Source organism: Sphaeramia orbicularis, chromosome 2, assembly GCF_902148855.1.
Source record: "Sphaeramia orbicularis chromosome 2, fSphaOr1.1, whole genome shotgun sequence".
Taxonomy (NCBI): Eukaryota; Metazoa; Chordata; class Actinopteri; order Kurtiformes; family Apogonidae; genus Sphaeramia; species Sphaeramia orbicularis.
In genome coordinates this window covers 27,232,366-27,288,554 of record NC_043958.1, presented here as the reverse complement: position 1 = coordinate 27,288,554, position 56,189 = coordinate 27,232,366, and the positions used below count along the sequence as shown (strand labels likewise).

General features: G+C 41.2%; 1 protein-coding gene across 1 annotated transcript; it reads right to left on the bottom strand.

The window, feature by feature from the left end:
* Nucleotides 1-13,277: 13,277 nt before the first annotated feature.
* LOC115435889 (fidgetin-like) lies at nucleotides 13,278-51,294 on the bottom strand. Its single transcript, XM_030158503.1, is given in 4 exon segments — nucleotides 13,278-18,650; nucleotides 18,652-19,267; nucleotides 50,270-50,300; nucleotides 51,184-51,294. Coding segments are annotated over 3 exon segments (2,307 nt in total). The 5' UTR covers nucleotides 50,295-50,300; nucleotides 51,184-51,294; the 3' UTR covers nucleotides 13,278-16,984.
* Between the last annotated feature and the right edge of the window lie 4,895 nt (nucleotides 51,295-56,189).

Sequence of the window (56,189 nt, the reverse complement as noted above, 5' to 3'; positions counted from 1 at the left end):
TGTACAAATAGCAGAACACCATGGATTACCTGCAAAAGCCAATCTCTAGCTCATAATCCTTAGTTCATCTCTCAAAAGTATGTCAGTGCCATCAGAACAACAAGTAATTGTGTACAGATAAGGCAGTCAGACTGCTTAGTCATGTTGTCAATATAACAGTGTACTCTGGAGGAATGTTCTGATGTAAACTATGGCTAAAGTTTTGATGACAATTATTGGAAATTGTAAGTTATACTTTAGTGTATTTGGGAGATTGATTGCAAGAGACTGGACAGGATTCACATTTATGATCTTACTGTTTGTACTGTAATTTGTTGACAGATCATGTCATTATAATACAGAAAGGAAAAGACAGCACTGCATAGCACAAAGAAAATAAACAAAGTACAAATGTGAACATAGGACAATCACCTTAGGGAAAACTGTACATACAATGCTGTAGGAATTACAGTGCAGTCTTCCTATACCTCCTGACATTCCTGTCTGTTGGGCCACAAATTCTCATCCACATCAAAACGAATATCTTCTCTTGCGATGCAGCGTGGAAAGAATCTTTTAGAGTGTCTTATTCAGCCTCTTTGGGCATTTGCTGTGATGTCATCACATGCTGCATCCATGGCAGCCAGAAAGGTCATCTACAGGGGTTGGACAAAATAATGGAAACACCTTAAAAAATCAACACAATATAATTTAATATGGTGTAGGTCCGCCTTTTGCGGCAATTACAGCCTCAATTCTCCGAGGTATTGATTCATACAACTTGTGAATTTTTTCAAAAGGAATTTTAAGCCATTCTTCAGTTAGAATACCCTCCAACTCTTTTAGAGATGATGGGGGTGGAAATCGACGTATTACTTGAATCTCTAAAACTGACCATAAATGCTCAATAATGTTGAGGTCTGGGGACTGTGCCGGCCATACGAGATGCTTAACTTCATTAGAATGTTCCTCATGCCATTCTTTGACAATTCTAGCTGTATGGATTGGGGCATTATCATCTTGAGGTGAAGGTGTTTCCATTATTTTGTCCAACCCCTGTATGTATGTGGCTGGTGATCATATACTTTCCATCTCCATGCTGAGAAAAATTCCTCATTGGGGTTTAGGAATGGGGAGTAGGGTGAGAGGAGCTCCAACAGCTTCCTGTTGTGGGTCGCAAACCATTGCATGATGATGTTGGAGCAATGGAAACTGACATTGTCCCAAACTATCATGTACTTTGGCAAGTTTTCTCAATCATCATGAGATGCACCTTTGAACTAGTCAAGTCAAGATTGACCAGGGAGCAATTTACCAATTCAGGACAAATTTAAAAAGAAAGTCAAATGGAAATGTATAGAAATATGCTTGAATGCTGCTTCTCGAGTCCTCACTAAGACCAAGAGAGTGGACCACATCAGTCCAGTTCTGAGGTCTCTACACTGGCTCCCTGTCTCTCAGAGAATAGATTTTAAAATTCTCTTGCTAGCATATAAAGCACTGAATGTTTTAGGCCCAAAATACATCACAGACCTTCTGGTCCAGTACGAACCATCCAGACCACTCAGATTGTCTGGTGCAGGTCTGCTCTGGGTTCTAAAAGTCAGAACTAAACATGGCGAATCAGCGTTCAGTTTCTATGCTCCATATATGTGGAACAAACTACCAGAAAATATCAGGTCTGCTGAGAGTCTGAGTTCTTTTAAGTCAAGGTTAAAGACTCACCTGTTCACTGCTGCCTTTGACTAAAAGGCTTTTTAAATTTTATATTTTCTTTTGAAACTCTGCACTGCAATTCTTACTTAAATATGTGTGTGTTTTTATATTTCTAGATTGTATGTGTTGTTTTCTTACTTGCTGTTTTTAATCACCTTTTACATGTTCCTTTTATAATGTTTTAAATGTGTTTCTTTTTCCCTGTCATTGTATTTCAATGTCCTGTGTGAAGCAACTTGAATTGCCTCGTTGCTGAAATGTGCTATACAAATAAATTTGCCTTGCCTTGACACATAATGACAACTTGTTCAACCATTTTGCATGTAAAGACTTATGTGATGAACTAATGCCTAAATGTTGTGGGGGTGAGACTATTCAACAGAGACCCATTATAATACATTTTGAACAACATGACATAAGCAATTAATAATGTAGGAAACAGCAGAGAATTGTACATGATCATTTGCATGCATGTTCCAAAGCATTTGCAAGTTATTCAAAGAAAAAAAAAAAATGTCCAGACTGACCCTGTTCCACTGATGGGCATGTCAACATCAGAAGAAAGGCTGACAGAGTGATTACCCATCATGCCTAGTGTCTACAGTACAAGCCTGTGGGGGGGGAGTGTTATGATCTTGGGTTGATTCAGTTGGTCAGGTCTAGGTTCACAATATTATGTGTCCATAAAATTAAGCCAACTGAACCTGAAAATGACCAGGTCTGAACTTCACTGGATTTTTTTTTCAAGCAGACCAGCTTTTCACCAGGATTCATCAGGCTCAGATTGTGTAATTTTCACAAATGGAATGGCCACTGGAGGCCAGACCTGAACCCCATTGGTGGTCCAACTCTCCATCATCAATAGAAGAAGTAAAATTATTACAACTGTAAATGTAAATCAATGTATGGCATCAACAATACAACAACGAATGCTTTCTCTAACCAAAGCTAAAGTCAGCCCGACAAAACATTGTGTGTCACTTCTTATGGCTGGTATTGTGCTTGTGTGTATTTTGTGATACCATGCCTTCATAAACTTTGACTTCCACATGGTTTTTGTTATGCCAAATGCACCTTGACCTCCTCCCACCAAGACATTTGTCCCTATGTAACATTATCAGACCAGAAAAGATTTTACTAAAAACCACTTGAATGTGAACTATTACATGTTTCTGGTGGATTAGAAACACATTTTCCTCAAGGCTAAAATGATGCTTTCCCCTTTCTATGATGCTCTGAAAAACTTCCATTCAAAAGACCACCTGGAAATTACCCTACATTTCCTGGATTTCCTTAATTGAGCTGTATAGACGTCTTTGTTTAATAAGTCTTTAGAATGGGTTCAATTACCTCTTTGTACCTAATTGATCTTGCCTGAAACAATGGCACCAATAGAGTGGTCCCAGAAGAGTACACGCTGGCCCTCCAGGAAAGCAAAGCAAAATGCTGCTACTAATTGAAATTATTTCGATTAATATGGAGCCTAATCAAGGCTAACTATGTAGCATCACAGCAGGTCATGCAGTTGAAGCGTATTCCTGCTCATTCACTCTCCTTTTTGTTTTGACCTAGCGCCTTCGTGTTTTGACAATCTCGCCCTCCTCAATACACAAAGCAACAATTCATCCTGTGGAGAAGAACGAGCAGACGCGAAAAAGGGCTCAGAGCGGAGCCGATCGATAAACAGAGTCGGAGCTGTGATTTATTTACCGCTGTGTGTTATGTAGAGGCGAGAGGGGGAGAAGAAAAGTCTTCTGATATGGCCACAGGCAGCCGACATAATGGGGCCCTCTCAATCTTCAGTGAGTGGCTTGTTGGATTGTCAGGCTGGTTTCCGCCGGTGTTCAAAAGCGCTATCCGATCAAACCCCTGAGACGCAAGCGACCAGACAGATGATTACTCACTGTAAACGATCCAGGAGGGGAAAAAAGAGAAATAACTACAGCAGATATTGATGACTCAATAGACTCAGTGACAGACGATTCCATTTGTGTCTAGATAAAGTGTTGACTGTCTCGGATCAATCATAATATAGACCTCTTATTGAGCATAAAAACCATGTTTAATGTCATTAAATCCAGATCAACCTTCCTTGCGTCCCCCTCCTCTTTCTCCTCCATCCTCCCCTCCTTTCCTAGAAGCTTACACATATCTGGCAGCCTGCCTTGTACAGTACAAACATGTGTGTGCTTGAGAACAAGGCAGAGGGGGATGGGGATATGAGTTGTGTTGTTGTCGGTGGTGGTGAGGAGGGGAGGAAGAAGAGGAGGAGGAGGAGGAAAGGCATGGGTGAACAAGGGGAGATAGGCATAGAAAAAAAGAAACCTCGCAGGCAATCATTTCTGGCAGAGCAGTGGCAGTCAGTTTAGGTGTGTATGTGTGGGACTTTTTTTTTTTTAAATGTAATTTCAGACAGTTTGGACGTGGCTGACGCTCAGCGAGGTCCAATAACAGTTTACAGAATGCTTATGTCATCACATTTTGACAAACTTCTCAATCTGGAGTGACCTTCGTTGGACTGAAACACACTCACTTCTCTCTCTCTGCATCTACTCTATACTCCCCCTCATCTCTCTGTGCACAAGTTTCCAATAGCAATAGCAGGGGTTGTTTGAGTTTATTACAGACATCTGACTATGAGAAATAAACCATCTACATAATAGCCTACTCTTATGCAGTAATGAGGGATACATACATTCAGATTGCTTGTAAAATCCTGCAGAAATGTAAACAAACTGAAGGAAGATGGGTTAAATGAGGTGGTATTCAGTTTTGATTTTTAATCAGCCGCTTATTGTGTGTCTTGGTGAGTTTCAGAGCAAAACACAACAACAGATCTGGTTTTGAGGTTGGGAAAAAATAAGTGTCTTCCTAAACAGTTTTCTTTGTCCTCAGTCAAAAATGATGAAGTCAAGGATGGATTCATGAGGATCCTACGACAATCCAAATAAACTGCACTAGGCTACATAATTATGATGGAGGATGTTATTAGTTGAGTTTCCCCCCAAAAATGTGTTTTGCAATTTTCAAATATTATATTAGAAAGTATTTGTAGTAGCAGCACATTCTAAAATAATCTTTTTAGAAATGGGAAATCAAAGCACTATTCTTTGATTGCAATGAGTTTCTAATAATAAATAACAGTAAATGTAAATTGTGAAGAACTTTTTTATTAACAAAACCTCAAAGTGTAACAGAAAAATCAAAGCAAGAAAGAACAAGAATTAAGCATTTGATGATGATGGACCGTAGAATCTAGGAATTAAATCTTAGAATAACATAGTAAGTCAAATAAAATCATCTGCTAGAGCTGGAAAAAAGCTTGTCTAAACAGGAAAGTCTTCAGTCAGTTTTTGAAGGTGTTCTTTGACTGGCCTTAAGGTAGTCAGAGAAGGAGTTCCAGATGTTTGCGATGGCAGAACAGAAGGCCCAGTCACCCATGGTTTGTAGTTTGGTTCGGGGAAGAAGGAGGTCGGTGCTGTGGGGAGAGGTTTTGTGTGGATGTGTGAATTTCTGATATTTAAATCCTTGCTAAACATGGCTGGTGGTAGCAACAGGTAGTTAGGACTGACAAAGCCTCATCCACAAAAACAAGAACTGTAAGAAACCGTTCATGCAATTCTCTCACTTAAGTGGACATCTTCTGCCCACTTTTTCATGTAAAAAAATATCATCCTGCACAGAGGAATCTGTAAGGAAAAACTTCAAAGGGCTCTTCAATGACTTGATGATAAAAAAAAACATAAGAATACAATAAGAAACACATTGTCTGCATTTACAAAGAACCGTATGGGGAAAATGGCACAAAACTTTAAAATGTCCCAATGAGGTTGACGTTTGACCTTCTGGATATAAAATGTCATCAAGTCATGAAATTATTTTGTTACTTGTGTGAAACTTTGTCATAATTAGAACAGGAATTCTTCAGTTTTACTCAAGTACATGTTCTTTTCTTAAGTGTGCCTTCTTTTCTCTCTTCTTTTTTTAAATGCAATGAGAGATAACTTGACCTCTGACCAAAATCAATCAGTTGAAGTGTGAATTTAATGGAAATGGACAGAAGGACAAACTGTCTAGAGAAGCGAAAATGTATCTAAAAACTTCATGCTATTTCAGAATGCTCTATTTCTTCTTACTCTGTTTATTAATCTTGTTTATACTGCTACCTTCTGACAACACAAGGAGCCAAGTTTATTTGCTCCAAACCAATTTAGGGAAATATATATACATATATATATATATATATATATATATGTATATATATATATATATATATATATATATATATATATATATATATATATATATATATTCATTCATTCATTATCTGAACCCGTTTTATCCTCACTAGGGTCACGGGGGTCCCTTGCAGCCTATCCCAGCTACATAGGGGCGAAGGCGGGGTACACCCTGGACAAGTCGCCAGTTCATTGCAGGGCTGACATATAGAGACAAACAATCACTCTCACATTCACACCTATGGGCAATTTAGATTAACCAATTAACCTATTAGTGCATGTCTTTGGATGGTGGGAGGAAGCTGGAGTACCTGGAGAGAACCCACGCGGACACGGAGAGAACATGCAAACTCCACACAGAAAGGTCCCACCCCCTGTCGACTGGTGTTGGAATCAAACCCAGGACCTTCTTGCTGTGAGGCATGAGTGCTAACCACTGCACCACCGTGTCGCCCCCTATACATTATATATATATATATATATATATATATATATATATATATATATATATATATATATATATATATATATATATATATATGTTTTGTTTTGTTTTTTTTCTTTTTTCTTTTTTCTTTTTAGCGTGTTTTTTAATGTTTACCTCAAATATATCCAGAAAAAATGGAAGGGGGGTGCAGGTGAATGGTGGGGTCCAGGGTCAAAGCCCCAGTGGGGGTTCAAGGGGGAGAAGCAAAGCAAAATTAACATTATAAATGCTTTGAATCACATAAAACTGTATTTTGCTTTATTATCATACCTTAATAAAATGACTACAATATAACCTCACTTATGTGACCACTTTTGGAACCAAAGCAAAGAGCTGGCTTTAATAAGGTTGTCTTAGTTATGGCACTGAAATCCATTGCATTCCAAATAATTTAAAATTAGAAATATCAGGATACAGTAGAGGTATAGGCCTTTGTTTAACAACTTTGTGTGATTCACTCAATCACTGGCTGTGTTCTGTGGCAACTGCAAGATATTTAATATTCAGTCCATGCAGTTATAGTTCCAACCGTATAATAATACATTACATACCTTCTGTGGCTGCCCGTTTGTTTTTTCAGCATGCAGACCCAAATGCTGCTTGAATAGACAGTCGTCTCCTCATGATTAGACTTTAGTGTTGTTTAGATTCAACTCTGTTTACTACATAGACCTTGTCATAAATGACACATGTGCAGTAGAGCCCCACCCTCCAATACAAGAGATAGAGCCTTGAGATGCATAAATCCCAGCAACAACAGCTATGGTAATTTCAACATTTTACGTGTTCAAGAGGGGGGGCGTTGTAGGGCGCCTGTAGGTAAATCCGGCATTGTGGAACCATCATGACAAAACTACAATTATCTAGAGGAGAACCACTAAAAGCACATCTTCTATACTTCACCGGTTCTTTCTTACTTTGCTGTTTCATTCATGCTGCACATATGGGAAACACAGCGAAATATTTCTTCAGAACCAAGTTTGGAATTGAAACAGGATGGTTGCTCATGTCATTTTCAGATGAGGTAAACTGTATTGAATATCTAAGACGTTGATCTCATTTAACATATTGTTGAAAGAACACATAATGACAGTATTATGACATTGGAGAAAAAATTCTTAGAAAGCATCTGTAACTTACATGCTGATCTGCAACCCCCTCTGTCCAGTCAGATGGTGCCACATCCTTTTCTTTCATAAAGGATAGTCCTTTGTCTTCGATGTTAAAGAAAGTGCCTTTGCTTAGAATTAAGAGAACACGAGTGACTCTTATTGTGGATTCTATTTACTCACTTGATTCAGAACTTTTCTGAGTAAAAATGATCACACCAGGTGAGTAAATAAAGAAAAAAATGTGTAGGCAAAGTGTGCATTCAAAACCAGGGACTTGATAACGGGGTATAATCAGATAAGTACTGGGGAGAAATCTAGATGTGTTCATTGATTTCTCATAATCAGATAAGTGCTGTTTTTATATCAAATTATGCTGTTTACATGATCACTTGAATAATGTCATAACTACAGAAATCGGATAATGATTGGATACTTAGTGTGCATGTAAACAGGCTCAGTGTCATGTTATTTGCTTTCAAGGGAAGTCAAAGTTCCTAGTTCAAGTTTTAACTTCGGTAGCCTTTCCATTAATTCATCAACTTTCAGAAAGCAGACCTGAAAATGTACTTCATTCCTTAATTTCACTGGGGACCTATCATTACATTTGCATTTACATACCAATGCATCTTGGTCAAGTGTGAACAGGGTCTTTGATACTTTTTGAAGTAATTTTGAGCAGCGCTAACCTGGGTGAGCCTCAGTGATGATATGATAAACCTGTGGAAAAACCTGGGCTTGACATTCACCTCCTCACTCAAGCCCCATCCATACCAACCCCCCTTAGACTTCCACTAGCCCTCCCCTTTCCATCCCACCCCTCCCCTTCCCACCCCCCAACCCCTACCAGAGGCCTTCACCCTGAGGCCCACCTGACTGACTGCTGTTGATTTGGATCTCCCCATCACGCGCCAGATAAAAGAGGGATTCAGGGCTCACTCCTGCTTCTCCTGCTTCCCTCCAATCCCTGCAATTCCCAGGCACCAGACTTCTACAGGCCCTCCTAATGAAGTCATTCCCAACACACACGATTGGGTGAAATTACCACCACCACCACCACTATCACCGCTATCACCGCTGTTGTTGATGCTGCTGCCACCACGATCTCCACACTCCCCTTGCACATCTCAGGTCTCCCATCCCCCATCTCCACTGCAGCCAGAGTGTACTCATGTGGAAACAGCAAGTGGTTGTGTGCATCCATTTCCTCCCAATGCGTGTGGGTGTGTGTTTGTACATCCACGACATGTGTGATGTGTGTGTGTAGGTGTGTGTTCTTAACTAAGCTAACACAACCTGACTGGCTACTAATTGGACGTCTCCATCGGCGGTTATACACGATCTGGCATTATGGCCGAGAGAAAATCACATCTGAAACTACACCTCCAACACACCATACCGTGGAGAAAATAGAACAAGTGCAGCAGTGAGGGATTTTCCTTGCAGTCAAGGAAAATATCAGATGATGGCATTGGCACTGTATATGCTGTGATGAAATCAATCAGAGAAGCAGAAATTGAGTTGTTTCAACCTGTCCATCACTCTCTGGAAGCATGAAAGGCTTTGATGAGTAATGATCTGAAAAAAGTAGACAGCTAATGAATCTCTTATAGTGTCATGCACAAAAAATAGATCCCCGCCTGTTGGAAAAAAAAAAAAGACCCACACACATACACACACAAAAAGCTGTCATTGTCGAGGTCTCTTGCACAGCCTAATGCACATCACAGTCCCTGATAGTTCACTCAGCGACACCTCCTCAGTAGGAATCCTCCAGAGACAACCTTGCTGGCTGTCAGTCGGTCGGTCTGCCACTCACCGCTAACGCGACAGCCCGTCCCTGAGTGCCTGTGAACACTCCACAAGCGCTGTGAATCTGACAACACAAAAAAGCAAGGGAGTGTTTCTGAAGGTACCCTCCTGTGACGTTGGAAGGGCTCGTTTTAAGTTTTTCTGTCGAGGGGGCGGGCATCGAAGCGAGGATGAGTCATGTCTGACTCTCTGTGAGCGTGGGGGGCTCAGCGATCAAATGAGATCTGATTCTGGTGCTTTTGAATCTCAACAATGATAGCTCATAAGAGACTGAGCTGGATTGATAACATCCATCTGTTAAACCTACAGAACACATCTCTGATCTTCAGTTTTGATGATACCCTGTAGATAATAGGGGAACGCCTATATGAACAACCCTGGTTATTCTTCATTTTTATGTTTGAAAGGAAGGACGTCCAAGACAGTCATCTTGCAAAAAAGCTGATCGGTGTTAAAGAAACTAAATAAATAATCTTAAACTCTCGGTTCCACAGCAAATCATCATATTAGGTTGAACTTATGAAAACTTACTTCTTAATTTACCAAAGGAAAAGTTATTTCTCTTGTTGCTTCAGAATATCTGATAAGTGTCAATTAATAAACTCCAGACGTAGCATTTGCATGACAATAAGTGCAATGCATTATCAATATGCCAGCATCATACATTATTAAAGATGCACGCCATTAACATAATAATATATTAGCATAATCAAGACCACTATTTGCATGGGAAATGTTCCTATAAACCACACAGGATCTCAGTGCATCAGCAAAAGGTAAGGCCAATTTGGTTGCTATTACATCTTCATCTGCCACCAGTTCAGATCAGCTTTTAATCATTTCAGTAAAGAGGCTGTTTCCAGAGATGTTCATGTCTGCAGTTCATTGATGTTCTGTAGGCAGTGTGGTGGGGATAAAGAATAAAACCAAGAACTAAGATGTTGAAGATGTTATATATATATATATATATATATATATATATATATATATATATATATATATATATATATATATATATAGTCCCTATCAATAAAATCACTTTTTGTAACATCAGTAATTGCCATTTAAAAGGTATGAATATTACCGTAGTCATGGACACTGCTGTAGTATAGGTCTATTTCTTCTACTATTGTCCAGTACAGGCTAGTACTTGAAAATTAAAGTTGCATATAAGAACACATGCTCTTCATTTTCCCCTTTTTTCATTTAATCAGAAAGGTATGGGTTTATAAGTTTTATTCAAAGTGAAGCAATGTGCCCCTGATAAAGCAAAGCAAAGGCACTTAGCATGTGTTCTCCTAGTTAAGATTTCCTCACAGCAGTAATACAATGTTTCTGAGTGTCTGCTGGAAAACAAGTGGAAGGTCAAGAACACGAACAATAGATGTTGATTCCAATTATGTGTAAAGCATTGAACAAGATGCGCTAATGATGGCGTTGTCGGTAGAAAAAAGGTGTTTATGTGCTACTCTCCCAAAGCCTGTGGAATAGTTTATTAAGCAAAGGCTTTATTTCCATAAAGGCTGATAAGACTTCAAATGATTCACTGAAAAACAGTCCTGGCATCAGCACAGCAAAGCAGCGTGTGTATTTATCTCTCCCGACGCTGGGAGACAATCAAGACAAAGATGATAGCACATTTTGAAATGCAGCACAGAGGCATAATGAGATTGCAGCTACTTCAGGAACAAAACCAGACAAAATGCTTTTTTTTCGTAAATGGCTCCTTGTTTTATTCACTCACACCAAAAAAAGGCCATCGTTTTCAATTAATGAAGCAGGGAATTGAGTCCGAGGTCCTGCGGGATATGGATTAACCATGATGGCTTGAGGGCCCAATCTCACACTGAGTCTGCGCTGTGGTCTGCATGGAGGAATTTCTCATTCAAGGCCTCTGCCAGCCCCCCCCCCCCCCCCCCTCCTACTTCCAACTCATCCATCCATTCCTCATCCTAAGGTGAGTTGCTTCAGTGCAGACCGCTATTAGTGGTGGGGGGAGATAAAACTGTAAGTGTTGCTCCCAATTAGTGCATCAGTGACCGCTCTGTGCCTCCTCCACGGCGAGGCCTGCTGGAAGGAAGGTAGGGAGGAGGGGCTGCACAGAGTGAAAGATTGGAGGAAGGATGACAGGAAAGGAGAGACTGGCATGGAGACGATGGCTTTGGGAGGAAATAAAGAGAGAGAGTGTTGGAGAAGTAGGTATATAAAGCGAGGACAAGAGATGAAACACAAAGGGGGGGAGAGGGGATAGTGGGGGTGGCACAAAGGGAGGAGGGGGAGAGAGAAAAGTGACTAAAAAATGGCTTAAGCATTCATTTTGAGTGGCGAGACAGGTCCTATTAACATTTAACAGCATTTGCACAACTTGGTGTGGAGGTTAGGATGCAAATGAGGAGGAATTAAAACTGGCCAGAGGTTTGTCATTGATGGATTGCAGTCTGGTGGTACTCACCACTTCCTAGTGTCCATCACAGACGATTACTGTATAATTAAACCTTATTTCTGGACTCTCCGACGCATAATTACTTGTGTGGGAATGTAACCATCATCTAAAAGCTCCAGCAAAATGCTTTAGCATTTAGTCTGGCAGGCTGCAGTCATTTCACAGACCAGTGACAGATAGAGCCATCTGATGATCGGCAAAAGAACAGTCACTTTTAATAAGAGGTGGGAAAAAAATATTAGGCGACAGTGTGCTGATTATAGGAAAATTAGGCTTTCAAGTGGTAAAGTCCTTTGTGTTATTTGCATAATTTATTCCAGCTTTACCCCCTGTTCAACCACCTCTGGTTTTTTGTGGGCTGTGGGCAATTTCCTCTCATATTTGAATAGATTGCACATTTAAGACTACTTAAGGAAAATGATCACTTAGCATATTTTAATTGTCGTGCAAAGAGTGAACAGAGGTGTGAGGCAAAGCTTCTGAAAAGAGGACCCTTTAAAGTGAAGAGGACACAGCACTGTTGTGACAGATAACCTCGAGGTTCCCACTCCTGTGCATTTTATCACATACGCTAGGCTCTTTACATTGTTAGTATGTCTGTAAACCCCAAATAATGCAAAAAACTCTTGTAAAATATGGTAAAAACTAAAACAAAAGGGCTTTCCGTGAAAGTCCAGTTTTGAAATCAGAGAAGAGGAGGCCGCACTACCTCAAATTACATAAAACCTGCAAGCAGTTTGTATTTCATGTATCACACCCCCCACTGCGTAGTGCAGACCAATTGCAGCTTTGTGTATGGAGCTTATTTACGAAATAGTTTGGTGTATGGTATTTATAAGGTTTAGAGCAGAAAAGCAGAGAAAATGATCTGGTCTCTTCCTGCTAGTAGTCTTATAAGCTCAAAGCTTTAAGATATATATTTAAAGAATGGGAAAAAAAGAGAGGCGTGTGTCATAAATTATTTCTGATCATACTTCATGGCTATAGTGTGTTTCAAAGTGGAAAAATAAAGAAAACAGCAGCCCCAGATGCACTTTAACCTCCTCTGAAGCGTTTGAGTTTTCACAGATAATTATAGAGGCTATACAGCAGCTTCCCACACCTCAGCAGCAGCTATATAATGATACCCTGGAAATATAGTGGGCAAAAGCACATCAGTTTCATTAAGGGTACTCATATAATCCAAATTCTTTGTGATGGAAAAAGATAATTAATGCTTTAATGTTTTGGTCTTGCCACTCTTACCACAGCAAGAGAAATGAATTGTTACATTTTAATGAGAGAAGCGACAGCACTGGCTTCCTGCGAAACACCAATGATTTTATAATTGTACACAAGGGTGACTAACTCAAGGCTCATTAAGGCGATTTTTCAGCTGGGCTATTTTTTGGCAGGACAATGCATTTACTTTTCTGTTTTACTGATAAACAAAACCTGTTTTTAAAGCTTTAATGTGACTCCGGACATTAAAAAAAAAAGAGATGTACAAGATATAATCTCCCAAGAAAATGTCTTTAATGAATCGTTTGTTGCTGCTTGTACCTCAGATTACATGAAAATACATTTAAATTGACTGCAAGTATGGCAACATATTCACACATATAAACAAGTGGTGCATTTGTATTGTATGTATAGGTATGTACAACAGAAACACGTTACACTCTGTTTTTAAGTTGTGCAAGTGTGTTATATATACTAACAATTTATAAAATTCAACACACTAAATAAAAAAAAGAAGAGTGTGCCCACGTATATACACATTCACACGCGCACAACCACAGTAGTTCACAAAAGATTAAAGCAAATGTATTGGATTATACATTTCCAGGTCACCTTTAGGTTGACCCCACTGTCCACTGTTCCTTCCTCACACAAAAGTGAGTGTTTTTGACGTCGTTGTTCGGTTTTCTTTATCAGGTGTGTGTTGCCAAGCTCATATCTGACACACAGTGACAGAGACACACACTAGGCTATGCTGCATCCTGCGGTTGCACCATCAGCTTAATGTTTTAAGTACAGTCATCTGAGGTAGACTGCGCAAACTTGATGGTGTTTTTCTCTCCACTTGTTTTTTTTTTTTTTCTTTTTTTTTCATTCAATGTATTTTTCACAAACTGACATTTGGAAAGACATAAATCAAATACCACGTGTGTTTTGTAGCCATGAGGTAGAAATGCTTTAAAAAAGAACTGTGGTGTCCAAAATCTCACTGGACATTTAAAGAAAGGATTTAAAAAAAAAAGCTAGATTTAACCACCATGTAGAAAAAGATCAAGACACAAAAAGAATGACCACAAAACACGTAACAAACAAGCGTAGCATTGACCGGTATGTTTCAAGTCATTTGTTCGTCGGCTGTGGAGAATGAGGAGAGAACGCCTGTGCTGTTGTTGTGTGCTCTGAAGTGCATTAGTAGGTTTTTCTGTCTAAAGGGAGTCTCTCTCCAGAGGATTTGCTGACAGAAGGAATTCTGGTACAGATTGTTTTGAGGGTGGTTTTCTGACGGACCACTCTGCTTTCCCCTTGTGCTGCTGCCACACTGCCTGGCTGTCTTTCCCTTCCGTCAATTTTGCTGATGCTCAGCAGAACTTTTTCCCCCACATCAGGTGCTGCACTGATGGCACCTACACCAGTAGAAACAGAGATAGCAACACAGACTGGCCTGCACATATGTAGCTCCTACTTTCACGCTGATATCAATTTAAATAACCAACTACAACATGATGTAAAAGTGATACACAAAAAAAAAACAAAAAAAAAACAGCTAAATGATCAGTGGTTGCAATAAATGAAACCTCTCCAGGACAAACTACAGACAGACAAAACAAAACAAAGCAAGCACTGCCAATGGCATTGAGACATTTCAAAAACAGCAACAAAAAATACCCCACACAAAAATGCTTCAGTGCACATACAATAAACTATCTTAAGTAGTTCCATGCCACAACAGAAGGGACAGCTTCTCACACAGTGACAATGTACTGTATGAAACCGAGTACATTCCAATGTAATACAAAAACAGATAACCTTCAGAGAGGAAGGAGTTTAAGACTAGTGCTGAATCCTCAGTCATGTTTCAAAGCTCTTCAGTATACTGGAGTATGAATCCAAATGCACTTAGATTATGTGCTTTATGTTGTCTGGAATACTTATAAATATACTTGAAAAAATAAAATGACTGACATGAATTTGAAATGGACTAGTTGTCTGGGAAGAACTGACTCTAAAACCAGGTTGCATCAACAAATATTAATTTGATCTAATGTTAGTTATAATCAAAATTCAGCAAACTAGATTTAAACTGTGGAAAAGTAAGATAAATGCTAAAAGATAATGAAAACCACAACAGCTAGAATTTAATAAATAAGTAAAAATAAATTTGCGTGCTAGCTGATAAATTACTGGAGACTTTTTTCACTGCCATGTTCTTCAGGTCTGAAAATCAGACAGTTTAACGTTGTAGTGCAACAAAACCACAGCTTGACTGAGGTTTATATTGAGTCTTTCTTAATTTAAAGTAGTGCAACATAATTTAAGATATACCAGGATTCAACCAGGTTTTAAAAGTAATCAGTGCAAAAATTATTTATTTATTATAAATAGCAAAATAGTTGATTAAAATCAATTATATGATTTGAGTTTTATTAAACTAAGGACTAATAGCCCTGATACTGGGTAAAATCGCTCTACAAATGCATACAAGTATGTGTATTGAATAACTGATTTCAATCCAATGTGCGCTCTTCCATACTACAACTAATCCAGATCAAATACAGGTAAACAATGTAAGTAGCAAGGCAACTCTGCAAGAGCCATATATCTTATGCACTGGTATCTATCAAACCCAGCCTAAATACTAGGAGAAAGTCCCTTGGTCTAGTCGAATGTTGACTTTACGTACGAATATTTTCACATAACTGGGTGGAACAAGACCCAATGATGTTAAGTTGAACATTTAGTTTAAGACCCACACAAAGATGTACAGTATATTTTCTTTGATATTACTTTATTTTGAGGAAATTTAGCATCAGTTTCATCCTAGTCAGACCGTACGGCTTCCCATGCTTAACATGATGGAAAATGAGCCATTATCTCGCACAGAAATTAAATGACAAACTGATGGAGCCTCCATGCAGCCTACCCATACAGCCTAGCTCTCCTTTTCTAAACAATGCTGATAAGGGTTGTTTTAATAAATATACAATTCACTGACCACCGGCCCAACACCTGTCCGTCCCTTAAAACCCCCAAACAACAAAGACGGATAACACATTTTACATTGTTTTTAGGGAAATAAACTTCAGGATTGGTCAAGTAGAAATAGACATCTAAAACACCTGCCCTGGGTGGAAAACAAAAGATGAATAGAAGATAATGTTTTTACTCTCACTGTTGATTATGTTCCTTCATTCCAGAACATATCTAGTACATTCATTGTCACCTCTTTGCTATTTATCCTGGCCATTTGAGGTACACCTACAGTAACACTGCTTAGCTAGACATAAACTGCCAAACTGCCTCAGATTCCAGATCTTAGTGCTTTTCGTCAAGATATCTTGAGGTACTGTACAATTCACAAACGCTTTCCTGAGTTTTGTTTGTTACGTTTGTTTACTTTGCAGACAGAGGATCAGAAGAGATGAGTGTGAGTCAGGGTCCAGATTACTGCCACCCTGATGGATTACTTTCTTTTAGCTAGACAATAAAGAATGATTGACCACCACCTATGGCGACTGTCAATCTCTGTTGTTCAGACTCACTGCTGAAGTTTTAAAGCTCTTAATAATCATCAGCTCATGCCATGAATGTAGATTGTGAGGCAAATAAACAAAGAGAAAAAAAATCAGAAAGCACCACTTCAGGCACTTGGATAGCCAACTAAATCTTAAGAACAAGAACATAACAATATATATATATACACAGACACTGGGGCGTCTCCTCTAAAGCCAACTTGCTTGCAATGTGTAAACAGTGCCTGGCTATCTGGAGTGTCAAGCATTCAAATTAAAACTCTTTCTCATTAACTGCAAAACTGCCAGTTGTCTCATCAAACCAGGTCTCTTGGTGCATCTAAACCCTGCCTGTGAGAACTCAGTGGGCTTGTGTTGGCCTTCTGTGTGCTTTCCCTCCAGCACAATGCTTCTGCCCTGAGGGGAGGAATTGTGGATGCCTCTTTTTCTCAAGGGCGGAATCTATCTTTTCACTGGCTGCAGCCGAACATTTTGTTCCACTCAGTATATGTGTCAATCTCTTTCTGCGATATACTGGCTTGGAATTTACAAAAGACACTCTCAAAGTCCTGGTAAGTTAGGGGCCGTATCTGTCCCCTGGGCATCATACCCGACATGTCCATGCCCTGCGCAGAGACATGCAACAGACCTACAAGAGCCTCCTGACATAGTCTGGCCAGGTCCAGCCCAGAGAAACCCTCAGTACGCTGGACCAACAGGGCCAGTTCCTCCTCACTCAAGCAGTATTTGTGCTGAGATTGGGCCAGGAGCTGGTTCACAATCTGATGTCGGGCTGCGCTATCCGGTAGGGGAACAAGGACTCTCCGAGCAAAGTACCTTCGCAGCCCTTCGTCCATGTCCTGGGGTCTGCTGGTGGAACAAACCACCAACACTTGGTTACCTCCATCCTCGCCTGAGCCCATTAGAAGTGAGTCCAACTGGGCTAGTAACTCCCCCTTCAGTCGATTGATGGGACTCTCTTCGCTGAGGTGGGCTGACAACAGCATGTCCACCTCACTAATGAACAGTACTGAGGGTTGCCGACAGCGTGCCACGAGGAAAGAGGCGCGGATAATTTTTTCTCCCTCTGCCAGCCACTTTGTCGCTAATGTGGAACCACTGAGCTGAAGGAATGGTGCCCCCAGCTGGCTGGCCAAGCAGCGACCCAGCAACGTCCTGCCACTGCCCCTGGGGCCAAACAGCAACACGCAACGTGGGGCTGGTCCTAAACTGCTGAACATGTCTGGGCGCAGAATGGGCCAAAGGACCTCCTCCTTCAGGGTAACCTTGGCCATTTCAAGACCTGCAATGTCACTCCAGTCCACTGGGGGGCCTTGCTGAACAATTTCAGAAGTAACCATGTCTAGGAGGTGAGGGTCACTGGTTTTTAGCTGCTCTTCTGCAGGCCGGGATGAGGATGTGGACGAAGAAGAGGTAGGCCCTGGTGCTGAATGGGAGAGGTGAAGACGGTGATCATCAGCACCTTGCTCACTCAGGGAGGGGGAGGTGAAGCTGGCGAGGGAGTCTGCAGAGCGGGAGCCCCCCAGGGTGGAGGAGACGTACGCTGGAGGAGTGAGTGGCCCACCTGTTGCCTGGCTGCCGTATTTCCTCTGCTGCTGCTCTGATGGCATTGTGGACTGTTTCTGAGGATTAAAAGGTAAAGATGACTTGTCGGCACTCCTGTCAAATCCACCACCGCTGGCACTGTTGGAGCCTCCATTTGAGCTGCTGCTGTCTGCTACCCTGTACATGGGGCTCTCAGCTGAGCTTCGAGCCTGCCCGTAGCCAAAGTTGCCATAAGAGGAGTCTATCTCTCCTTGGCCTGTCATGTAGAAGGCTTTCCTCTTCAGCGAGTTGGAGGAGCTACTGTTGAGAGGGGTGGGGGCAATGGGGGTCAGGTTGTGGCTCTGGTATGGGTATCCAGGTAAAGCAGAAGAGGGGGGAAGCGGCGTTGGTGCAGCAATGCCTGAGGGGAGATACGAGGAGGGAGGGGGCGCTCCCCCTGGGCTGTATCCTGGCCCGACTGAGCTCTGGGCTGGGTAGCCTGCTGGGGGGTAATTATAACTGGACAAGTTGGGGGAGCCTCCGTTGTAAGCAGGAACTAAAGTGGGGTGGGAGGGTGGTGGAGGGGGGGGGCTGCAGAAGTCCAGAGCTGTGCAGAGGGGAGGGGATTGCTGGGGTGGGGGCGGACTGGGAGCTGTAACTACTGTGCAGGTAGGAGCCGCTGTATGCCGGGCCGTATTCCTGAGAGGGCATGGAGGAGGAGTGGAGGGCTGTGGCTGTGTGGCTCCCACAGCTGCTGCTGGAGTAGCTGGGCTCGCTCAGGGTACTGGAGGCCAAGCCTGGGGAGCTGCACATGCCAGACACCACCTCTGAAGCCGCCGCAACCCCTCCTTTCCTGACTGACACCCCCTCTGGGATGCAGCTCATGGGGTAGACGCCATCCTGCCAGGGCTCTGATTCACCTTTACGCCCGTTCATCACTCCTGGGACCCCGGGGGCTTCCGAATAGGAGCCCGGCATCTCCAGAATACCGGAATACTTCTCAGCATATTTTTTGAGGAGATTGGACGCAGTAAGAGCAGAGATGTCGTCATTCGCCCAGGCATACTGGTAGGTGGCAGAGCGCTGCAGGTGGCCGGGCACCGCCCTGTAGGCCTCTGCCTTGTGGGCTGGTGAGCGCGTTGTGGAGGAGATGTCAAAATGCTGTTCGGCCCACTGGCTGTGCTCGGGGGTCCACTGCATCTTTAAGCCTAAAAGAAGATAAAACAGAGACACATGAGAACACACTGATGCGCTGAAATTATTTTGACAATATTTAAAATGACAACAGCTTCAAACTGTTGGGTACAGAAAATAGTCGATTAAAAAGGGGACATTCACCTAGAGGTTTGTTAAGCCTATTCCTCAATCAGATAAATGTCACCCCTCTATTATTATTTATTTTTTGAGAGATTGACTTTTTTTAATTTAGTTTTTAAATACATTTCAACTTTGAATAAATAAAATATGTGGAAAACCTAGAGTTACACTGAAAAAAATCAAGTAGAAAAATACTATTTTCAAAAGTGTTTCTTAATAAAGGTAATATGTTATATTAAGCGTAAACAGTTCTGTTTGATTTGACTGTGTTGAAATGTTAAAGCATGGTTTTGAAAACAAAACAAAACAAAAATGTTACACGTCATGTTTCCACACTTTTAGTTTCTGTTCCAAACCAGCAAGTGTCAATAAAACCTTCATCAACAACACCCCAAACATCCAAGAAGATCATTCTATGCATGCGTTTCCTGGCTTTACAACAAAAACTGCAGATGCAAACATTTTTGTTCTCTGGTGAAGTAATGCAGCAATGCCAAGTTGTTGTAAACCTGGTTGTGCATGTTTTAGGTGCACAAACAACAATAAGAATGTATGAATTGAGATGTGACAGTATTGTTTCCACACATACAACATACACATAAACAGAGGTTTTAGCAATCTGCGCATTAGAAGGTACATAAAAACATCTGTGGTTAAGTGATACTGGTGACAGGATGAGAGGACTGAATGCACTGAATACATGGAATTGTTTTGCTAAATATCCATATTGCGGATGAGGCCTTAATCGCTTTTGTTCCTTTATTTATTTATATATCAAGCGCTTTTATTTTTCTTTCCGATTCCATGAGACGTGTTCATTCCTATAGATCCTCCAGTAAAGAGGACAGAGAGTCTGTTGGCAGGTATAGTGTGGTGCAGAGGGATGGTTGGTTACGGCAGCCTAATGCACCCTGGCCAGACCAATAAGACAGAGGCATGGAGGGTCACTCTATAATCCCCGGCTCATCTGAGGTGGCTGGAGATGGGTTTGAAAATGTGCCTCGCTGAGTGCCCACAAAGCAACACACACACATACACATACACAGTCATACCTCCACCCCCCTCTGCTCATGCCGCTTTCATCGAGCGCACACACACAAACCCACAAAACTGTGCTCAGACACACAGGCGTTTAAAAAAAATAAAAAACTATCTATGCCTGCACTCAGGCGTGCTAACGCGCACACACGCACACACACAAGCTCACATCCACTGACCCAGACGGACAAACACAGGCACGCACACAGGAGCTGTAGCGAGCTATGAATTACAACACATTGTGTCTCAAGCTTAGTTCCTGTCTGCACTGCTCCACCTTGACCTCCTCTCTCTCCACCATTCTCTTTACCTTTCTGTCTGCCTCTCTTCTTCATGCCTCCCTGCTGCCTTGTCTTCCCTCTCAGTCTCTCTTTTTGCTTTTTTGTCATCCATTTTCCACCTCCCCTCCTGCTACATCCCTCTTTATTTCTCTTCACCGCCTTTTATTCTGGCTCTATTTCGATATATATCTTTTCTTTTCATTCCCTTTCTGCTCTTTCTTCGCAGCTACCCTCCTCTTATTTACTCCCTCTGTGCTTGCTTCATCGCCTCCCCTCCCTCCTTCTTTGCTCCATCTCATCTCAGACACACTCACCTGGCTCTCCCCTTTATTGCCTCAGGAGGCTGGAGAGCCACTGTTTCCTTTAATCCCAGCCAATGCCATCTGCAAACACTGACAGTCACACAGCGACTCCATCGTTGTCTCACTATCAAAGCCATGGCGCTATCAAAGGCTGGACGGGGCGTAATCACAGCAGCCGCACGGCAGATTGAACCCCGTTTGATTTGACTTAGTGCACACAAATAAAGGATAATATCGGTGTCATTTAGGCTGCTTCCTCCGACTTATTGACTAGCAGCGGTTGCATGTAGAGATCCACAGTTGGGGGTCTGGTGAGCAATGCCGGCTTCAGAATTGGTTTATGTGTGTGTTTTTGTGCCTGTGCGAGTAAAGCAGCGCATACACAATACAGTCCATTCATGGAGAAGCAAATCTCCCCATCGTCTCATCCATTTATGCGACTGCAAACACAGACATACACAAAAAAAGCACAAAGCACAAACACATACACGTTCACACTCTCTTGCTCTGTTTTCTGGGGCCCTGTGTTTGTTTGGTAACAACATAGGAAAGGAGGGGGGGAATCCCCAGACTCCTATTTCCTCTCTGATTCTCCTATCTAGCCATCTCTCGGCAGACGCCAGTGGCTAATTAGCAGAATGGCGATCTGCTAATTGTGTTAATTTACAACATTTTAGCCGAGGGGAGTCTAGCAAGGGGATGGCAAGCCTGTCACCCTCCCAGTACACTGAGTAGGGAACGCCTCAGACAAAGAGCTGAGCGGAAAAAAAAAAAAGTTTTGTCTTTGCTAGTAGGCTTAATATTGAAAATATATTAAGAGAAAGTAGCATTACAAAAGGGCAGGGAGAAAATTACAAGTAAGGAAATCTGAACAAAATGAGAGTGCCAGGCAAGTTTCACAAACATCTTTGTGAAAGGACTTTCAAATGTGTCTGTATTTTATCATAACGTCATCTTTTAAAACATTCAGGCTCTGAAATATTTTTAAAAAGGTATTAAAGGGAAAAAAAAACAAAAAAAAAAAAACAAGACTAATGATAGTGTTTTGGAGTTTTTGTAGTCCTTTCTATATTGTTATGCTCACTAAAACAATGGTAAAATATCTATGAAGTCAATAAAACACCTTCATCTTCATGCACCTCAAGGACAGCATTCTCAGTTTTGTTGTACATGTACAATGACAATGAAGATATTTATTCGTTCATCTTCTATCGCTGCATATCAACTACACCTGAGCTACACTAATTTTAAAAAATTTCAGAAAATCTCTCCATGATACCAAAACATTGCACCTATACTTATAATTCCTCAATGCGAGACTATTGATTTAATTCACACTAAACAGCACATGTGGTTTGTTGCTAATCTTGCAAAACACTTTCATTTGCAGCAAAAGTTAGGATTTCTAAGTTTGTAAGGACAAAAATAAAAACGTCTTCTCATCAATACCTCAATACTATGTAATATCTGCAGGCATATTTTGTATTATTTAATCATTAATCGCTGTAGTTTTGATTCAAATAGGTAAAAACAAAAAAAAACACAAAAAAAAATATATAGCTCAACTGTAATAATAATAATAATAATATTTTACACTGGTAAACAGCAAGTTACACAGTAGGGCATCTTTTCAGCTGTGGGGTCAAGCTTCGGCGTGCTTCTTGATTCTGATTCTGCTGCAAAAATATCCATCTTTACCAGTCATTTAAAGGGGCATTGAGTGATTTTTCATTCAGTAATCTAATTATTGACCTCTATTGGTGATCAAGGAATTACAAAAACGTCGCCGTGTGCTTGACCTTGTCGCGTTACCAACTTAATAATGAAGTCCCCTTCTCATAGCACAGGTCCGACAGAATTACGAGCTGAAGCTGTGAATACCGAGTGAAGTGGGAATTTGTCAAGAGTGCACAATGGTGGAATAATTGGCAAGTTAGAAGAAAAGGAGGATGTGAGATCTTGGCTTTCATCGCTGGAGAGTTTTACAGTTGACAATAAGAGACTCAGCACCTGGCGGACTTGGGCGCTGATCAATGACCCCATTAGCCCCCTGCAGATACAAAGTATTAGCTTAAAGATCAGGATTAGATGAGTTTAAAAAAATGCTAGGCAAATAAGCCAAAGTGCTATAATAAGACAGAAAGAATAAGAGAAGCGCTAGTATCTTGTAGTGGGGTGTACAAATAACCAGAGGCACTTAAGACACATGCAAAAAAAAAAAAAAAAATAAGTTATGGAACATGCACTTTTCCCTCCACAGAGTTTGACACTCCATCAAACTGTGATGTGTCCTCCATTTAAAGAAACATGAATCTTCCTAATTCCATCATTAATAAAGATAACATATATAAAAGACTGTGTCAGGCTCCATCAGGGCTTTCATCTCTTCTATAATGAGGTTAATGCAGAGACGCACTGATTACCCCTGCAATGCAAATGAAGGCCAAATGATAACTTGCACTATTTAAATAAGGTAATAGCGATTACTCTACGTTATTCAAATGAGGACAGATGCTTTGAACTGAGCGCTTTGAACTCACTGCTCCTTCTACAAAACATATGGAAGAGATGGAGCAGGATTGACTTTGGTATCATTCAGGGTGCATCCTCTAATTCAATGTGACGTAAACCAAGGGCAACGAGTGAAGCAAAGTCACTTAATGTGGTGGTGCAGAGTGGGCGGGGTCGACCATGAGAATTAAAAGCAATATTTTCAAGGTAGTTTGACTTCGGGAGGTTCCTTTACTCACCGTCTGAACCTTGAATTCAGTTTTAATGTTATGAATGCGAGCACAGGAAAATGGAGCACAATATTTGGATCAAAATCCACACAAATGGCCCTCACACTGTTTTGCTGCGCATGTTAACAAAAAGTGTCAGCTGCTTTGAATGCTGCCCATTCATTTACCCCAAAATTTCAAGGCCTCTTCTCATGAAAATATGAAAAGAATGCAGAGACCAATTTGCTTCAGTTTTAATATTGAAATAACACTGTTTGGATTCATCATGGCTTGCAAGAAAGATTTGTCCAAGCTCAGCCAAAAATTCATTCTTTAATTCATTCTATTCATTTGTCTGTTTTTCATTAATTCACTCTGATGGAGCAGCAAACTTTTTTTTATCCACTTCCATATCCATACATTTCATGGGTTGAAAGGAATTTGCAGAGCATTTGGACAAACACAGCATGCAGTAAAGACTATGTGAGCGTCAGAGTAAGTAAAAAGCGAAAGCTGTGTGTTTATGTTGCAGAGAAAAAGGAGAGGGAGAAAGATCATGCACTCAGCTGAAACAACATCCAACAGAAATCTTCTCCACCTTCTGAAGCGTCACGTCTGCTCGTGCTTTTTTCTGCTCTAGCCTCCACATAGAGAAGCCTAATCATTCTCATTACACTCGGCGTCCATCTGCATCAACAGAGCTGCCTATTACTGTGCGTGTGTGTATGTGCAGTAAACAGCTCTTTAGAGAGAGCTAATGAGCTCTTTTAAGTCTGTCCGCTGTGTGATTCTGCAAGCGGGGTGTCAGTGCAAACTGCCCATTTTGGTAACGTCATAATTAAGCTGCGTGTGTTTGTGTGTGTGTGCAAAGAAGATGCTGGCACACACATAAATGGAGACGTACAAATGTGCATGCCCTTTCTCGTCTTTCTCACATAAACAGACACAGAAGACCTTCAAAAACAAACTGCCTTGTAATATTAAAAAAAAAATCTGTTTCAGTGTCTGTGTTTGACAGGATGGAGGAGGAGATAGAACTGCAAGACAAGCGATAACTTCATCAAGAGAAACCTGTTTTCATACACCACCAGGGAAATCTAGCAGCCAGTTATTCAAATCCTTATCAAATACACCAGAGGGCATCTTTTAACCTCACAATCACTACACGTATGAAGGAAAAAGATAAAAAATGCTGCTATAGTATAACTGAATATGCAGTATATGTGGTTAATGTTTTATGTTAGTGTGTGTATTCTCCCAGGTCTGAGTGTGTGTGTTTGACAACCTCCGGACCACCTTTTTAATGAGTCCAGAACACTGTGACTAAGCCACAGGCTACGCTGTATTGGCACACAACCTACAGTAGAGAGTCAAATAATGTGATTAGGTCCTCCAAAAGGCAATTAATTACGAAATTAGTCATGAGCTGGTGTCAGACACTGCAATCAAAACTCTCTCTCTTTGCATTTGTGAATGTGTAATTCCACCTCTTTGGAGCAGCAATGGTGGACCACAAAAAAAACATCAATATGAAAAAAAAAAAAAAAAAAAAAAAGATTAAATTGTTCAGAAACCTGATTCATTTCAGTCAAAGCCACACAAAATGAACAAAAGAGACAAATTAATAACACCCAAAACTTAAACCGCGAAACTGAATTTCTCTTCTATCCCTGTTAGAGACAACAAATCTGTTCTCTGTGCCAGACTTTTTCCTCTGAAAATAACCACGAAGCCCAAAACGATGTCTTTGAAGCTTGCGATTCAAGCTCAGCCACAGCTTACCATTACAACGACTAGTCTGTCGGAAAAAGCAACGACAATAACAACAACAACAACAACAACAACAGATAACGGAGTAAACAGAGTGAGTTCAAAGTCTAGACGGTGAGCAGTGACCGGGAGAGATGAGCTGTCACTAACTCAAAGACAGTAAAGGGGGAAAAAGAGATTGCTGTAAAGATGACAGCTGGGAGACATTTAAGCGTCGAGCTGCAATATAAGAACATTTGACAAATGACAGCATCTTTAAAAAAAAAAATCAAATATTCATTGTAATCAGTGAACTTCGCCCTCGTGTTAAGTTTTCTCAGCTTCGACCATCAAACTTTGAAATCAGGATGTCTTTGTGGAGGCTTCTGAGATATTAAGAGCAGCAGATTTGGAGAGAAAAAAAACAGAAATTGAGGTTTTAATGTTGCGTAGAAATGCTAAAAAATATTAGGGTAGGATCTGAAAAGTGTATTTAATGATAGCTCCAGGTCTAAATTTAGCTTGCAGAAGATTTAACCAGTATAAATCTCTAACTAAATTCCACAGGCATATCATCGTCGCCCCTGCCTGGCAGTATCAGATCTTCCTTAGAGCTGTATAAATTGACACTGTCTAAATTTCCTTTTACTAGACAGACTATTGAATGGGTGGGTTAAATGGGTAGGGCGCAGTTAAACAAATGCTCCGGATCAAGGAAATTGTGCGTGGCTTCTTTTGTCATTCAGAGAGGAAATTGAGAGATATTCGGCGGGGGCTTGGAGCCGCTAACGCATGGCATTCATCTATAATGCACTCGGCCTGTCCGTCAGCTACTCCATTTCCTGTGACTAGCACAGCGTGCCTAATCACCCGGCTCGACGCGGGGTTCCTTCCTCAAAGACAGCCCTGCACACGCATACACATGTCTACGCACACACACACGGTCATACGGGGGGAAAAAATGAAGAGTGACACATGCATGACACACAAACATGCTTAGAAACATCGAGCCTGCTGAGGCAAACAGATTATTCTTATCTGGTGAACAAAACATCTGTAAAGACTCTCAACACCACTGTGCTCTAACAGTGTTATGACCCTAACAGCAGCCACATCTCCTCTTTCATCGCTCAGAAAAAAGAAAATCTTTCATTTGCAGACTGGAAACTGCAACAAAAAGTGTACCGACCATCGATGGGGAAAAAAGACATATGTGGATATAACTGAATGGCACATCTGCTTTGTGGTAAAAGGAGTGTGATCACTGACTTAATAACATTACATATGGTAGATTTACTTTTTCTTAGAACATAAAGTTTGAGAAGAGTGGTTGAACCTCATGGGAAAAGGCTACCAGGGATCCAACTAATAACAATATCCGTTTTAACCACAGTTTAACCACATCAGCTACAGTCATTATTACATACATAATTCAGTTACTTTTCTGGTTTTTTTTACAACAAATTTTGGACCATAAAATAAAGATTTTTCACTGTTTTTTCTAGAAATGAACCACTTTTTCCATTTGATTTCTTTACAATGAACTCAATCTAGTGGCATCTTTTGCTGGAATGTGAGGTTTTTTTGTATGAGATTTTACTATTATGTCGTATTGCATTCTACAAACTTAATGCACTACTACCTTATGTTAACAGCTTTTGGTCACCAAACTACACTTCCCCCTCAGTTAATTAATTTCCTGTAGTTTGGTTACAATCAGTGTGAAATAACTGTGTTTTAAAAATACTTTCGACCAAAACTGCATCTATACCGGTAAATACAGATTTGATGTAATGATTTAACTTAAAGAAGTTAATTACCCACAATCCTTCATCTTAATTAATCATAACAAATCTGTAAAGCATTTGTTAGAGATTAAGTACGTAATAATAATGATAATAATAATAATAATGATAATGATAATGATAATGATGATGATGATGATGATGATGATGATGATAGGTTAGAATTCTATAGCACTTTTCAAGGCACCCAAAGCACTTAACATTATTGATCCATTATTCATTCGCTCTCACATACACACTGATGGTGGTAAACTACAACTGTAGCCACAGCTGCCCTGGGGCAGGCTGACAGAAGTGTGGCTGCCATTTGTGCCAAACGGCCCCTCCAACCACCACCAAACATTCATATGCATTCAGACACCAGTGAGTGACACTGGAGGCAAAGTGGGTGAAATGTCTTGCCCAAGAACACAATTACACATGACTAGGACATTCGAACTGCCAACCCTTTGGTTACTGGATGACCCACTCTACCTCCTGAGCCGTGGCCGCCCAAAGGATGCCTTGATAATAACAGCAAAAAGCATGTAAATCCTAATAAGACGTAGAAGTTGTGGGTGATTCATTAGTAAGTTAATTCATAATTCACAACAGCTATGGCTTTTAACTTGATAAAATAATTTGCCTATAAACTCTAATCTAATTACGCCTAATCAAACTGCACTTATTGCATCTTAAATGGATAAAAGACTGAATTACTCTCATGATTGATCTATAAAACATGAATAAGAACTCGCTGTCATCAGCAGATAGATTTGCCAGAGCAACAGTTTCTAGTAACAAAATAAATAAGTGGTGAGACTGTGCATCGTCCTCCAGCTCTGTCAGATAAAGGTGTCCTGTCCATGTCTGCAGTCTTTGTCAGATGACAGCTGAAATAGTCATGGATCTGCATCAGCATTCCCTGTGAGCCGCACTCGGGCTGCTCTTGATGTGCTTCTACCCAGGGTGCAGTCAACAGGATCTTTAAGAGCGCCCCTGAGGTTAACATGGGGCCACATACTATCAATACTACTCTGACGCCTGGATCCATACCTGTGAACCACCACCACTTTGTTTACCTGTGTGTTCAGTAATTAAAATAGATTTCTGAGAGGAGGCCTAATCCTTTTAGAAATGACATCGATCCCGCTACCAATGCAACAGAGCCATGGTGTAATTTTGTTGTTTTTTTTTTTTTTTCCCAAAAGCTCTTCCCATATAAGCAGAATTGAGGGCACACACACCCTCTTCCTCGATAGAAACTTTGGAAAGTCCTCGACATGAAGGACGTCATTTAGGGCCAGGCGGGGGGAGCAGGAGAGGGGTGGCAGGTGGAGATAATAGAGAGGAAGCCTCTAACCTCGTCTAAAGCTGTCTGTCTTCGTAAATAAAATGAGATAATTATTGAGTGAACAACATTATACGCCAACGACGCACTCTTTCTTCTCCCCCCCTCCTGCGGGCGCAGTTGTAAATCTCAACAAACACGGTGCTTTTGGACATTAAGTGCTCACTAAGCACAGTGGATGCATCATATTTCAAGAGCAGGCGTTGTGTGGGTGAGGAGCTGGGGAAAATGGAGTGTAATGGTTATCCATTATCTTATACGGCAACGGCGGCGATGATCATTTTCAAGTGACTCATTTCTGGAAGCACCTATCTATTGGCCACTTCGAGAGAAGACTTTGATGGCTAATCCAAAACAACTATTCAGAGGTCATTTACTGCTGCAGCGCCGAGACACTCTGCACAAGAGAATGCTCCAGCCTCCCTCATTATTCAAATACAATCCTCAGGAACATCCACATCACAAACAGCGGCGCCGCAGCCTAGAGTGGGCGATTACCTACACAGCATACTCCGATCCAGAGAGGAAACATTAACAATGCATCACCAAATGAATATATCACAATCCAAGTAAGAGTTTTAAAGCACACAACAGATATTTGTCATGGGAATTAAATAGTGATACAGGGGTGTATTAACATATCAATGATCCCACTTGTAGAATAGCTTAATAATAGCAGATAGAACCTGGATGGATGTTGTATCAGTGAAAGAACTTTCATATTATTCAATCATATTATATTACTCTGCCACGGCAAATGTATTTTTAGAAGTGTAGGTGCGATGTTTGTTTGTGTATGGTCTCGGCTCCACATGAATGGTTACTTAACACCACACTGATTTCCCTCAGCAGTTAGAGAAAAACCAGCCGATGCTCAATGATGCATCACTGTGTTTGTTGCCGCCAGGCTGTGTGTTGGTGTGTGAGTGTGTGTGCATATGTCTGTTTGTGTGTGTGCCTTATCATCATTGGCACATAGACAGGCAGCCCAGGAGTGACTGCCGGAGTGTCACCATCTGTGGACGTGTTTATGTCTGTCTGCACTGGACTGTGTGTGTGCATGTGTGTGTCAGCGTGTGTGTGTTTATGTGTGTGTGGGTGTTTGGAGGAACGGTGGGGGTGTGGAGTTGCACTCAGTCAGACAGTGGACTGGACCACAGCTCCGTACTTCACTACTTCTAACAACAGAAAGCCAACTCTGTGCCAAATACTAACTACAGCGCCAAAACTGTCAATCTTAACAAGATGGAAACCTTACAGGTTCAGAATGATATTCTTGAAACCTTTTTTCTTCAAAACAAGTTCCCCAATCTGCCAAGTGGTTGAATTTGCACTTATTAGCAATGCAAATTCATACTTCGCATTCATTTTCAACTCCCAAAATCTTGAAATAAAACGAATCTCCCCATCAATATTAGCAGAATTTACACTGATGTGGACACCAGGCCAAATAAATAAACTAACAAAGGCTTACCTATGTTAAATGGCCACTTCAGATGGATTTTTTGCAGTGTGTGTGAAACATTTGGCAAGCGAATGAGATTAGAGTTCAGCAGCAGTTGGTGGAGATTAACACCCACCATAAGTAGCGCACATGGGAGTGTATGTGTGCATACACACTTGGAAGCATGTGTGTGGATTACTGTGGAGGCCCTGGCTGGGATAACCTTTACCCCCAGCCTGCAAACACACAGGAAACTTTGCTGTGAATGTTTGAAGTGTCCAATCCTTCAAGTTTCATAAATATTCCAGTAAGATCTGCTAATGCACACCTTCTATGTCCCAAAAAGACAAAGATACTAAGGACTATGTTTCTGCCTAAAGAGCGGTGATGTCCACCCCTCACCTCATCCTCCCATATGGTGGCCACTAAAAGGACACATATTGGTTAAATGAATATTATATCATCAGCCTCATAGTATAATTGTCTAAGTCGTATTTTTTTCAGGTCAGAGCCAGTGATATAAAATAATGAAATGGCTACTGACACAGTACTGTGTCACAAAACATTGGCTTGTCTATTCCCACAGAGCCAATCAGCGCCCTCGTTATGTCATATCTAGACTGGTAATTTAGCAAATTAGGGATGAAAATTATTGATTAATCCATTAATCATTAGTTGGTTGACCTTATCGATCGATTAACGATTAATTGATAAGCGGCGATTTTCCTGAGAACCTGAAATTCTTTTTTAATACTGTCTATGAGAATAAAAGCTAAATATTGTTTATATGCTTCATGAAAAAAACATGCTATATTCCTTAATGACTGATTTATTGATCCATTGGATACAGTTAGTGTTTCCTGTGGAATTCATCTGTTGATGTGGGGGGTGCGTTTCGCTGGTGGGTGGGTGGGTGCAAGCACATGCGTTTCATCGGTGGGGTTGGGGGGTACTCGGCCGCACGCACGCAGTACGGCAATATGGGATATGGCAAGCCAGCTCTATCACTGTTCACCACTCCCACAACACGTCTGGTCATTTAAACGCCATAAAAAAACAGTGTCCAAACCACCAAAACGCCATGAAATACAGCATAAATTCCCACAAAAATGCAGTGTTTCACGCCGTCATGTACTGTTTTAAGAGCGGAGCAAAAAGCGCCGTCTTACGGCTCTTTAAAACACTGTATTTTACAGTGCTCTGTGTCACTTTTGACGGCGTAAAAAGCGGTGTTTTCTTGTTTTATAATCATTTTCACCCCCTGGCGTTCACAGCCACTTACGTTGAACTCTCATCAGCCAATAGGTAAAGAGAACAGACCACACCAATTCACTGCTGATCTCCTGTGCTGCTCATTGCATCTATTTCTTACTTACTCTAAGGAAAAGCCTGTGGCTGCTATTTTCATTCATATTTTGACACAGACTCACCATATGAAAGGGTGACTGACACCTCTGCGGGACAGTCTCAAACATTTAATGTACAAAAGATTAACATAGTTTAATGTCCAAAAACTGTGATTAATCATCACTAGATTTCATGTGGACATCTGTAGTCATGCTCACTTTCACCTCTCCTGAAATCAAAATAAAACCCCCACTTTTGTGGATATTTGCTTTAAAATTGTTCCTCCCCACAGGCACACATTATAGAGAAAAAACTTAATGTAGCTTCATGTCCAAATACAGCTGTCTATCATCAAGAGAGAGACAGACAGAGACAAACAGACAGACAATTTCTTGAACAAATCTGGTGATCAATCATCACCAAATTTATTAAAGAAATTGTCTGTCTGTCTGTCTCTCGATGATTGACAGCTGTATTTGGGCATTAAACTACGTTAATCTTTTGTACATTAAATGTTTGAGGCTGTCCCAGTGGTATCAGTGGTGAGTCTGTGTGAAAATATGAATGAAACAGCAGCTGAGCGCATACACAGGTTTTTCATTAGAGCAGGTAAGACATAGATGCAGTCAGCAGCAAAGGAGATCAGCGGTGAATTGGTGTGGTCTGTCTGTTCTCTTTACTTATTGGCTGATGAGAGTTCAACTTTAGTGGCTGTGAAAGCCAGGGGGTGGAGATGATTATAAAACAAGAAAACGCTGCTTTTTACACTGTCAAAAGTGACACAGAGCGCCGTAAAATTCAGCGTTTTAAAGATCCTTAAGATGGCGCTTTTTGCGTTGCTCTTATAACAGTACATGACGGTGTAAAAAATGGCATTTTTGTGGGGAAAAAATGCCACATTTTATAGCGTTTGGCAGTTTGGATGCCGTTTTTTATGGTGTTTAAATGACCAGACGTGTTGTGGGAGTGGCAAACAGTGATAGAGTTGGCCTGCCATAGCCGCGGCATCACAGCACGGACAAACCGGCAGTCTTCGGACAGGTGGACAAGGGCAATTAACCAACAATTAATAATTTAATTGAGCAAATTCTTTTTGAAAATTAATCGTTAGTTAATTAATTGTTTACATCCCTATAGCAAATAGCTCAGACTTAACAGCAGAGAATTATCTCACTTGATAACAAATCGGACTGCAACGTGGAAGACTTGGGGTCAATTTCCGGTCGAAGTATCTTTTTTTTTTTTTTTTCCAACGAAGGGCACTGGTAGGTAAACCCGTCATTCATATAAATCAGCCACTGGGAAAATGTTCAGAGTGCAGAATTCGGTCCACAGTACACAATACACTGTCACGCAGCACACTGCCGCATCTAACATGTAGCTCTGCCCACCTTCTCCAGCCTCACTGACTGCACAGAGCAAAGAACAGCATAAAACAACATATAGAGTATTTACAACAATAATTCCTATTCTATACTAAATATTATTACTAACTTGTCATTTCTTTCATCAATTGCCACAGTACTGTGGTAGCAAAATGCACAAAAAGAATACATTGAAGTATACACCATATATCACCACAGTACTGTGGCAACAAGAGGCGAATGAGTTCATGTAACAGAATCCATAAGAGGCTTTAGTACAAAGCTAACATTTGATTGGCTCTCTGGCAATAGACAAACTGATATTTTGTGCCATAGTTTTATGACAGTAATCATTGCCATAAAATAAAGCAGCAGTGTAAGGAGAGTAAAATTACGTATATCACAGTTTGGCCAAGAATATGACTTTGGCAATTATGCTATGAGGCTAATAGTATTACACTCAAATGTAGTAGATGTAATCCACCTTTGAAAGACAGAAGAAGAGGAGGAGGACTGTGAAGTCAACCCACTCCATCTAGATAAAAACAGCTCAACAGACAAAAAAATATTATGTGCCACTAAAAACACACTTAGGAATACCACTGTCCATTTTTGCTATTAGATCCCCCAAATCCTTCACAATACACTTCAAAAAGTACAAAAATAACACCAAAAACAGATTGACAAATTACAAATAATTAGATGATTTTAGTGGCACTTATATTCCAAACTGTATCTTGCTGAATTTGGTTATTTCTTGCTCACAGCATGTGTTTGTTCTTTGTTGCTTTTGTGTCTTCAAATTATTTTATGTTAGAATCTGGACAAACACGACTGAGCTACAGAGTAAAGACCCTAATTTAACGAATGAACAAATCATCCTATAAAATGGTCATTAGTTGTGTTTCCACAAAATTTACTTGTGAATTTCAATGTTTCACATTTTCTAGGACTATCCAGGAAGACGCTGGAGAATCAGTCACATGACTTAAATACTCACCATGTTAGAACTGATTCAAAAGCATCTTATAATGCACTAAATGTGCACAAAAATGCAAAGTGAAAACACTTCTGTTATTCTGAAGTATAACACACCGGCTGAAAAAAACATACATATATATACTCAATCTGCCCCTGATCAAACTTAAGGCCTCTCTTCCTACAATTCCAGACATTTTACAAACATTTTTTAACTGCAAATCTCTTTTGACACTTTTTAAGGACCCTCGGGAACAAAGTTTTAGATATACAGCTTTACTGTCAAACGTGCCTCACAGGAAGGGGAGGGAGGTCAAAGGTCATGGTTACCGTTTAGATTTTTACGTACCTAAAAAAAAAAATCACTGGGTGTAAATAATATTCCTGCCTACTTCACTTCTTAGATTACATTTTTTGAGCTGGTATTAAAGTTTGGAGTCATTTATCTTGGTGTCAAACCTTTGGCTTTGTGCGACAGCAGAGTATACAGGATGCAGCAGTGACTGACAGGATAGGTGAGGGGGAATGGGAGGACATGTCGCTTAAGGTCATGGCGTTGGTTTCAAACTCTACCAGTAGCTGTTGGCCCACACTGAGTCATTGCGACGCCTCATCAGACTGTCAAGGTTGTCCTGCGGCTGCGTGGTTTCCATTTAAACTCATCAGGCCAATAGAAGGATGAGAGACTCAGGTATGACAGCGGAGAACGCACGTTTCAGCAGGAAGATCCACATGAGGTGGGGAGGCCTGCACGCGTGTGCATCTTTTCCTTAAATCCACTGTGGCTTGCATTATGCTGGAATTCACACAGGTTGTCTAAACAGTCAAACAGTGGATCAATACGCTCATCGATTGGTGGCATTGAGACTGAACTGGTCATGTCGAGGGGGCGCGAGATTCTCACTAGAGCTCTCTGCATGCTGCCGGCTGGAGGACGCAAACACACACACACACACACATACATTTAGGGAGTGTGCACACATCCTACGCACGTAAAGTACATATATACACACGGCTAAACCAAGGATTTGCAGAGCTACAAAGCACAAATATTTGTGGACTCATGTATACAGATTTATGAACGCACACTTCTTCTCTTTCTCCACTCATACCTGCCTGTCTACCCACTCAAACAGAACTGCAGGCTTCCTTGGGACAGCGCATCCTGAAGACAAACTACCTCCACCGACACAACGGCTCTCATCTCATATGAGCACATTCAGGTCCTGTCTGTTCAAGTCAGAGCAGTCTGCCAGCAGTTTGTCTCAAAGTGAGGGCATCCAGTCAGCTTCAGCAGTTGAATATCAAGCTGGCTGCCGCTGCGTCTCCTCGCGCTGAACTGACACAGTCGATAGCTCTGCATTATTCATGGGGACGGCGGAGGCCGATGAGATGGCCTCTCACTGAGGGCTGGATTTCAGGCGTCCCAAACTTTACAGCAGCCGGCGGACGCGTGACACCTTCAACAACTGTTTATCGTCAGCGAAAATGACAACGTGAAGCATGACAAAGGGCGCGCAACTTTAGAGGGGTGGCTCGGGGAGTCATTTAAATTTGAAAGCAGTGAGGAGAATTTGTAGGATTGAATGAGACTGTACATTTGACAAGCTGGTTTAAAGACAGGCCTGTTTCAGAACCATGAGCTGGTGTGTTAAAAAAAATGTAAGAGAGCTACAACAGCCGCACGCCTTGAAATAAAGTACATATTAAGATGCTCTTGTCAGCGCCTCTTGTTTGCTATCAAATCAATAAACACAGATCACAAAGTTAACATGAAAACCTGAAGCGTGTCTTTGCGCTAATAAAAAGAAAACAAATCATAATTTCAAATGCTGCTCATCCGTGTTAGCTCATTTCCATTACACAGACTAAAGACATCAATTAGCAAAACTGCGTCTGTTCAAAAAAAAAACCAAGAAAAAAAAAACTGTTATTTGGAGTAAATCAAACAAGATGCAAAGAGAACCAGAGGCAATGAAAAACGTCAGGCTGCTTGATATCAGATCTCAGAGGAGAAATTTGATGGGCACCGATGAGCAGAAGGCATCTCAGGAGAATTGGACAGAGGAGAGATTTAATGTGATCATAGGGGACGCTCATCTTTCAGGGAACGGGGTAATAATGAGCAATCAATAATGTCCTTAACAGTGTTAGAGCGAGTAGCTGACAGCAGATGTAAGGCTCTGGCTAACAGGCTACGTCTGATCTCACATTACCACACTGGATCTGGGTTTAACATGTGCACAAATACACAAACACACACATACGCACACACACACACAGGGAAGCATACAGTTAGTACATACATGTGTGGACGTAGGCACATGGACAAACACACATTAACATATGGATACACGCTCCTGCAATCCATTTTCCCTCCGTCACCCACAGAGTCACACATACTGTCTCTCCTCAGGTGATATCCACCAGCATCATGTCATTGTCTATCGATCAATAGCTGTAATCACATTCACACACGATGAACATGGTAGTATGGCATGTACTCTGAAAACAGACTCCTCAGTTTATCGGCTGATGGTGAATTTCACAGACTGAAAGTGACAACAACTGCTGGGAGATGATACGGGTTTTACTGAGAGGGTCATAAAAACACAGCATTTCACTTATATTAAATACATATATCTATACACCTGTCTGGATAAAGAGCTCTTAAACATAACTAGTCCTGCTCCAGGTCTCACCACGTACCTGTAGGACTTGTTGATGGGCTGATGGGAAATCTAAACACCCTCCATCCTTCTTAAAAAAAAAAATAAAAATCTTTACAAGTACAAAAATACATATTTGTGTATCTTGAGGGTCAAGTACTGTATGTTCTCATCCAAGAGAAAAAAACAGTATCAACTATCAAAAGAAAACACTCCACTAAAGTAAATAAATGAAAAGGTCTTGGGCTTATTCCAGTGACTTTTTCTTACAGTCTTAAAGTATCTAACATCAGGGGTGTAAATCAGTGTGCCTGAGGCTGAAAAATTAGATGGAGCAGCTTTTAAATAACTTCTTCTTGTCTCAGTTGCTATGACAAGTCTTTGATGACCACTGACATTAGCTGTAATAGCAACAGCAAACTTCACAACAGCAAAGATGCAAAAAAAAAAAAAAAAAGAAAATGTTGAACGTGAAGATGTGGACATAACAGTCGCTTCTAAAGGCTTATGGTTGGAGGGCCGTTTTCAGGATTACCTTGACTTAAGACCCTGCACCTACAAGCAAATAGGACAGCAACATATTTTCACTTTTCATTATGTGACAACTCTTTTCTTGATTAATCAATCAACGATGTTTTCTATCACATATTAGAAAACAGTGAAAAATTAAGCCCAAATCTCAAAAATAAATGTCTCATTTGGTGCACAGCCCGCATATATTCAGTTTATTGTTATAAAGAACTAAAGTGTGCAACTTAAAAAAAAAAAGCTGGACTTTTTACTTTAACACTGATTGACTGTTCAGTTTAACTGTTGACAAATACTAAAATGAATCATTATGAGGTGCAACTACCGCCAAAACTCTGCATACACAAATATCCCTTACCTTGCACCCACACAGACAATAATTTTGCATATTGTTTAGTTCACAGCACAGACCGCAAGTGCTACTGCGTTTATTAGAGACAGTATCAATAGTAACAATTGCATCTTCTAGGAAAGCGTCCGGGAGCGTCTTTTCTCAAACCACTAAAGCTGTGAACCAAACAGAAAATGAGATATTTAATACCTCTCTGTTCACTGCTCTGCATTTCCCCTCCAGTTCTGCCTGATCTAAAGTGAGAAAAGGACAGGACCTTGATAACAGTGTGGATGTGTGTGTTTGCAACTTAATGTACTTTCACATATTTTCAGTGCAATATTTCTCAGAGCAGCAGCAGTTAGAAAGTCTTGTTTTCACTCTTACTAAATAAATAATTACAGCTATATTACTGTGGGGTGCAGCTCCAACCCTGAGGCAAACACAGGATCTGTTCTTGTTTGTCATCTGGACTAAAACAAACACAAAAACATCTCTGAAAGACAAATGATGTTCTGCTATTACAAATCTGGACATTTTCCTCTGACGTGGTTTGCTGTCATTTTCCATATTGTTAGCCTCATAGCATAATTGCCTAATAGGGGTGTAACGGTACAGAAACATTTCGGTTCGGTACGTTTTCGGTACAGGGGTCTTCGGTTCGATACATTTATGTGTGTGTGTGTGTGTGTGTGTGTGTGTGTGTGGGTATACAGGGGATGCACTCCGTAAGTATCGAAAACCAAAAGGGAAACTTAACACGTTTCGACCGTCCGACCTGGCTTCTGTGCCTCCGTTACATTCTCTGTTGTTGTGTTTAACCCCCCCCAGCAGTTTATCGGTGCCCCAGCCTCAGAATAAAGTGTTTGGGGTTTTTTGGAGTGACACTCAGAATTCAGCAGCGGTGCCGTTGCAGATTGTATATAGGGGAAACCCTGCACATGGGTTCTGCTTGCGGCCACCCTGCTCATACTGCGTGCGTTCCGCTTCAAGGTTTGTGAGGAAACTTAAGGCGAGTGTGCATTCTCCACATAGGCTGCATGTATTCGTTCGGTACGGCTCCATATTGTAACGAAGTCCCTGAACCGAAACGGTTCATTACATCAAGTGCACCGTTACATCCCTATTGCCTAAGTCATACACTACGTGGACAAAAGTATTGGGACACATTGAATTCAGGTGTTTCTTTTCTAATAGGGGTCTGGGCTACAAAAAAATGAGAACTGTCATAACATAGTTTTATATTTTGATAAATATCATATTGCTTATCAATATTGATGTTTAGGCTATATTTCAAATCAGCATGAACACGACATCTTACAGATGTAGCCATGACACATCATGGCTACAATACAATATTTTGTTCATATATTTTATAAACACATATGTTTCCTTTTTAACTTTAATGGGGAGATTTTTTTTCCAAAGTGAAATGTTAAGAAACACAGAGTTAGTTGTGGTAGAAAATTATTATTTACAGTCAGAGCAAGAAATATATTTTAGAAATTTCCCCTTCCCTCCCCCCACATTATGATGACTTAATGTAAATATTGTATATTATTACCTCCGCCAAGGAATGGTGGAGGTTATGTTTTCATTGGGGTTTATCTGTTAGCAAGATAACTCAAAAAGTTATAGATGGATGACATTTTCAGGAAATGTTGATACTGGTACAAGGAACAAATGATGGGGGGGGGGGGGGGGGGGGGGGGCTGACCTGCCTTGGTGGAGGTCTGCACTCTCCGAGTGCTTTTCTATTTGTACATATGTTTCCTTGTCACTTGGTGTTGCCACAAAATAAGTAATAAATAAAAAATCAATATTGAGAGAAATTAATTAAAAACAATATGTGAGGCATTTTGATTGATTTGAAATATAGCCTAAACATCAATATTGATAAGCAATATGATATTTATCAAAATATAAAACTATGTTATGACATTTGTCATTATTATGTTGTATCCCAGACCCCTGTTAGTAAAGAAACACCTGAATTTAATGGGTCCCAATACTTTTGTCCATATAGTGTATGGCTATTTGGACAATATGGCAATTATGTCATGAGGTTAATGATATGCTCTGATGTATGCAATGTATGAACTTTAGTTTGAGTCACATGGTGCAAGATAAAAACTGCTGTGATTGGTCCAAAGAAAATGCTCCACAGAGGCGTGACAGTGAAGGAGATGAGCATCAGCTACTGCTACAGAGCATAACACAGAGGTTTGCTCAGAAAAAAGCAGATGAAGAACCGGCAAAAGGCAAACATGCAATTCAGAGTTGTCACATGAGATAAGGACTGACTCTGCTGGAAAGGGAATGTCATTCCACCACTGCGGTCCCAAGAGGGAGATGAGTCAGGACCGAGGAACGAAGGGCCAGCAAACAGAACAGCCTGAAATTCAGGCCAAGATATTTTCATTTTTGAAAGCTGCGGTGTTTCATACAGTCATTTTCTGTAAAAATAAACCATGTGCCAATACCACTTTTATGACTGCTGTGTGAGAACAACCACTATAAACCGAATGACTGCTGTAAGCACGGATTCAGACGTTTTTAGCCGGCACTCACCTATGGATTGTGATAAAATAAGAAGAAATAGACCTGTACTATCTGCAAGTACATATTATGTCTGTAACAAATGAAATAATGTGCAGATGTTTTCTTTTTTATTTGCTTAGAAGAGGAGGAATTCCCTCTATGTACATCACCTTTAGCATCAACTGCACAGTTTTACCTGCCTGTTTGCTCTGACATTGAGTCTATAGGCAGTTCTATAAAGTAAACAGTAACACAATGTTGCAGATGCTTGAGCCCTTGTCAACAACTTGCACTAACAACTGATCAGATGTGTCCAAGCATTTTAATGCCTCCTAGCAACAGTAAAATGCACTGCGGGCAAATCTGCAGCCTTACTTTTTCCAATGGCAGACTGTCCAGCACATTGGAAAAGCCATCTGAAACTTGAATTAGTATTTTATATTAACAATTCTGGTGTAATTCTGTACAACTTGCTGCATCCAGATTAACCCAAACCAACACCGCTTCCACCACCTTAATCCTGGACCGGCGTCTTAATGCTGCCGTTCATCAGGTTGTTAGCCGCGGCGTTCAGACGCAGCTACAGGCCTCTTATCTTATCAGTCAATCCACAAAAGCACGCAGGAAATGAGACACACAACAGTGATACTGCCAACAACACTTATCTGTCAAGACACGCTGGCTCAATTATCATACTGTAGCACAAAGACTCCCACAATACAGGACGCGCAGCACAGCGGTGAAATGGATAAATTGAATTGCTGACGTTATACAAGCTAAGTCATTAGTTGCACCCATATAGGGAAAGCAAAAGCTCGGCGGAGGTGTTGTTTTATTTGGTGTAGCTTTGCAAAAGAGGAAGTGGTAAACTTCTTGCAGCCGGGACAAAAATCTGCATTTTTCTAATCATGAGTGTGTGTGTGTTTGTTTTTGATGCAGCCCGCTCATATTACAGTACTTGTTTGCTGCCTCAGCCTGGAGAAAGAGAGAAACTGGGGTGGGGAGGAGGGGAAGGGGAAATGTATAAAGAGGAAGACGGGGGAGAGACAGACGCAATGAGAAACATATACACTGAGAGAAACAAAGACGGAGACAAACACATACAGAGAGAAAGAGTGAGAAATAGATAGAGAGAGATAGGGAGGGATGCTGGATGTGTGTTCTGCATCCCAAGGGATCACTTACTCAGTATAGACACAGTACTGGAGGACAGAGCACAACAAGGGTTCATTGGCCAAAATCTCTCCTCTTTACACACACACACCCACGCGCATACGCATGCATGCACGCGGTCACACACACACACACACACACAGACACACACACACACACAGTCCCTCCAAGCAATATTCCTGTAAGCACTCGTCCACTGAGAATAACCACATTGACTGAAGTGGAGAGGACAAGGGAATGGAAGAGGACGGGAGAAGACAAATAAGGGGAGGGAAAAAATAAAACAGAAGGATCAGGAAGAAGCAGGAGGAGGAGGAGGAGGAGGAGTGTCCACCTGGCCGAGGTCCAGGGGAATTAAACAGTCTGTTTACCGCTCTCAGCGCCTCAGCAGCGCCATGTTAGCCTAATGGCACGGACATGAAGCCAATTGATTTGTGGACCAATAGACCTGTCCCACAGCACAGGCAGATTACCTAGATCACTGGCTCCGCATCGAGTAGACATCGCTTCTCGTTCGTGCCCCACAGGCAGTGGAATGTGAACAGGGTTTATTGTGTGTTTGTGTTTGTGGGCATGCTTGCATACATGAACACGTGTGCCTGGGATTACAATGTGAAACAGAGAGCCGGTTTATGTCTGTGTGGGTTGGAAACTGTTGCTCTCAGGTGAAAACTTAATGCTTTTCATTACACTTTCTTAATTGATTAGATGGTGCTTTAGGGAATTATAGACCGAAATATTGTGTGATTATTTTTCTGTGGGTTAAATATGATGAAATTATTATAGTTTTTGCGAGGATCTGCTGTGACAGTGAATATAATGCAGTGTAAACTCCAATTAAAAGCAGACAAAAATTACTTAATTGCTGTTATATGTGTTTTCTACTGCTTTATATTGCAACACTAACAATTTTATCTAAATATGCATGACATTTGCAGTAATATCAAATTATTTTAGCCACATTGCCAAGGTCTCTGTGACCCCCTAAAAACAACAAATCATGCTGAAAAGCTAGTATTACCTTGTTCTCAACTAATAATATGAATTTAGAACAAACCTTAAGTTAAAAAGCTGAATTGGGATGTTAAGTGAGTCATAATGGGGCATATTTGCACAGATGGATAAAGATGGTTCCGTGCACAAGCACATTTGCGGCATTAACATTGCATATTTTTCCAAACTGGATGTTCCACCCATAAAAAACCCTTACTGTTGGACAATAAAAGACCACACACGCTTGAAACTACAGTTGTCCGTGTGTACGGCAGAGGATTGAGAATAATTCCACATTCTCCACAGTTTTCACACATGTCAGTGTCCGAGTTGATAAGCATGAAAATCCATTTATCTACAAAGGAACTGTATGGCCCATATTGGACAATGTCTCTTTCATGGTCCCTTGCAGGCCCTTTTTCGTCCACAAAGCCACCCAACTGACTCCACAACGTCCGTAATAGGCCACATTCATTTGATATAGATACATCAAGGGAGATATCGCGGTGGTTTTGCTGTGCATCAAGAGAAGTGGTGCTGGTTCACAGAGGCAGCAATATGCTGTGAACATAAAAGAACAATAGATGCAAGGCAGTTGCAGTTAGAAGGGAAATAAAAAGGGAAGGCCGGGCGATACAGTGGACATCACACGGGCTGCACACACGGTTGCATGCATTTACACAAAACTCTCAGGACAAAGACGAGTTCATTTTGAGCATCATTCAGCATTCTGCAGGCTGCTGTGTGTAAGGGGGCTGAGCAGGAGGACAGGAGCTCTGGAATTAGGCCTTTGAGGAGGAAGAGGAGGAGGAGGAGCCGTCAGATTACAGATTAGGAGGTGGGGAAGTAGTGGGATTAAACAAGCAGCCTAGATGGTAGTCCAGCTAATACAGCTCACACAGCTAAAGGCTTCGTCAAATTTAGTCCTGTGGATTACACTGTGGTTAGTCGGCTGACGGCGAACGGTGCTCAGGAAAATACTTGACTCTCCTGGAGACCTTTATTGAAACAGTGTTCCACAGTGGTCAGTGTTATTCATTGCTCATCTAATCCATATTTGTGTAAATGAGGTGTGCGGTGCTTTACAACACACGGCAGACACAAAAACCTCTGAGACCATGGTATTAACAATGATGCTACGTCTTAACCACCCTCTGGCTAATGCAGCTAATGAATGAGAAAACGCTAGCAGGCTAACGGCTCTAATTCTCCTTCACAGGCTATCATGTTGCAGCCCGGAGACAGATCAATACCATTTGCTCAACACACAGGAGGCCTGGGAATCTATAAAAGGGCTTTTATTGAGTAATTAAACACCCATTACTGTCCCGTGCAGCCAAACAATAAATTTGATCAGCCTCTCAGGCGCAGATCCAGCCGTGATTAATACTCAGTGCATGCATGACATAAAAGACCACAATGACATTTCGCTAAGTCCTGTCTTAGAACCTTCGACTACATAGGAATAAAGGTTTGGCTGCTTACAACGGCAGTTTCAAGGTTGCTTAGAGCTCGATGTGAACTGAAAGAGACTTTGTGGGCCTCAGCATCCACGTCCTGCCTGTGTCTATGTTGAGTCTCACAAGTACCTGCAATCCTGTGGCCGCTATACAAAGCACCACGCCCTGCTTCCCAAAAAAAAAAAAAACACATGCAAATAAAGAAAATGAAGCCAAAGCACTCAAAAGAAACTGCTTAAGTTAGTATTCCAACTTTTTACTGAGCTACTGCATAAGGCTTAAATTGGATGCTACTTTGGCTGTTTTTCATTTAAATGTGTACATGATATTCAAATTATGGATAGGTTTGCTACTGTGGCTTAAATATGAAATATGTTTTAAAACTTTATGGAAAGACATATCATGTTCCCAAACTTAAAATATATATAAAATTAACTAAAACTAAAAAAAAATCAATAATACACTCCTCTACCATCATAAAAATGCATTATATTCTGCTCGAGAGCACTCTGCCTAAAAAATGCATCGGTTCTAACATGTCTATAAATACAAATAAACATTTCCAGCAGAATGGAAACATTATCATGTCACATGTCTCTTTTCGTCTTGGCTTCAATGTTCACCCTTTCACCACACAAGGAGAGTGGCTGAAGGCTGTACACTTTCCCCCCTAATTTCCCAACGTCCTTTTCTACACTTGCACAATTCAAAAACCTGTTACAATCCCATCCTTGTTGGAGAATATTTAGCGTTGTTGAGCCAACAATATGGCATCTGGGTGATTCTCCTAAATATGAATGGCCCATTCACGAGGCTCAATGGAGTCGCTTGGCAATGGCCCTTTTTCCCCTCCCTCCTCCATACTCAAAACAATATTCAGCGCAGCAGTCTTGGCACTTTTCCCCGAAATCAACAAAAGAGGAACTCGAAGCTGTCCCTGAAACCCTCAAAGCATTAAGCCTCTGTGAGATGCAAGTACTTGGCACAAGCAAAGCGATTTAACGACAATGGGCAAATCATACAGTGCTTTGTGAGATTTAGGGGATACAATAGCACTCGGTTTCCAAAGCACACATTAGTAAGCATGTCATTGGGACCCCCTGGGGGATTTGAGCAGCCTAGAGGATTGTGTAGTGAAGAGGATAAATATATGTTACTGGGCAAGAAGATGGACCACTGCCAATGTCTCTCCTTCTCACAACATACTGTGGATTATGAGGATGTAGAATACATTAATAGAATAATCTTCTGAACATGGATAGTACACACTAACCTACAAACTGAACCCATTTGGCTTGTTAAGTGTATACATCGCAACACATCCAAAATCAATTTACGACCATTTAACAGAGCTCAAAAGGTGCAGATGAGGAGAAATTCCTCCCGAACAAAAAATGAGCTGCAATGATAAAAAAGAAACATGCTCACACACACACACACACACACACACACACACAAAACAACACTTGTTATAAATGTGCGGCGCTTGCAGCCATACTGACCTCCGAGTGCTAAACAAAACCAACAACGGACAAGCAGACACCCACTCAAAAGTCAATACCATGCGTGCCTCCTCTTCCTCTTGTATGGTTAATGCATGATGCCAGGTAGGGGAGACAGACGGAGAGTAGGATCTCATTATACGCTGCATGCTATCATTAGCTATCTACCACATGTGTCCATCCTGCCAACTGAGTCGTACAAGCAACATCCTAATGCTCTCGCCTGCTTCCAGAGGGTAAACTTGGCCCGCACACACATACAGGAAGCAGTGCTGTACATTATCACAGGCAAACATACAAATACCTCAGCAGGCCCAAATACATGAACACACACACATACACACAGGTTAACGCTTGTGCTGATTCAAGGCGCACAGGACACAGCACTTAACACATTTCAGTTAAGCACAGATGCAAGTTAGACAACACGGGCTGCTGAATTTGAAGCTGTTTAGCGATAAATCTGTTGTTTTCCCTCCCTCTCCCAGTTTGTGTCCATCTCCCAGAGGCCACGGGCAGCTCAGTGATGCTGTGCCACACGCCCAGCCACTCAACATCCTTTGTGTCCATCTCTTGGCAGCCTGCCAGGCTCAAACACACAATCACACACACACACACACACACACACATACACACCGTCGCACACAAACTCTCCCTCACACCCAATGAACCATTGTTCATTAACGTGCAAGCGCACCTTTGCCGTCTCACAGACAAAGTGTCCAACTTACTTGCCAGAGACGATGCGGCTCTTGCGCAAGATGCCTCACTAATCAAGACGTTTAAAGTGAGCTGCAGACGGAGGGAGACAGGGAAGGGGGTGGAGGGGCAGCGGCAGCAGACGGCCACTATCTAGCCAAGGCTCGCTGTTAACAAAATCAGATCATCCAGCCAGAGCCAGAAAGAGAAGAGCAGCGGCGAGAGATTATAGTCAGATCCTTCCTCTCTCCTAGCTGTCATTTTCTTGGGGCCTCGAAAAAAAAAAAAAGGCTCTTGTCAACGTGGCTGCTCTCCTCCACCGTCGGGCCAAATGAGTGGCGAGCTTCACCGCATATCAATGCACAATTGAACTTAAGACTTCCGTGGCAATAACCTAATTAGAAATGGCGCCTTCTCATTTGAAGGCACAATGTAAAGGATAAGCTGTGTGCCGCTTATTGAGGTCTAATGGTGTGGAATATTCCAAAGTGGAAGTTAGCTTTTTTTTTAAATAATAAGTCCTTAGCATATTTAATGCTTCCACATGCTGAATGCTTTAATATCTGCCAGAGAATCCATGCCATGGGTGGTGGAGATTGCTGGTGAAGAGCAAAAGGAGGTGAACGGGGGTCTGTTTAAAATTCAGAAACGGGGCAGAGGATTGCAAAGAAGGTAGGAGGGGAAAAAAACCTACAGCTTTGATTTGATTAAACCTATGAAAATGACGCATTACATAAAAAGAAGAAACTTCAAACATTTTGGGGATTCGGAGTTCAAAGAAAGTGAGATAATGCTTTTAATTCTGGAATTAACATGGAAATGAATTTAGTAAAATGTCTCCTTAAGGAGGAAGGAAATATGGAAAAATCTGGGAATTTCATGGCACTGATTTGGAGATGTTTTGGTTTTTGAGTCTCTCAAGGTCTCCATCTGTAACCTGGCCCTAACTGACCCTGAAGCTGTTGGATACAGTCTTCTACTTAGAATTACATGATTTTCTTTTTTTTTTTTTTGGCAGATTTTTTTTTTTTTACTTGCAAAGAATAAGGCTATGTCCTAAAAACTGACTCCTAATCACAGAAAATGATGCAAAAATCTAATCACACTACTGATCATTTAATAGGGATGTATCATGGGTATTGAGCATCTCAGTGCCTTCTTTAAGTATTACTGCAGCCCTGAGTCAGTTTTGTATGGATACCCTTCGCCTTAAGTGCACCCATCAGATTTTGACTGGATAATAACCAGTCAGCACTGGGAGAATGACATGAGGGCAGATGAGAATTAATATAAATTGTGTGCGAGAGAGCACAGCTTGTGTACTGGTGTGTGTTTGAGAAAAAGGCCAGCGTAGCTAGTGTGCTACGGAAAGGGAAGAGAAGGGGGGAAAAAAAATCCATCAACAGGCAACTGTCAGTCAGAGCCACACTGCCCCCCTGCCAAAAAAAAACAAAAAAAAACAACACAAAATCCCCAAACCCCCATTTGAGGAAAAAAAAAAAAAAAAAAAATCCTGCCAGTGAGCTTCAACTGATTCTGAAAGAGGGGAGAAAGGGAGGGGAGTGAAAGTGAAGGGGGGGATTGAGTGGATCAGGGTGTCAAGGATTTTAAGGAATTGGCGTCCACTCATCTACGGTGAAACGCGTCTCGGGCAGCGGCGCTACGACAGCTGCCTGCCGTCTCTGGGAGAGGAACTTAGATCAGCGAGGAGGGGCTGTCAGCGAGCATGCAGGGAAACACACAAAGACTACACAAGCCCTGCTACAGTTAGCTGACACACAGCCCCAGCACTGTCTTCTGGGATGGAGGGAGAAGAAGGAGGGGGAGAAGGAAACAGAGAGAGAAGGAGAGAGGAGGGGAAATAAGTGGACAAAGAGTGAAATAGATGAGAGAGCGAGGAGACAAGACAGGCTGACGCACTGTCGAGCAAATGTGGAAAAAGAAAAGGGGAGAGAAAGATGAGAGGACAGAGACAGAGAAAGAGAAATGGATAGAGTGAAACAGACAGACAGGTCCGAGAGGGATTTGTTCTATTTGCATGCGTCGGGCTCCCATGGGGTCCAGCTCCGCTCCGTGAGCCCAGAGCACAAAAGATAACACTTAACATATTTGCTAAAAGATGACAACCCTGCCTGGATCTCGTTTGAAGAGGCCCTTTGTCAGGACACGCAGACAGGAGAAATCCACTGATATGGATGTGGCGGAGACTAACAAATGTCTCTCTCTCTGTGTCTAAAAAGCACAATATTTCCCCACATCGCCTTACATCTGCGTCTTGGCAGAAGTCCCACGGGGCGGGCTAGATCGCACGCCAGTGGCTTCAGGATGGTAAAGCAGCTTTTAATGGTAAACATTACAGACTGATAGAAAGTGTCAGGATAATTTATTTATATGGTCCCACTGGGAGTAGCTAAGCCACCCTCGCAGCACACCGGCTCTCTCTATTCATTTGTGCATCTGAGGGAAAGTCCGTATTTAGATAAATAAAGCAGAAGAGAGGCAGAGTAAAGGGGTCCCTGTTTGTAAAGCAGTTTTTCTTCTATTCCTATTATCTCTCTTCTCTCTGTCCCTATTAGCTGTATCGGGGGGCTGCCAGAGATGTGAGGCGATACGTTATGTGTATAATGAGGGGGATTATTGCTACTGTCACTGCAACACGCACAGACAGCGGATGCAGAGGACGGATCTTAAGCCGAGTACTGTAGCAAACAAATAGACTTAGAGAAATAAACAAACCGCTGAGTATCTACATTATTTACATTACACACAAAACCTACACAGGCATTGTTACGCCTGTGTTCCCCCGTCTCATACATGCACACACACACACACACACACACACACACACACACACACACACAAACTTGCATTTCAAAACTCAAGCATCCTCTCAATCCTGAATATATGAAATCACAAAAAGCGATGACAGCTGCATGGGACTTTCTCAACTGTCCTCCAGTATTTCTCATTAAATCATTAACCAATCACAAGCTGAATAAAAAGTCAATTAGAGTCAATTATAATGTGGAAAATGGGAAAATTTAACTTTCAATTGTGAATTATTTTACTACATGCAGCCAGATTATCTATACTTTTACTAGAAAACATACAAATATTTTAATATTTAGAAACATAAACATTATTTTACATTCTAATGTATTTATAATTATGCTCAGTGTTCAAACATGCACACACTTTTACATATAAACACAACGGCAAGTACATATCTATATGGTGCAAAATGCACATGCTGCATGTGTGCAACTGACCCCCCCCCCCCCCCCCCACACACACACACACACACAGATGTGCATGAGCCGGAAACAGTACATGAAGTGTTTGTGCGTGAACAAGAGAGAGAAAGAGAAAGAGATCAGAGGTGAAAGGTTGAGTCCTCACTAATAACTGCTACAAAAACCAAGAATGTGAAATCGTGAAAGTCCCACTGCGTGTACACAGAATGCACATTGTGGCTCAAAACGCGTGATTCTACATTAGAAAACTATCTGACTGCGGTTCTCACTTGCAACAGGGTGGGATAGCTATTTGTAATTTCAACAATCCACCATTGTTCTGCATGAATGTGAAAAGGCTGACTTGAAAATTTCAATGCACATTATCTGTAATGACACTACGAATCATTCTTAACTGCTCAAATTAATTTCTTAAAATATGAACCACAACTGAAATTTGGATTAATACTTTTTTTTTTTAATCTCTTACATGCATTCAATAGGATATAATTCTGCAGCAAACCACTACACTGGGATGGTTATTGCACTGCACTTTTCATAATAACAAGTGAAGTAATTTTGCAGTGTCGTGAAGAAAATCCTGATCGTACACAAATGTATTTTCATTATGCAATGATTGAGGCCTCAGTCAGTGTGAGACTTGCTTCACAACAAACAAACCACTTCACATTTACACACAATTACATTCACAACACTTGCTTCATTAAAAGATTAGTCAATTTACCTCAACAGAAAACCCTACAGTGTCATATCTGTGTGTACGTTACAGAAGAACAGAGGGTGTGTGTGTGTGTGCATAGATGTGGGTGTGTGTGCTAAATCACAGAAATAATTACTTATGAATCATATCAGTATTATTAATCTCCAGGCTTGATAATTAAAATAGTTCCATAATAGTGCAATATTTCAGAACATTTTTACATTTTGATATGTAAAAATATTTCAACTCAGTGTGTCAGTGAAGTAGTGTGTAATTTAATTCAGGTATATTCTAAACACTCCAGATATTAACAGGTTGTGTTTCTGGTCATGTCCATCACAGACGCACAACTGTAGTAAAAGCAATGTATGGTGTGTTTTCAGATTTAAGGAAAATATGAAAGTAAAATATGACAATAAACATGTTGGGTTTCATTCTAGAAATGTGTGTTTGTGTGTGTGTGTATGAAATAATTTCATGCACAATTTAATTTCAATATGATTGTGTGACAGTTTGTCAATTTCAATAAAATGTTTCCTTGTTTTACAAATAGATACACTCTGTGTGCGGCTTGCCGACAATTCCCCGTCTCCCTAACCAGCTACTGAAACTCATCTGTGCTTCCTTATACCTGATGACATCAATAAAAAGCAAAAAGTGTGTAAGTTGATGAAAAACAACCTACCATAGACGCTGCTGCTGCTGATCATGTCGTGCTGGAACAAGGAGAGGAAGAGGAGATGAGAGCATTGGAATTAATTAATTTGTGGGAAAAAGGAGAAAAAGCAAGAGGAATCCCCCCACCAGAGAAAAAAAGCTTTACATTACAGATAGGCACACTTTTTTGGGTCCGTCACTGCTCGGATTTCAAGCCGTGTGAAAGGTGGGCCCTTCAAGTCGAGCGAGGAACTCAATAGGAGGCATCTAACCTACATGCATCTCATTAGAAAGTGGACCCCGGGATGGCAGGCAGCGGCGGAGGCAGAGGAGAGGAGAGGGGGGAGGAGGAGGAGGGGAGGGGGACACAGGCAAAAATCAACTGGTGTGGTGTGCGCTCTTGTTTCGAAATGATGCCTGGAGTGTCGAATGAAGTTAAATCTGCCGATAACGCCCTAAAATGTCCCAGCTTGTAAAAAATACATGGTGCGGTGACATCGTATCCGCTCTCCCCACGCGTGTACAGGGCAACTTGTTGTAACCGTATCGCCACAGCCGTCTGTTACAGGCAGAAAAAAAAGCCTCCGTGGACATGCAAGTTGTGTATTTTCCGTGTTTAGTGAGTGGCGCACAGTCGGTACATAGAAACAGGGGAACCTATATTGCAGCCTACGTGTCCGTGCCTCTGCGATTTAACCGTGGCGCAGGTGCGCTTCTTGAAAATCACATTAAAAAACGTACAGAGCAATTCACGCACAGGTAGCCCATCGTTTGCAATTCGAGAAACTTGTCAAATCAGAAAGTGCACATGCATTATTGTGGAATAAAAGCCGTGCACAGACGGCTTGGAGCTTGTATAACGCCTCTGTACAGACGCGCTGTCTGCTCTGACCACTCAGTCTAATTGCAGACGCAGCGGTTCCCTGGACTATCCTTTCTTACCTGTTTTTTTAGCGACAGGTCGACCTTTCACGTGTGGGGTTAGGGTCGCATCGATCCAGAGGAAGGGTTCTGCTGATGAATGGGGTGCCGAGGTTAAGCCGGGTTGCGTGCGAGCTGAAACCATCCCAAGTTAACGCAGGAAACACTGACCACAGCCACTGCCATGTTGGAATTTCACCAGCCCTGAACAGCTGCTTCTCAGACTGACCAGTACGGTCTCCACTGCGCATGCGTCTAAAGGAGTCGCGAAGGGGAAAAAAAAAAAAAAAAAAAAAAAAAAAATTCTTCACTTCCAATTATTGCCCATAAGGTTATTATGGGCGTCTGGTGTGTATGGCGAGGTTGGCACAGTGGCCAAAGGGATTACAGATAGAGAGCAAAACCGAAGAAAAGAGACAGGGTTTTAAAAGTTACATCAGGATGGAAGATACACTCTAGTCATTCGATTCTTCACTCATTAAAATGAGGCACACTTTAGTCACTTACAACTCTAAGAACATAAAGTAAAGAGAGTAAAAAAGCCTAGAGGGAAGTGAACAAAGCTGAAAGACTGACACTTGCAGACGGTGAGAGTAGAAAAGCAGCAGTCATAACTCTGACTGGTTAATGACAGGCTGGGGTTTTAGATATATGCGCAAATAACACCAGAAGCCTAATACACGGCCCCGCTGTTAGACTTTTCAATGAGAAAACACTCAAATAAGTTGAAGTATTTCATGACCGCTGCAGCCCACTTTACGGACCCCTAATAGCATACAGGCCACAGTTTGAAAACCACTGTCCACTGAGCATTAAAGTACACCAGGGCAAACTCTGCACCCCCCCCACCCCCCCACACACATACGTACGAACTCACGCACGCACACTCACCTCCCATTCCACCCGATATTTCAGCGCAAACGTGCCGCCAGTGTCCGTGTATCTCCCAGTGATAATTATAGCAGCAATATGGAATTAGCAATTGAAGCCCTAATTAGAATGAAAATGTCCCAGTTAGCGCGTTATCAAAGCATCAGCGGGGAGACCATATTTAAACAAGACATCAAAGATGGAATAACTGTCAGTGTTTCTAATCACCCCCCACAAGTTGCACATACGACTTTGATAAGACGTTGCGTTAGTTTATTTATCCACATCCAAATGTGACTCAGTGGAAATATGACTTAATCTGGTCAAACAGAAGAGTGAGTTGAAAGCAAGGAGTGCGTAAACGGGACTTGCTTCCATCAGCTGCCTGTGTTTCCTGATGTTTTCATGAGGTCCAGTTGCAGTGCGGCAAGGAGGTCAACCATCTTTATATATATATATATATATATATATATATATATATATATATATATATATATATATATATATATATATATATATGAACGCGCATGCAGGCATGGGTGCACGTGTCCAACTCTTCAGTCAAACATGATGTCCTTGAGTCACCATGGAACCACGGAGGATATGTAGAAAAGTGGATGTGTCCTTCCCCCACCTGCTGTTATTCCCATTCTTTTGTTTATTAGAACACTGGCTGCAGCAGATTTTACTCTGTGTAACACTGTGCAGGCCTTCTCTCCAATGCAGAAAAGTGTACAACACCTACCTTTTGCTCTCAATTATCTATGATTAATTGTTTTTTTTTTTCTTTTTACAATTCCATCAATTCATTACATTTGTCAAGCCTTCAATGTAATCAAGCATTTGTTAGCATAATTAAAATAGATTGAAAACTCAACTAATCATTGTGTAATAGCTTTGTAAAGCAGTGTTGTTCTGTTTGTTAGGCAGTGATAATTATTAGTTAGCAATTAGAAGAAAAAAAAACCTTAAATGCACATCTTTAATGTTTAGTGAGGAAAACAGCTTAGCATTACACTGTGGTGATAAGTTGTAACCTGCATTACCAAGCATGCTCTTTTCCTTTCTGATTTACATACTGAAGGCAAAGGTATAATTCAAGTGTGTTGAATATGCAGTGTTACTATAAAAAGGCTCCCACACTGATGTGAAAAATGAAAATCTTATGCAGAATCACAGGACACTTCACTGTTGCAGGTGATTTTTTTATGATATGATGTTCGTTTAATTTTATAACACATTTTTCTGATTTGTGAGTGTGTGTGTGTGCAGTAGAGGAGATTTAACAGCAACATAAATCTAAATAGATTTTAACTCATTAGCCATTGGAGAGGTAATGATGTAAGTCTGCCACTAATGAGCTTAAGCTCTTAATTGAATAGGAGGGGGGTGGAAGAATACACACACACACACACACACACACACACACCATGGACACCCACACAACCTGAGTGCACAAAAGGATGTACACACAAAGAGACACCCATGTCCACACACACCTACAAACACAATCCCGCCTCCTGTGTTGGTATGGGGTGTTTTTTCCTTCCTTCCCTCTACGGGGTCATGAAAAGGGGGGGAGTCACAGTCACATGACCAGCAAAATTTCAACTCCAGTGCCTGCGGACTTCAGTGTCGGCCCTTATCACTTCACCAGTGCACTTTTTGCATTTTACCCCTCTTCTGAAAAGCAGAAAATAACAGGCTGTGTTAAAAACATAGAAAACAAATCTGTTCTAATGAGCTATTTATGAAATCACTCATACTCTGATATATAATTGAAATACAAGGTGTATTCTTTCATATGAGGGAAGAGACAGTAAGCGCCAAATCAAAGTCCCCTGTACAAAGAAAAAGGATTTTCATTGAACGTCACACTAATCAAACCTCTAAATGAGTGTGTCCATATTCACAATATAAGAGGAAAAACATGCAACACACTCCCAGCTTTGATATCTCCCCCTCTCAACACATTTCATACTTTTATTTATCTCATCCAAATAATTATCAGCACTTAACCTGCAATGTCTGCAAAGACATAAAAATGTCAAATTCAATTTGGATAAAGAAGAAAGCTTATAGGATAAAATGTCCATCCTTTAAACTGTACAATACATTTAGAATAGACCACACTCCCTTGGTGATACTGTCTATGAAAATGATGATATCCAATTTCTTAGTGTCTTCTATCAAATAAACCCTGATATAAACAAAGCCCCTGTGAATGGGGAACAATGGTGAAGAATCTCAAAGCAGGAAATCCAGAGGGAGAAAAAGAAGAGATTAGAGAAGCCCAGACAGTGTTTCAGGGTGCACACTGCTCAGATAAAGAAGAGAGGAAATAATGTAAGAAAACAGAGGAGGGGATGAGTCGTCTTTGCTCAGTCTCAGAGGCTAGTGTGTGGCCAATCCTCTTTTATGAGCCCAGACTAACGCCCTGATGGGACGCGGCGTACATTTGAGCAGAGCCTATTGAGCATAAGCTGCTAAATTTGGCAATAAAGAGAATGTGATTTACTGTAAGCTCCAGTGAGCGACGCGGCCGATGGCATGTGTACAGCACACACACATACACACACACACACACACACACACACATGCACACACACACACACACACACCTACACACACACACACACACATGCACACACACACACACACGCACACCTACACACACACACACACATGCACACACACACACACACACATGCACACACACACACCTAGGAGCATAAAAACACAGAGCTGGAGACACACACATACACACAGAAATGTACACTAACAATAACTCACTCACTCTGTTACTGTCTCCTGCTCTCTCCCTCATTCTGGCTGACACACACACACATTGCACACGGCTGGTCGGCTTGCCTCTGAGCCCCACACACTCGCGCAGCCACTCATGCGGCTCAGCGGCAGTGACTTTGACAAATAACCAGGAAGTCCTGGTGTTGGCTTAAAAACTCCAACTTGTTCAGTTGCAATTCTGCATTTGTCCTGCTTTAATGGCTGTGGAAGTGGCTTTGGAGGTAATCTGTCAGTGATTGATTAGACCCCGGCCAAATCCCCTCACTGAACGCATTGGTAGGCTGCAGGCCCGCCTGCTACTGTGTGAGGCAGAGGGAGACATGGTGAGGCAGAAAAAAGACTGAAAGAAACACTTCTGCCGTGTGTGAGATTGGATGTATCTGTGTTATCATCATGGAAGAGTTCACCTGTGTGGATAAATATTTAACATTCAAAGAAATAATTCACAATGATCAATGTGAAAAGGAAATACAACAAGAATTCTTCTTGTTTGTGGCATCTTCATTTACACTGACCATAATTCCATTCTTAAAATGTTCAGAACTTTATCTTAAATTAAGCAAACATAAACTAAGAAACATGTGAGATGCATGTTCTACAAAAAAGCCTAAATATTTATAATAAGTTTGACTATTTCAGATTCAGACAGCTTTTATTGTCATTCAATCAATGGTATATGATAGAACAAAATATTGTTACCCTGGTCCCAGTGTTTGTGACATGGGAAAGATAAAAGGGTAAATAAAATGTATAAAAGCTAAATAGGATACAATAAACACTGTCATAAAATATGCAAAATAAATAAATAGAATAAGTTCTTAGTATGTGCAGAATTACACAGTATGCAGAAACAGTACAGTTAAAGTGGTGGTGCGTGTAGCAGCAGCAACAGTGCAATAAAGTGACAGTAGTGACTTTAACAGCATCATGATCTGGTACATGGTGGACAGTATATAGCAGCGGTTCAGCTCATCAACATCAGTAAAGAGTTACCAGACAGAATGAGAGGAATAAGACAAAATACATAACAATACAGTGAGAAGGAAAATGTAAAATCTGAGTAAAAGGGTTTGATTATTCCAGATTGAAGTTTTGCAGGACTTAATGAAATTTAAATACATATTATTCATGTTGCAAAACTCTATGAGTGAGATTTGTTGCATAAAAGAGCTCAAGGGTCCCCTAAACCCATTATGTAATGTACTAAAACATTATGAGTGGTAATATACCTGAAACTATAAGAACTGATATAATGCAAAGAGTAATTTCTACAACTGCGGGAGTGTGAGCTATTCTCTTATTCGATCCAGAAGGGAAATACAGAAGTAGGGATGAGTCACTTTGCAGCT